Source organism: Mytilus trossulus, chromosome 3 (assembly GCF_036588685.1).
Source record: "Mytilus trossulus isolate FHL-02 chromosome 3, PNRI_Mtr1.1.1.hap1, whole genome shotgun sequence".
Taxonomy (NCBI): Eukaryota; Metazoa; Mollusca; class Bivalvia; order Mytilida; family Mytilidae; genus Mytilus; species Mytilus trossulus.
This window is the reverse complement of record NC_086375.1, coordinates 35,404,857-35,476,945: the sequence shown is the minus strand read 5'-3', so window position 1 is coordinate 35,476,945 and position 72,089 is coordinate 35,404,857. Positions and strand designations below refer to the sequence as shown.

Genomic DNA, 72,089 nt, shown 5'->3' with positions numbered 1-72,089 from the left:
AAACCTCTATAAATTGGCGGGAATTACTGAGGGGATTCCACCGACTTGGTCTAACCATCCCTGTCTAGGGATACAGACCAACATCAATACTGAATACACAATTCGTTATCAGTGATCACTAAACTGTCAACACTGAGGTAGGTTGTGAGTTCGATGCTTGTGCATAACTGGTGCGTTCGACTCACTTACCTGTCAACATTTAGGCAGATTTGGAGTTTGATGATCGTGCATGGGTGGTGCGTTCGTTTCCGATGGAGTAGGATTGGCCAGTTTTCTTGTCGAAGGACGATGGTCCTCTCCTTGTACTCCGATTTCTTCTATTTAAAAAAGAAAAGCCACCATGACGTAGCAAAGGGTGCTGAAAGTGTCGCTATAAACACTAACAATCAATCAACAAATGTAATAATTGCTTGTATGATAGTGTTATTTTACCGAAAACTTCTGTCCTATTGATATGGGCTGTAACACAGTATTTTTCTGTTAAAGGTAATTTGCAATTATTTTTTTAATGTGAGATACAAACACTTGCCTAAATCGATAATCTTGGTGAATTTTTACAATGAAAGTATTTATTAAAATTGTCTACAAGATACCCCGTCCCTTGTTATTTAGCCAGGTATATGAACCATATGCCTTTTATAAATTTTCCTCAAAAGAAAAATTCCATAGTTTTTCTATACAAACAATTGTCCGGATTTTTTTATGTGATCACTTTGACACCTATATCTCAAATGCACCAGGCTTCATCTTATTCAAATATCTATCCAAAAACCCCAATTAATACCTGTATTATATATGCTTTAAAAAAGGAAGACATTATACTCTTTCTTAAAAGCATGTGTATAATTATTTTATTGCACAATTTGAACCTGTACGACAGACGTAACACTAGAATTGTAACAATTCAATATACTAGTTCCTATTTACAGTCCTGTTCTATTACATAACAGCGAAACATAATCCTGTTACATGGCTCATTTGTCAAAATATCTCCATCATCACGGAAATATAAAAATCCATATTATTACTGAAGTCTGTGTAGAATGTATAATTTCATTAGATTCTTATCTTCCTTTGAGATTCATTTCCCATAAGTAAAAACTTAGTCATCCTGAAAAACAAAAAAGATTAGTAGATTTTTTAAATGTGAAATACAAACAAACACTTTCCTAGATCGATGATCTTTGTGATTTTTTACAATGAAAGTGTACCATACATCTTTATTAAAATTGTCTTTAACAGTTTCTGTGCTACAGCCCATATAAATCCATGAAACTCTAGCGCAATGATTAAAACTTGGTCACGTTAAACAACAACTGAGCCTTATAAATTGTTTATCGGTCATAAGGCAGTATTAATTAAAAGCATCGTTTCCGAGCTTTTCTATGATTATACATGACTTATTGGACCATGTTTGAAATTATGTTTGCTTAGAGCAACGTTAGTAACAAAAACAGAATTTTATTTTCAAATACCTTTCATTATGACTACATAAGGCACAAACTAATGCATGGCCATGTTCAATGTTTTTTTTATCATTTGTTTCGTAAAGTTAAATATTTCAAGCCCTCCATGTCAGTCAGGACGAAAAATATACACAAAGTAAAAAAAACTCCCATGAACCTATAACAAACTCAATCGAGTTCTTCAAAAGCATAATCTTTCTTAATCCAACAAAACAATCTGAAATATTTATGTGTTTGTTCTTGATCTGAAATAATTATGAACGTACTAGCACTGAGCAAGGAGGTTATATTATATTATACTGAGCGAACGAATAACAAAGTATAGAACTCCAATTTGGTTTGCCTTGACCGAAAATCCCTATAAAATTATCTAGGGTATTAACTTAAATTAGGGTAAATACGGAAACCATTGGCAAACATATTTTCCCAGACGTGTAAGTAGCTTGAAGATTTTGCAACCTTTAATCACTAAACTGATTCTACAATAACAGTCAACAAAGATCATTTAGCTCAGTAAACATGAAGAAATCGTTCATTTTTGTTGAGGTATATTTTTACAAATGGTCTTTAAAATCGACCTTGTAAATGAGTTTTCTCATCCTTTTATTAGTCTAATGTTAAGTTGTCTTTTTTAACCACGTGGCAGTACTAATAAATTAAATGCTACATTTTTTAGGAACACTAAGTACGTAAGTAACTGATAAATAAATAAATACCCATTCGTCGTCGTTGTTATCGTCAGCTGGAGTCGTTTCTCTTTCATTAGATTTCATAGACATAATTTTATCAGTCCAATTTGCACCAACTTCTTCTCCTGCAAAATTTGACACAGTTGACGATTCAATTTCCACTTTCGTTAAGTTTTCTGAAAATAAAATATCCTTTATAATTCTACTTATGTTATACAATCAATGTATACTTAAAAATAATTAAGCTGACAGTTTTCAGAAATCAATTATATTTTTTTTTAAATGCATATAGCTTTATTGAAATAGCTAAAATATCCATGTCATTTGAAATTTGAACTCTGGTGGTTAGTTTTTCTTTTCTTCCTCCTTTTTTTTTTTTTTTTTTTTTTTTGACATAAAACAGCATTTTGATTAACTGAGTACCAACGTTATTACAAAGCGCAGATCACATGCTGTACTTAGGAACTCCGGTATATAAATTCGACATTGTTCTTAACTATTCTCGAGCTAATATAGAATTTCGAGGTATTCAAAATCGTTTTGTCAAGCTTTATTATGAAGCACTATAAATTCATGTCATGCTTTAGATTAGCCTGATTCCTTGTCCTTTATTTGTTTGGCTCTGACCCACTTTGTTAACATGGGTGCATCAAGTAACCGTGGGTAACATGTTTTAGTGGGTTTGTGGTGCTCAGTCTTTGTGAGTTTATATTGTTGTGTAGACTTTTTTGTTGTTGTTTTTTTTAACGTATTTAGGGTTTTTATTTGTGGTTGTTATGGCATTTTTAGTTCGTAGTCGCTGTGGATGTGATATATGCGCATTTAACTCAAGAAATGTTTTTTTCTCCAAATAAACAAACCTATAAAAGGACTATTTTTTTTGGTTGTTATTCGTAATGAATCTCCATCTAGAATCTCTATATCCTCTAACTTCGATTCTGGTAACCAAAATGATAAGCATCCTTCTGAAGTAAGTGTAGACGATTTCCGATATATCTGGTCCATTTCATCATTGTGTAGAAGTTTTTGTACTTCTTGTTTATTTATATTATCAGTTTCACCTTTGGCTTCCACTTCTGGAATTAAAAATAAAACACATTAACCTACAAACGTATAAAATTGTATAAAATTTTTAAAAAATCGTTTAGGTTGCAAGGACTGGTGTCATTCCTAGAACATTGTTTGATAAAAAATATTAAGTTCATCATCAACACATTGTGATTTTACAGCAGTAATTGTCCCCATAAATGACAAGTTCTGCCATTTAAAAATTTACAAAGTTGATTTTTTTTAATTTTTAACTTTAATCAGGCTTAAACCTAAAAACAAATATTTTTTTTCAAATACATTCTGTTAAATATATCCCCCAATGATACAAATGCTTACTGTATTTATTAAGATATCCTGTTCCAACCTTCTGTGTCTCGCTAAAATTTGGGTTTATTTCTTTCCCAGAAGTGTCAAATTTTCTTTTGTGTGCTTTCTGTACATCAACATGAAGAACAAAATATCTTTTCTGAAATAAAGAACGAAATGGTAGTACCACAACACTCTGACAAGAAACGAAGAAGCGCGATTAATATCTGACTTTTGATTCGTTTTACTCTTCTTTTTTTTTTTTACTTTTCTGACGTAATTGTCACCATCGGAATATTGACTCTGTTTATAGTTTATCATCATGTTTGCATTTTTAAGGGAGGGAACCAACTATCCATCTTCTTGTCGACGTGTTTCTTTACTCGAAAGAGACACTTAAAACCATGACCCATTAATAGGAAAAATGAAAATTCAGTCTATATGAAACAGTAGTCAGTATAAGTATCGTACCTGCAGCTATAGTTAACTGTAATCGTTTTTAATTGAAAAATCATCTTGTCCAAATTTAGACGAACAAAACTTGAACCCCTAGCCACTCCAGAATATAAAATGATACTCTCCGTACTACTGACTTCACATTTTATAGTTAAGATCATACACTTTTACAGTACTTACAATATAAAACACAGTGTTTAATGTTATAAAACACAAAAACAACATCTTATAGCGTATTTATTGTACGAGAAGGTCAGAATATGTCAAAGGCACAACGAAAGAGAACTAAGAAAATAACGGTACAAGAATGCAATGTAACTATGCTGGAATATTCCTGCGACCATGTTTGTAATATGTTAACTTACATTCATCAATATTTGTTGCTTAAGTTTGCAAATTGGCCTCAGTAATACATGTTCGTTATTTTTTTCCAAATGTAAGCACAAAGAATTTTACATTATAAATGAAACTTTAATTCAAGAGAAGAACTCTTTTTGTGCATTTAGCAAATCGTGTGGTACCAACATTAACGTATATTGTTCCGCCAAATAGAAGTTCTGCTGAAAACTTTGTTATAAACGATGCTATGTGTGATTTTTGCATTATCAATTGGTGACTTTTGTTCTATTCGTTGAAACTAAATGTTTTTCAAGATTAGTCCTTAAATGAAGAAAGAAATATGGCCATTAGCTTTCTCTTGCTTGATTAAATTTCCCCTGCATTATCTATCGCATTGTGGGCACAGGAAGGCAATTAAGCAACTCATTGTTTCAAAAGCCAAGTCAGTTTTGTGTAAATGTTCTAACAGACCATCATGAATTCTTTATTGGTAATTAAAACCACTAAAGTGTCTATCCATTTACTAATTTGCCTAACGTCTATGTGTCTCTATTCTTTAATGACTGTAGATCACAAGATAGCAGCTGAATAGTATTAGCCCACTACCATTACAAATTATACCTTTTGCAATTGCGATATAAGAAGCCATTACAGGGGTGACCAATACTTATTACCTACTCTGTTGGCCAATGGAAAAAAAAAGTAATGACAAATTTGTGGTCCATCATTTCCTTAGACAAATCATTTGTATCGAATTATTTGTATGAGGTGAAGCGAAAATGACACGTTTTGGTATATCATTTGACAAATTTTATTTCCTCTCTGCTTTTATCAATCGATGAACAAAGGCAATGAGCGATTGGTTTTCTATAGTCTCTAAGACAGAACTTATTCAATCGGAAAAGAAGACTTTTGTTGTCACTTAAGTGGAAATAAAAACATACATGAGGATTGAAATTTATTGTGAAAGCCTTTATACAATGTACTGCAAATCTAGTAAATCTAGTGGAAAACTAATTCCAAAGTAATAATGAAGACAAATAATGCATACAATGATTTTGAATTTGTACAGATTCATGTAGACATAAAATAAAGAGCTAATATCAGACTCCAGACTATTGCAGTTGTCTTTATATATGACATTACAAAAGAGTGATTACTCGTTAAACACCATTTTCTTATTTAAGCATTCGATATTTATCCCCCAGAGAAATATACACAGTATAGCATTAACTCTTGTTAACTTTCAAACATACTAGATTTCGCTTATAATGTTTGTGCTCTCAACTCTACTAAATTGAAGTTTTACTCTTATTGTGAAACCAGAGCTCGAGTCTACTAGGAAAAAACAGCATTTATTACTGGTGATACAGGTAAATCGGAGTCACGATTTAACATTTCTTTTTTATGTCTGTGATAACAAAAACTAAAATTTTACATATTCGAGAACCTGCTTGGTAAACTATTACCTTATAATTAAATCCAATGAGGGATCCTTACTCTACGAATTGTTCATTATAAGAACTTAAATTTTGATCAAATCGTATTCCATGATACAACCAGATGCTCCGCAGGGCGCAGCTTTATACGACCGCATAGGTTGAACCCTGAACGGTTGGGGCAAGTATGGACACAACATTCAAGCTGGGTTCAGCTCTAAATTTGGATTGTGATTAAAAAGTTGACACAGCATAGGTTTCTGACACAGAATGAATGTGGTCTAATGAACTTAAAATTTTTGTTTTGCCTTTGAGCAATTCACTTTGCTGTTGAATATTAATCCTCTCAAAAAAATGTTTGAAGAAATTTTCTTTTTATTTATGAAATTTCAAATGAGAAAAACTGAACCCATCCCCCACCCACCCAATTTTTTTTCACACCCCCTATCCTTTATTCCAAAACTAATCTCAATCCAAATTTCTAATTGAGTTTGCAACAATAATTACTCATTTAAATACATCATAAAATATTAAAATGTTAAAAAGTGCTTGTTATCACCTATAAATGGTAAAGATTGTTTTAATTTATCAGTTGGTAGTAAAAAAGAATATACATTGTATTTAGAATAAAACAATGATTTAAGTTTATTCAACTACCTATTCTGGACAAAGAAAGATAACTCCAATTGAAAATCTTGCTATTTCACAATATTGTGAAATTAGATATTTCTTGATATTGTGCAATACTGTGCATTTGAAAATACTTGCTATTGCACAATACTGTGTACTTGAAAATTTCTTGCTATTGCGCAATACTATGCAATTGAAAATCTCTTGCTATTGCACAATATTGTGCAATTGAAGATTTCTTGTTATTGCTGAGTACTGTGCAATTGAAAATTTCTTGCTATTGTACACTACTTAATATAATAATTTTAGATTATACATATCAAAGAACCCCAAGAATTCAATTTTTGTTAAAATCAAACAAAGTTTAATTTTTGACCCTTTGGACTTTAATGTAGACCAATTTGAAAACAGGACCAAAAATTAAGAATCTACATACAGTTAGATTTGGCATATCAAAGAACCCCTTTTATTCAATTTTTGATGAAATCAAACAAAGTTTAATTTTGGACCCCGATTTGGACCAACTTGAAAACTGGGCCAATAATAAAAAATCTAAGTACATTTTTAGATTCAGCATATCAAAGAACCCCAAAGTTTCAATGTTTGTCAAAATCAAACTTAGTTTAATTTTGGACCCTTTGGACCTTAATGTAGACCAATTTGAAAACGGGACCAAAAATTAAGATTCTCAGTACACAGTTAGACTCGGCATATCAAAGAACCCCAATTATTCAATTTTTGATGAAATCAAACAAAGTTTAATTTTGGACCCTTTAGGTCCCTTAATCCAAAACTGTTGTTGGGACCAAACCTCCCAGAATCATTACCAACCTTCCTTTTGAGGTCATAAACCTTGTGTTTAAATTTCATAGATTTCTATTTACTTTTACTAAAGTTATGATGCGAAAAACAAGAAAAATGCTTATTTGAACCCTTTTTTGGTCCCTAATTCATAAACTGTTAGGACCAAACTCCCAAAATCAATCCCAACCTTCCTTTTGAGGTCATTAACCTTGTGTCAAAATTTCATAGATTTCTATTCACTTAAACTAAAGTTACAGTGCGAAAAACAAGAAAATGCTTATTTGGGCCCTTTTTGGCCCCTTATTTCTAAAATGTAGGGATCAAAACTCCCAAAATCAATCCCAGCCTTCCTTTTGTGGTCATAAACCTTGTGTTAAAATTTCATAGATTTCTATTCACTTTTACTTAAGTTAGAGTGCGAAAACTAAAAATATTCGGACGACGACGACGACGACGACGCAGACGACGACGCCAACGTATTAAGCAATATACGACGAATTTTTTTTCAAATTTTGCGGTCGTATAAAGTTAACTCTGCTAGAAGCATTAGTCCAGTCATAAAAATAAGTTTAAAATGTTGTATGGGTATGTTTTGATTCAAGAGAAATGAATAAACGATTTTTAAAAATAATTATCCACTTCCATGTACTGTATAATTAATACAAATTAAGCGAAAATATATATTTTTTTTAATTTTAATTCAATAGCTATCTCATGTAAATATAACTTAAATAAAGAACTCGACGACACAGAACTATTTTTAGGGCATATTGAGGTCAACATACTGTCTCACACGTGTCTACAACAAAGGTCTCTGTATAATATGGAAAGAGCTAATTGAAGTCCAAATCATCCCTTAAAATTTATTACGGACTCCATCACCATTTGATAGCTCGTTATGGAACATTTGTTTCACAGATGACGACGGATATGTCCCTTGGTGCCGTAACCACAATCCTGTCCTATTTTTCCTCGAATGTGACTTACTCACGGGTTTTGTTCTTTCATGATCATCGCGATTGGTGCAACATATGGAGCAGGATTCTTCTTACTATTTCGGAGTATCTAAGATCACCACTGGTTTTTGTTGGGGTTCGTACACGTGTTGCTCAATCTTTTGTTTTCTTTATTGTGTTTTTGAACTGTTTGTCTTAACGTTGTTGTCCGTATTTTGTCATGGCTTTGTCAGTTTTTTTTCGACTTATGACTTTAAATATCCTTTTGTATCTTTCGCCTCTCGATCTTTTCGCTCACAATGGAAAGAAGCTGCCTTTTTAAATAATTTTCAATTCCAATGTCGACCTACTAATTAAAATGATAGAAAACTCATGCACCTTTTGTTTTTGCAAAACATATACACACCTTGTTACCGTCTTTTGTATTGACAGACACCCTTGATCTTCGCCGTACACTTCCCTCAATTAAGACACCAGTACCCCTAAAACATTTATATATTTTATCTTTGACTACTATAACACATATGTGTTATATGTGTTATAGTTGTCTCAGATTTTATGTTCCAAAACGACTAACCTGTCAGAATGGAAAAGTCTACATTGAGAAAATGCAGAATATGTGGATAGTATATACTGAAATATAGAAATTCAGTAAAATACAAACAAATGTAGATAACGGTTGTTAATTCTAAGAGTGACTGCTTGTTATTGTCGATGTCCCCGGTATATCTAAATTAATCTTAAAAAACATTCTATATAAATACAATCGGATATATTATATGAAGGTCAAAATTCTTGTTCTTCCTCCATTAAGCATAAATAGTAACCATTCTTTACTTACATTCATGTATATATGGTTATTGGTTAATAGATTGGAATCATGAACAACTGTCCAAGTTTCATATAAGAAATTGTTCAAATCACCATCCCATAACCATATGTTTTACTAAGTGAAACGACAAGCCTTTAAAACACAACTAAATATTTCTTCACAATGCATCATACATTTCTTCAAAAATCTTACCAATTAATGACATGTATGATGTTAGCTGGGACATATATAACATTTATAGACAGTTTGTAACATAGTCCTCGAGCAGTTGTAAGGAACAGGACAGTAACCCCAGCACCCACCACTATAAAGTTGCTTGAGCATAACCCATCCCCAGCTCTAAACATTAGGTGCACTAACATGTCTTTCTAAGCAAAACAAAAGTTAAGTTTAAACGAGTCTTGTTGTATGGTATTCAACGATAAAAGATGACCCGGAAATATAACTGTCCTACAAAAAATGATAATTTTTATACTGCGATTAACATCTTGTGTATTTTAATTAGCTTACCCTGATTTCCCTTCAACGTTCCATTCTGGATGTTCAATTGTGATAAGTGGTAAGTTTGATAAAGGTTTATCATTATAAATTCTACTCATGTTTGTCAATCAATGTTTACAAACATCAAACTCGGAAACAGCTGTGACGTTTTAATATACAAAACATATGCCGGACAAATATAATTGTTTCCGTGTTTTAAAAAAAGTTCTTGTAACAAAAGTTTTTTTTTTCTAAATTAATTATCAAGTAAAGTAAAGTCAATCAATATAACTATTTAATCGATTTTATTTCTCACAAACAAATGGTTATATAATACATCTGAAACGTGATTATGAGACTTGATTAGTGTTACTATCTTACAAATAAGTTTCAATTAAAGTTCCCTTTTTTTTAATCAAACTAAATATTTAAGTATATTAGTTTACACGAACCATATATAATAGATAATCTGAAGAGTATTGAAGTTTAATATTTCAAAATCTTCTTTGGGAAAGTGTGTGCAAAATAAAAATGTTGAAAATTAAGTTAATCAACTGTTTCTGGCCTTTTGAATAATAGTTTATGGTACTAAAATGCTAGGATGAAAATACCCCAGGAACCCAGCGATTTGCATTTACATGATTTCAGAGTACGTTAAATTTATCTGCGGTCTAATCTATAAAAAAACTCTTTCGATTTTAATGTGTGCATGCGAAATGGTTAGAGATTTTTCATTAATTCGGCATTATGTGTATTTTAAGCGAATATATAATTCTTTGTTCAAATGATGTCTTGTTGCTCATTATTGATGTCTGCATGTTGAATTCTTTTTAAAGTGAGAAGATAAGAGATGATGACTGTTCGTTGCTTTCCGCTGATTTAATCGTACTCCGATAAGTATAGCTTATTCCATTATGCGGGAAGATTCGGTGCTCTAATGAGTTGTAGGCGAATGCACATATATAAAATAAGGAGATGTGGTATCATTGCCAATGTAGCAACTATCAAACAGAATGAGGTCAAATGGAGGAGTTTTAAATAACTTTTAAAAGAAAATGGAAGAGAGAGAGAGAAGAGTTTGTTATTTTTGGCTGCTACTCGAGGGTATAATTGTAATATCTTTTTTTTTTAAATTTATTTTATTGATACTCATATAAGTGAGTATGGTATTGGTGGTTTTTTTTTGTCTAACATCAAGACCAAAATGCTGAAACTTATCCTAGGCATCAAAAGCTTTACCGTTCAAATTAACGTTTTGCATTAATCAGTTTAATATGATTTATGACCATTACATGATTTTCAGAATTCTTATTCGATTTTTGCTCAAAATATTAAACGCTCTTTGAACAAAGGATGTGATTAACTGCACAACGACAACGAACAAGACAAACTCCGCATAGGGAGCTATTTAACACTCTATTATTACATAATGTTACACTAACAACTCTAATGAAAGTGTTTGCCAGTACTTGTGACATCAGAAGAACACTAAGGTCAAAAGCTAACAACAATAAGGCAAGAGACAAGCAGACAAGGAACTAAGAGTACCTGTGGTTACTAAAAAAAAGGTAAACACAAAAATGCTGAACTCCAAGGTTTATTAAAAAAAGTAGAAGTCCACAAAAGCTAGTTTATAAAATCAAACGTTATCAATCAACGAAACGAGTGAAAAACATGTTGGGTTAAACCTGGGTTTGTAGCCATCTAAACATACCTATGAAAGCTTTGTCGGAGTACAATTTCAACGCTCCAATTAACTATACTGCACTCAACCTGGAACCTGTGATAGTAAGCTATGGCTATATCAACTGAATAAAAGGCAGATAGATCTTTAATGAACGATATTAAACTTTTTGACGGAGTGTTGATTCGCATCACGGGTAATGTGCGCGAAACAGGAATCGCTTACTAGTACATTGTTAGCGCTCACGTTCAGTTCCCTTTGGAGCTTTGGATGCCCTTTTTTTGTTTGTTTTTATCATTGTCGGTATATTGTTACGATTAATGTATTGGTGATCTTATTTATTGTAACTGTAGTGTACCGATGTTAAAATCTAGGCCAAGAGAAGAACCACTTTAGAGTAAAACAACTTATATAATCAAAAAGATAAACAAAGCAACAAACACGAAACTAATTTGAAAAGACTTATGAAATGTCGTTGACGATTTTCCAAAAAAAAACTCTGCAGAAAAAAACACTTATAAATGAACTTTAAGGAATTTAGTCGCAGTAAGATACATTTTAATAAGTGCAGTGGGAATATAGAATTACTTTACTAAACACCAAACAGTAAACTTTACAGTCATCTTTTTGCCATTAGTTGACAGTTTTCCTAGGCGTAATATGCCGAAAAGGTAATGCAATATTCCTAAAACAATAAAGAAATGCTAATTATTTCATCTTCGCTAAAATGTAATTATAAACTAATTATTCTAACCCAGATCATTTACCGGGCACTTAATGTACATGGGAAACTACTTTATCAGTGAATCTATATAGACAAGGAAAAAAATTAATAAGAATGCCGATAGGGTCGTAGCCATTTTGTAAAGTTAAGATTCTAGTTAACCTTTTGGACGCTAGTCACGTTTATCATTCGAGAACAGCTGACACCATTCCTTATTGTGTGTGAATTTGTATTCGTTTTGTTGATTTACTTTCCATTTCTTTCTATTAGTTCTATCGTTCAATATACTTATATTATTTTCTTACTTTAAAAATGAGAAGAAAAAAGTTCGCACTCAGTAAAAAATGAGCCATATTGTGCTTTATAAAATACTTTTTCTTATATCAGATGCAGCTCTAAAGTCAATGTTGCACAAATTCAGAGTACCATCCGCTCGTTCATTTACGTACCTCCTATCATGGTTTACCAGACCATATAGATGGGTATTACATCTATGACCAGGCATAGGCTGTATTCGTGGCGTACTAATTGTACATGTTTTACATTATAGGTATTGCCTTAATGTTTGTATTACCAACTCAATATAGATGTAACAAATATAAAATTTAGAACTCTACATATCATTTTAACTTTCTAAAGTTTTGTTCAACCTCTTTTTTTGTAATTTATCTACAAAAAATCTTCAGTATCAAAATACAAAATTCATATTGCCCATTACATGTACGTATTGCTTATTATTTGTTTTTATTCATAGTTTGCCAATGACCTTGAAAAGGTTTGCGATATGTATCACAATCCTAATAGCTTCATTTGATTGGTAATCTCCTAAGCTTTTCAAGTCTGCTGATTGTATTGTTTCATTGTCACGTTATTGTGGGTTTTTGATATTAAATGAGTTTTCAGTTTTATCATAATCTTCCGAACTCCGCAATATATGTGTATGGGTGGTTTAAAATAAGACAATATTCAAAACCATACTGTTTAAAACTAACTGAAATGATATGGACTTTCTCTATTTTGCTATGTTTCAAAATCTAAGGTTAAAGAGTGTGCGATGTTCACGGGATTTTTGTGATTGACTCTCACATACTGCCTTTTGGTTTTACTGCTTATTTCATCCCTTTTTACCAAACGTCTAACTTTATAAGAGGGGCGAAGATACCAGAGTGACAGTCAAACTCATAGATCGAAAATAAACTGACAAAGCGATGGCTAAAAAGAAAAAGACAAACAGACAAATAATAGTACACAAGACACAACATGGAAAACTTAAGACTTAGCAACACGAACCCCACCAAAATCTGGGGGTGATCTCAGGTGCTGCGGAAGGGTAAGCAGATATTGCTCCACATTTTGCACCAGTCGTGTTGCTCATGTTATTTCAAACCCAGTAAATATAATCTTATTTGGTGGGTCACATTTCGTGAAAAGGAAAGGGGATTCTATTTACTTTATTCTATGTTAACCTCTACGCTCATATTTTACCAAGTATATTTACTTTGCTAAACTACATATATTTTGTCGTATCAAATGGCATAAACTCTCACCTTTCTACTCATTTGAAATATCAAATTTATGATTCATAGTGTTAATATGATTTGCTGTTTTGAATAATGAAACAATACAAATAAATACTCGTTAAAATTAACATTAATTTATCATAAAGTCTTTAACTTTTCCCTTATTTTTTGTTTGTAACAATACATATACTTTTGTTATATCAAATGGCATAAACTCACACCCTTCTATTAATCTGTAACATAATGTATACGATTTCTAATGTTGCTATATGATTTGCTGTATCATTATGGAATAATCATACTCGTTAAAATTGATCTGATATAGATAGGGCTACAAATCCTGTTATAACAACATAATCAGACATCTCCTTTTATCGTTCATTGAACCAAAGCTTGTTGCACACATAACTGTACTATTACTTTGTCTTAGACTGTGCACGATCACTGAACTTTAAATGGCATCGGCGAAAGTGATCGATTCGTCCGTTTACTCCTTGACTGATAGGACACATTAAATTTAAAGACAAATCGTTGTTGTTAGCCGATCGTCCCAGTAGATAACAGACATTTACTTATTTGATGGAACCTAATATAAAGCATTCCATTTTCAATATAACTGATGTCTGTTATAAATGGTATATATAATATACAAACGTCGGCAAAAATATCGAAGTTTTATAAATCACGTTTTTTTTGTAAAAATATATATCCCGTGTGATATAAACATCCTAATCAGACTTGCTACAGGTTAATTATTTTATAGGAAAGTTAGCATATTACTCCGGGAAACAGTCTTTATTACACTGAAATAATTCATGAATACTGACAACCTTTACATTGATTTTTCTATAGCCTAAAGAATCCACCGGGACTATTGGCTTTTGAACATTTACAACGTTATCCATTTTGAAATAGAATAGGTTAGAATAGTTACAATGTCCGTGTACAGGCTTACGTAATATAGTTAGGAAAATAAGGCGGAATTAGCTTGGGAAATGTCAATGGAATTTTACGTGTCATTATGAGATATCAGAACACACCCGTTGAAGAACAGGTAAATATTTAACTGTTCTAATTATTTTATTTATACTCCTAAATGTCTCGTTATTTATTTATAAGATTTAGGGATAGGAAACTATAAACATCATTAAGAATTGATGAATTGTGATGTCATTTTAACTTTTATTTGTTTTTCTGTTGCTAGCCTTAACTTCATCTTGTGTTTGTACTTTTAAGTTCAGCAACAACAAGTGGTTTGTATTAGTTTTACTTTGTATATCTTCAGTTTTGGGTGCTTACTCTGAATATCAAAACTGACTGATCAACTTGGTTTGTTAAATCATCTTTTAAACTTACTCTTGCATACCGTCGGGAAAACAACCTTTCTCATATACATATTGCGGTTTCAGGAATACTAGTAAAATAAATTATTAGGATTTGTTTTTTTCAGTAAATTTTGAGAATTGTGCATATTTCGCGATAAATGAGATAAACATTCATCTTAACTTAATTCTCTATCGTTGTAGTCAATTACTTGCTTGCTAAATTTATGATGGATGTGTTTTGTAACTTTTAAATTATATCTATTCTGTTTTTTTTTTTAGTCAATGCTTATATTTCTAGTACCATATCATGTTGAAATCATATGTTCTATGACTGAAAATTTCTACATTGAACCTTTTGAGGACATATCAATTGTTTATAAAAAAAAAAAAAATATTAAAAGAACCACTCCTTACCAATCCCAAATCCCTGATGAGAGGACGTAAGTTATAACCGGATTTTCAACATAAAAAATGGATTCATTTTGATCCCAACAATGCAAAATCACATGAACATATAAAAATTACAATGAAGTATACATATTATCTTTCTGAGGAAATGAAGAACTAAACGTTTTCATTTGTTGGATGGGTGTGATTTTTAGGAAGTAACTTTTTTAAAGTGGTTATTAGTCTCTAGGATATTGTTAAAAATATCAAATTTCAATCATTTTCAAGATTATAATAAATTCAGGGGGAATTTACCACATCTGTATTGACCATTATGAAACGTTAACAATTTATATAAGATCTATGTAAAAAAGAGACGAAAACACCAAAGGGATAAATAAACTCAAGTCGAAAACAAATTGACAATAACATGGTAAAGAGAAAACGAATTTTTCTGATAAAAGGTTTGGTCAAAGTATTTGAAATTTTGAAATTTTTTGTTAAAGGGACAAAGTCAATACTTGGTTAAAATTTTATGAAAATTAAACGAGCCAAATTAATTTTATTGAAAGTGTCTGGTACCACCTTAACTAAAACTAACAAAAAGTGCATCCCTACCAAAATAGTTGACTCTACCCGGTTTCTCCGTCCTGCCCTGGCTGATTTCGATTTTTGCCTCGCGGTTAATCGTTTACAATGACGGCAATATCACTATTCTAAGTTTATACAATTCTAACATTAATTTCTACAGGAATACAATATGTATCGGACAATTGTCGTTATCATATAATAGTAAATAGGAATCGACAAATTGAATGAAATCAAGAAATAATTTACCATTGATGATAAGAAATTCCATCAACAAAACAAATTACTAAACCTACTTATTGTATTTAAGACTCCTATAATTTCATTGAGGTTATTACCACTTAGTACGTAATACAAATGTTGATGTCTTTTCATTTTATCATTAAGAAAGAGAATAGATGGTCTTTAAAGGGGTTATAAAGAGCAATTATGATATCGATATTGACAACTTCTATCAAAAACAAAAACAAAATGACAAGATGCAAAAAAGTAGTCGTTATAGCATCTAAATTATATCTCAATTGCTAAAAAATGTTTAATGTCCCAAGTCAGGAATATGACAGTTGTTGTCCATTCGTTTGATGTGTTTGAGCTTTTGATTTTGCCATTTATTTAGAGACTTTCTGTTTTGAATTTTCCTCGTAGTTCAGTATTTTTGTGATTTCAGTTTATATTACAAAAACATAAAAGTGCCAAAAAAAAAGAGAAGGAATTAAACATTTTGATTGTACGATATGATGTAAAAAAATTAATTAAATATGAATATATGTATAGGGCATCCCATCACGACTTAATTCAAAATAAAACAGGTAATGATTAAATGTACTTTTTTAAAGGTTTAATTTACTAGAAAATAGTTATCAAAGTACCAGGATTATAATTTAGTACGCCAGACTTACGTTTCGTCTACATAAGACTCATCCGTGACGCTCAAATCGAAATATTTATAAAGTCAAACAAGTACAAAGTTGAAGAGCATTGAGGAACCAAAATTCCAAAAAGTTGTGCCAAAACGGCTAAGGTAATCTATGCCTGGAATAAGAAAATTCTTAGTTTTTCGAAAATTCAAAATTTTGTAAATAGGAAATTTATAAAAACATTGAGGTATATTTTAGAAATAAGTAATTTTTCAAGCAAAAATCGCTAGTCGTATATTAAAATATTTCAAACCTCGAGCATCACTGAAGAGACATATTGGACTTGCCAACGTAGCTATTCGTTATATTCTTTTGCTATGGCCAACAATAATTTCTGATTACTTAAACTTTAACATTTCCGCACATCATACCTCGAAGGAAGATTTTTTTTCTAAATATTTTAGGGAATAAAATATATCAATATAGAATATATATTGGTTATACGATACCTTTTTCGTCGATTACAAATTTTACTTAAATAAATGAATTTTCTTCAAGACTCAACTCAACATGATTTATCATGTTTCACTATATATTGGATATTTATAAAATGTCAAATAGAATGTTAAAGTCTTAATTAAAAATGCATTTGTATCTATCAAACCAAAGTATATTGAAAAGCATTGAATATTGCATTACACCTAGATAAATTGAGATGTAAAAATATAGTCTTAGGCATTTACTTATACCTATAAATATATGCACGCACTGCATATGCAATACATTCTTTTAAGACAAACTACTAGTAATATGTATTTTCAAAACTTAAGTAGAAGAATAACAAAATGCGCCATTATCGATTGATTTTCACGGGTTTTATTTTCCCCAACTATTACGACTTTATATTTTTTTTGCATTGGACGGTATAAGGAAACACACAAACTGGGCTCTACTCGACAAATATTACACGTACATAGTAAAGATGAAAATGAATTATCAGTCCGGCAAATCCTCAAGCTCTCCCTTCCACCTCTCGCCCTCGCCAGAACATTGAATGGTCGGACCCTTACCTTTAATTTTTCACTAAATGTGTACTAAAACTCATTCAGAAACATACTTTTATGAAAACATGTAAATAGAAGTCCAATGTTTTGTTCTTGACATTTACCAGTATCTATTGAAGATATCAAACGCAAACAAATGTAACTAAATAGTAATCCACGGCATCCATCATGCTGGTCAAGTCCAATCAAAATCCACTTTACAAAAACTGTGGGTACGAATAGACCTTCATATGACTTCTTGTAATTCAAATATTGTGGTAGTCTTGCAATTGAACCAATCAAACCCCTATTGTGATAAACAAAACTTAGTTCAATAATGTACACTAGTGCTTACCCTTCCGGAGCACCTGATATCACCCCCATTTTTTTGGTGGGGTTGGTGTTGCTTAGTCTTTAAATTTCTATGTTGTGTCTTGTCAACTATAATAAGTCTGTCTGTCTGTCTGTTTACCTTGAGTTTTTTTCTTTTAAACCCTGGGGTGGTCAGTTTATTTTTGATCTTTGAGTTTGAATGTCCATCGGATATCTTTTGCCCGTCTTTCAAAATATTTTGTATAACGATATGCTGTGCATGCGTTATAAAAAGAAACACAATTAATCTATATATTTTTTTATAATTTTTCTTTGTTTGTCTTTTACTTAAGAACACCTCAGTATCCACCAATTTACTCCGTCTCGTTGTCTTTTCTATCAATGATACAAAAGGGAATTCAAACTCATAAGTAGAAAATCAACTGACAACGCTATGACTCAGAGTGATAAAGACAAACTAACAGCAGTTTACTTCGTACTTTATTTGGCCTTTTAAACATTTTTGATTCGAGCGTCACTGATGAGTCTTTTGTAGACGAAACGCGCGTCTGGCTTAAATATAAAATTTTGGTCCTGGTATCTATGATTATATTCTCCCTCACTACGTTTGTCCGAATATAAAGTAATTATATTCTATGGCCTAACAAAGAACAAAACGATATAATGTAGGTGTGCTACTCGCTATAACCTTTAATTCTATATAATACATCAATGTAGGTATCAAATACAAACATAATAACAATAATATCATAATTCCAATTACAAATTCAAATTTAATCATCCGTGAATACACGTGTCTTCTTTAGGCTATAGCGGGAATCGATGGTCAGAAAGGTGACCGCACGGGTTTTAAGTGCGGACAAATGGTCACATGTCATGAATATTCATGAACGACTTGCGTACGAAGAACTAAATTTTAATGAGTTTATTCACAAAACACTACATAGTAAACAAAAGACTGAGCGACTCGAACTCATCCTTAAACGGCGGGGATGATCTCAGGTGCTTCGAAATGATAAGCAGATAACTAGATTCACTCACTATACATGGACAGCAGGGGAAATTGAGCCTATATCAACAGTCTTTGATTCTAGACTGCTAACACGAAAAATTCGGAAATATATAAAAGTAAGAAAGCAAATAAAAGCCTAACAATTCTACTTCATCAGTCCCTTTGTTGCACTGTCATAACAATATTTTGTTTTTTTTATAAAATCGATAAACCAATTTCAAAATCAAGTACTAGTACTATAAACAACGTGTATAGTAAAACTAATTTCTTTTATTTTTAATGAACGAACTAGAACTTCAAATGGAAGATGATACCTATTGCTTATTTTTCATTTTAAATTAATTCTAGAAACATAAATCTAAATGAATGAAAATATCCTTATAAATGTCGTATAACTCTTTTTCAATTGTAATTTGAATGAGACAACACTCGTTTTGATGAAATTGAATGCTCATCTATAATTCATTTCAAATGAAGTCTGTCCCAAAGCATTATTACAGAAATCAGGTTTTTTGTTTATCATGTTAGTCATCAGTGTATCAATATAAATCTTAGATAGAATGTCAGCAGGGTTAAATTGCAAATGAAACGACACAAGAGGCTAGAGGCTAAGATTAACGGTATTGTTCACCTGAAGAAAAAAAATCAAATATCTCACATTTGTTATAGATTGTACTTACTATGTAAGTCTACGTATGATGGCAATATAATTAAATTATAAGTTTGATTTTGTTTGTCATTTTGGACTCCTCCTTTTTTAATTTCCCTTGTAGTTCGTTATTTTTGCTATACCTTTTTTATTCAACTTGCAAGATATAAGAAAAAAGTAATGACTAGCCATTTCCAATTTGTAAAATTTCTAACATTGATTTTTGAAAAATTGAAATCGGTTGTTAAATGTTGGAATTATAAGAGCTAACTTTACAAAGTTTATGGTTTTTTTTCAATCAAGTTGACAACTTTCACATTTAAAGTATACAATTTGCTAAGACATGCTATGTTTAGACATTAAACATGAGTGTCTGAAGTTTATGTTCCTTCGGATTTCCCAGCCAAGGACCGTTTGTTGATGTGATACTTTCTCATTGTTTGACTACCTTATCATATCTAGTAGATATATTTGACTTAGCAATTCCATCTCAGTCTATTCGTTTCACTTGATTTCAAAAAGTTTTTCTATGATATAGAAATGAGGTCAGACGAATGAAATCAATCCAATTCGTCATTATAATAGTGCTTTAAATGAGGCACTGTTTGACATTCCATGATGTAATGTATAGATTCCGTTCGGAATGGAGACTGCGAATCCGATGCCTGTTGGATGACTACCACTCTCAATACAGTTTTAAAACGGTTCTATCAGCACTTAGAAAAGTTTATTTGGTGACCTGTTATCATGATAACATTAACGGTACTATTTTTTACTGCACAAGATGCTCATTTCGACCACAACGGTCTCTACAGTGATGTTTGAAGTCAAACTATTCGAAAAGCAAAATCTTATAACTAAAAAAGAGAGACAGGACATAAAAATATATAGAAAATTAAGAGCTCACCATCAGGGGTATTGACCCAATGATAGAATACTAATAACATAAACTGTACCAATTTTCTGCACCAGATGTAAATTTCGGGAATTGATGTTTACCACCTTGTCGTCCCACATTTTATCTCGGTCCACCAACTTATCTTACATATTACGTTCATGATATAGATTACAGTTTTGCCACTAAACGAATATTTATCAATTCGTTTTGATTGTCGATTAAAGCCCTTCTTTTCTGTGTCAACTTTTCTTTTTAGATGTCTTGATAACGCCTTTGTGGTAATATGTCTTGTTTGCATGTTTTTAATTACAATTCGTATTCTTATTTATTTGAATATAAATAATAGATTTCAAGCAAGATCAAGGAAGTGTTTAGTGTTTTCTTAATGCACTTTATAAATACTTCCACATATATTCCATCAAAATTTTACTACTGCGAGATCACCAAAGAGTAACATTTTAGGTCGAGACCAGAGGACTCATTAGTTTTGTTTTAAAGTTTAAGATCTAAGGCTAATGGTTGATGTAGGTCAAGATGTAGAATTGCATTAAAAGTACAATTCCTTTTATATTTCGATTTTTTTGTAAGCTATGTTTTTTGTCTATTATACATCCATCATCAAAGTTTCTGTTTTAATATTCCCTTTTCAAATATAATCCACTGTTTACTGTTTTTGGCATTAGCACTATGTCGTAAATTTATAAAAAAAAATGCTCTTCGCATTTGATCTGTCCTGCTTTTTATTAATCCGGAGCAACTTGTGAGTCGTATCTTTGGTGAGTTTTTACAACTTTTGGATCAATGTCACTGCTGGTCCAGTCTAATAGTTCGTACTTTTCTTGCAACATGAAACTGCCTATAAAATGTTATGCATGTAAAGTTTACCTTCGCAATATTTGACATCCTTTCGCAATTTTTTGGAATGTATTGTTCTTCGTATTTGATTTGGCCCCACAACTATTTGGATTAGAGCGCCACTGTTGAGTTTTATGTAAACAAAACGAATTATAGCTATATTATGGTGTCTTCGATGAGTATTAATAAATAACTATTATTTGTACTGTTATCTTTTTCTATAAGTATTTGCCAATATCCAGACTTAAGTTCGATCGCAGTAAACATAATTAGAATGTATTTCTTTTTATATCCTGGCAAAGTTTGGTTAAATCTGATTGTAGTTGTTGGCTTGAACTGAATACAGTTTTACCACTATACACAATTATATCTCGGAGAAGACCTTTCGAAGTTGCAAAACTTGTGTCTGATCCTATTGTCAATGTTTTGGATAATAAAATATGTTTAAATTAAATTAATGATATCTTAGAGTTCATCGAATGCACTTTTTAGTTAGACGGTTATGAATTTTTCTAAGAAAAGATGTTTTATAGTTTTTAAAATGAAAGTGAATCTTTTTCGGCGTATTTGTTTTCTTTTTTGTAATTTAATTTTGGATATTTGTATTCTGATAACTAAAGGATCCGTGTTGAAGACCGTACTTTGAACTATAATATTTGAGTGAGAGTTGTCCAATTGGCACTCATACTACACCTTCTGAAATCTATATAAAGTCTTGTAAAAACGTTAACTGTCTTATAATTATATGAATAGTCGATATAATTCTAGAAAAAAAACACATATCTTTCATTCCTGGTACATCTAATTTACATTATAGCCCTACATTATTTCAATTGTCATATTTTCATGTTATCAATGAATCAAGTTAGATTTGGAAAGAGACAGACGATAAATAATATTTTGCCATGTCTCATTAATAATGGGCTGTGATCATGTCATATAGTATCATTCGCAGTCCTCAATACTTTGGCAGTGGCAATGACATTTGACACAGATTTGACAAAGTCAAACAAAAAAGACAAAACCATGGATTAAAAAAATGCGAGATGACAAACAACAATACACGAAACATTATATAGAAAACTTAAGGTTAAGTAGGGAAAAAATCGAGCAAAACACCTGTGACTCAGGGACTTCGATACGGTACACCATCTGATAAATAAACAAATTTCACAAAAGACAAGACAATTAAATCAACCAAAATCGATATTAAATGGTTTTTATTTTGTAATTTTACTTGTTCACTTTTTTGGCATATATCTTTACATTCATCTGTTTCCCAAACCGTTTCGATTTTTATATCTCTGAAAGAGGATACATCACGAAATGCAATTGCAATCAAGGAATTCAGTGTGTTTAATTTCAATCGTAGTTTTGAATTCATATTTATTCTAAAAGTGTACATGCGTTTTGAACTTGTTTATATATATTTCAACACTCGACTTCATTGAACCTTCTTTGTTCTCCGTATTGTGTTAGTTTAGACTGATCGTTTAAACATGTCGTGACATTAAGTTGTATATCTACTCCCCTGTGTAACTTTCCAGACGAAATAGAAAGAAAATGCGTTTCTCTTTCATTATTATTAACATTATATATTTTTTTTTTACTTAACAATGAGTAAAACATTTTCCAATAAAACCACTGTTTTAAGTATCGTAATGCGATCGTCTGGCTATGTGTGAAAGATTTCAAAGATTATCAATAAAACCGATACTTTATGTGGTTGATAAAACAATTGACAGCAGCAAAGTATGTTCCCAATGTAAAGATGTCTGCCTCACTCTGTGTTTTTGCCGATAAAGGCTCCATGAAATATCTGGACAATGTTGCAATAACATGTTGGTATTTTTATTTTTTTAAGGCAGTAAAAAACTCATGAAAATACAAACCAGGTTCGAAAATTAAAAGAAGACAAACAAATTCATAAGTCAGATTAAGATATAAAACTTCGTGTATAAGGGGAAAAGGAAAACACAAACACAACACCAGCAAGTGATTAAATAAATCCGGTGCATTAGAAATGTTAGCTTCATATGTTCTATTTAAATCCTTAAACGTTGGTATGATTTGATTTAATATTCGTACAAATAAATTAATACAAGGCCTAAAATGGACTACATGAAAAATATTTAAAACGAAGACGCTGAAAAAGGCAGGTATTCTGTAGAATTGTTTTGCTTTTAAAAATGATTCACTTAAGGAAACGGCTTTTTGCCTTTTAGAAATAAGATCTCAAAAATAAATATAATGTTTTCAGTTCGTAAACTCGTGGTCAGTGATCGAACAGTTAATTCTCTGAGTAATATCTATGAATTGATGGTAAATGTATATTGAGCCAATGATGATTGGTTGAAATGACAAATTGAGTAGCTGAGAATGTGTTTAGTCACCTGATCTATGATTAAATGCTACGTGTTGCAAACCTTAAATTGCCTTCTATTCTGAAAACCAATTGTTTCCAACAAGATATTTTTTTGTAACATGACACCATTCAATTAATCATTGCTTTCATAGGGACGACCTATTTGTGTATCTCTAGTCGTTAAATAGGTGCTCAAATTTCCGTCTTGTCGTGATCAAATAATTGTCTTTTAGCGCTAAATTGAATAATATTAAAAACAGCTGATTTTCTGTATTTAATAATTTTTTATGTGACAACCTGGAAGTTCCATCTGAAAACAAGTTCCTTTAGTACAATAAAAAGGTAAAACAGATCAATACGAAGCATAATGCGTACATCATTTGATTTTCAGCTTTCCGAGATAGAAATAATTGTTCGACTTTATACTCAAACGCAATCAGAAGAACGTTGTAATTAAAAAAAAAATGTAAATATCAATTCCTTTGTGTTTTTTTATACGTATTACTTCATTTCCATTTGGACTATACTTGTTTCAATATTAACCGTTATCAGGTTCGCTAAAGGTGAAAAAGTTGTACCTAGACTTTCTTAAATGCAATGAGACTTTTGTCAATTTGAATGATTTTATATAATGCCAAAAAAAAAAAGCAAAAAAAAGGGTAAATAAATCAAAAACAAATTTGTGTGGTCGATTGATGCTATTAAATCTGATCTCTAGAATTGGATCTTCATGTTTCTCACTTCAATGAAATTGAATAGTATAAAATAACGCGTAGACAATTTCCCGGTTCTTTGCGTTTTCTGGGTTTGCATTCATTGGAAATATTCCAACCCCAAAATTTGAAAGCCGGAGATGGATAAATACGTCCCAAAATATTAAGCTTTATATGATCAAAACTTTGCGATAGGGATTTGAAATCTTAGCTTATTAGTAGTTTTATTATGTTTAGTCCATTTCTGTGTGTGTTACATTTGAATGTTGCGTCGCTGTTCTCCTCTTATATTTAATGCGTTTCCCTCAGTTTTAGTTTGTTACCCCGATTTTGTTTTTTGTCCATGGATTTATGAGTTTTGAACAGCAGTATACTACTGTTGCCTTTATTTATACAAGTAATTAATCAACGGATGATATTATAAAAAATGTGCTTTTAAACATGTTCAAACTAGTATAATGTTGATGCACTTAAGAATATATAATATGTAACATTTTGTTGCATCAATGGTTACATTGATGAAGAAATTAATTGTCTTTTTTCGACAAATTTTCTCATCACTTTAATTAATGTATATCGATGTGTCAATCTTCAATTATACTAGTAATACCAACGTGAACATGGTTCCTTCTGAAATTTTAAAAGAAAAAGATTTATTCAGCGTCTGCCCATTTTTATGAACGAAGGCGACAGTATTTTACGATGCTCAAAGATCTCTGAGCTCGATTGGGATCATACTATCAATATGAGACACAGAAAACGTAAGAATCACATAGACTCTAAAATGTGTCAGACCCATTAGTTGACAGGCTTACTATCTCCTGCTATACAAGCATTACCCGTCATGCGAATTCACACACACAATGGATATAAATGTAAATAAAACAACTTTTATGGTTCTAGTATCTAAAATTGTAAGACATAGAAAACATGTCTCTAGTGAGTTGAAACACCGACACATTGTATCGGTCAAACAATGTGATTGTAAATCGTACATAATATCAAATTCAGTTGTTCTTCTTCACCACTCCGGTGAAGCAGTACCGGTAGAAAAATACCAAACAAAATTCATAACAGAAAGTCCTTTACAAATTGCAAAGTCAAGAGCTCATTCGCATTACACGAATAAAGAACCATTGTCATATTCTTGACTTATCACAGACATTTCTTTATGAAAATGGTGGGTTGAACATGATGGTATAGCCAGCTTAACCTCTAACCTGTATGACAGTTGTTTAGAATTCCATTTTATTAACAAAAATGTGTGAGCAAAACATAATAGGTAAAATTGTAAATAACTGAGCTACAGTAGTCAACATTGCTACTTTTGTAGACGAAACACGCATTCTTTAATCCTTGTATCTTTGATATTAATAATTTCAACCACTGGGATCGATGCCACTGCTGGGGGAGTTTTATTCTCCGAGCGTATCACCAGCCCAGTAGTCAGCATTTCTGTGTAGACATGAATTATCACTGATTTTGTCATAATTATAAATTAACTGTTTTATATTCTTTTCCTTTTTAAAATGCTAAAGCTTCTCTAACTCCTGAATAGGTCAACTTAGCTGTATTTGGCAAAAACTTTTAGGAATTTTTGTCCTGATTGTTCTTCAACCTTCGTACTTAAAGTGGCATTTTTAACATTTTTGTAGTCTTGCGTATATTCACAATTTTAATCATGATATCTATGAAAAGTTTGATCATAATCTTAATCACTAGAAACAAAACAAATAACTCTTGTAACAAAGAAAAACAAAATGGCATATAGACATTTTATGGATAAAGTACATAAAATAAAATAAAAGACAAGAATACAAAAAAAATTACCATAGCTCAATAACATAGTGGCGGGATATAAAATTACCGAGCCACGCCAAAAATCAAATAATTTACGATGAAAAAAGGGTTAAAAGTAATTCAAAGATGATTATTTTAATGGTTATATGCATTGTTTTATGACTTTTATCTGAATAGAACAATGAGCTGAAACTTATTGAAAAAAAAATAGTTCTATTTGCCAGTTTAGACGATATCTACCTTTGTCATTTGAAGTTTATTTTTGTCAGAAAACGGTCTACAGGATACGCAGCGTCAAGTGATCGATCAGAATAACCTTACTGAATGTGTCCAGACATATATTCACATCGTGACTTACAAATACGTTTTCTTTCAAGCTTTGAAATAGAATTAGATACATGATACCTGCAAGCAAACTAAAAAGATCGTGCTTCATTACAAAAATGGAAAAGATTTACTTTTTCGCTAAAGTAAATTGTCATAAATAACGCAGAAAAGTTGTTGCTTACTTATTCATCGAAAATGTGATTGCACTAACAAATTATGAACCAGAACACATGATAAGTAATATCAAATTTTAGCAATACATTTATATGATAATTTCATCGTTGGGTCTATAACAGAAAAATAGGCAATTATTAATTGACTCAATCGAAACATTGCTACTTTCACGTTGTTTTTTTTATTTCGAATATCTTGTGCACGGTATCGAACGAAATATTTTTGCCTGAAAATATATAGACAATACTTATTATTATACCTTACATATATTTTAAACAATTCTATTGGGTGAAACGTTATCATGTGACATGGAATTATTCAGTAAATTTTCATTCATTTGCATGGAAGGAAGAACAAGCCAAAAAATTTACACCAGCGGTGAATAATCTTTTGAGTTTGTTGATTTGTACTTGAGTTACCTCCTATGAAAATGACGTCACAGACGTAAATTAACAAAATGGCAGAGTTCACGTTACACTGGAAGTCTATCAGGAGACGAGGAAATAAGGCATTGGACATGCATAGAGTTAAGAGTGCCAGCAGCCGAAGATATCTATTATAAACGGTCCTTTTCAGGGCCATATATATTTTACAAAAAGATTCTACTTTTGTTGTAAATTCGAGAAATGCAAACACAAATGTAGTTTCGTATAGGATACGTCAGTCTGTGTGTTATGTCAAAAATATAGACTAGTAACTGTAAGTTTTCGAAATGCCCTTCCACTGTTAGTTCGGTATAATAAAACAGTTGTGGCCCCTTAGAATCGATGTATATCCAAGATGGTATACCCTAAAAATTTATTTCACTTCGGGCTGCGTTCTCAATGAAATAACCTGCTTGTGTCGACAATTTTGTATATTCACCTTTTCAACGGGCCATAATACAACAAATGAAAGTTTTTAACGACCTAATGGGCCATAATTGTATAATGGTTGGATATTCTTGGTTCTCAAATATTTCTTTTACAGCGTTTATCCTTCACAAATTTACAATTTAATGTTTTTAATGTTCTTGTTTCAAGTGTCGCCTGAACTGTTTTGATTTTTTCTGATATTTTTTTAATATTCTATTGACTTTTCATTTCTTTACTGTACCCGACATCGATAAAGATCTAACGGTGGTGCATACCACTACAGGGATATAACTCTGTACAAATCAGCTGAGCGTTTAATTACGAAATATTTAGTTTCTCAATGATCAAAATTAGTGTTTGTCAAACTGTTATATATACATTGAAAATATTATGATAAAGTGTGTAGTTCAAATGTTTTTGAAATATACACATTTTTGTCAAGAGGTCAATTCAAATATTTTGTTAAAATGTCATAAAAATTAAACGAGATTTTTGTCGAAGTGTTTGGTACCGACTTCAGAAATGATTTTGAAAGTTAAGTTATGCTGACCTATTTAAGCGGGCGCTTCGACAAAATATATCTAAAACTTGCATGTTTCTAAAGTGACCTATTTTTTTTAAAATTATTATAAATATGAATGCAGATAATTTAGTCAACCATTTGTTTTCTGTTTGTTTTTATTGACTGAACAAACAACACATATTGAAAACCAAAATGTAATCAAACTAGATTTGTATTACTGATATATTATTTATTTTATCAATTGCTACTCTTTCAATCTGTAATTTAATGGTCCATATAGCAATCCAGAAAACTTAACATTGTACGTCGTGCACATTTTATAAAAACAAAACGTTACTTGACAGTCACGGTACCGTTACCCGGATACATGACATTTTATCCTTCAGCAACAGTCTATAACTTAAGATATTATTCAATATAAAGTTCATGATCTAACATGCAATCGATTTTGATAACATTTTAAAGTAATATATAACAATGGTTGATATATTTTTTCCATTTCCATACTGCAATGTCAAATAACTTCTTGATATGTGTAATGTTTTATTTTAATTCAATTTCAAATTACGTTAAATACAGTCATTCATCACAGAATGACATGGACATATTGACACAAATGCTTCCATTTCCATGATTTATTTTTATTACTCATTCCCTTGTACAGTCCCATATGATTCAATCTCTGACATTAACTTAATGTTCTTGTATTTTCTGCAAAGAGAAAAAAAGTAAAGGGAAAACATCGCAATCATTTCAAACATGAAAGAAAGGTCGACGTGGGAAATTCTCTGTCAAAGTGTACTTCAATCGGGTTTTTCCCTTGAACAGAAATTGCTGAAGTACAGTTTTGTCTAAACAGATGTGGGTGTCTATTGCCTTCTTTGACCTATCCCAGTGAAGTTAACATTAAGTTGCACATGTTTGTTTATTTGGCAACACTACTTTTTGTTAGATATGTTGTTTCATTTTACATTATTTTCTTGTAAGATAGTTTATCGCTATTTTGTGCATTTTTCTTTTGATCTTTTTTTGTGATAATTTTCATAGCATAATTTTCGCTTGAGATGGAAAATTATCGCAAGAAACTAAGGGACCACGTGGCGTTGCTATTGAAATTGACATTGAAATTGACAACGTCGTCATAGGTTAAATAGCGATTAACAGATTATCATTGGTCATTTCATCTCGATTGCTTTTCTCACTTTCGCTGTACCAGCTCAAGCGAGAAAATCAATCTCGTTGAGATAATCAACGATAATCTATTAGTACTGATAAAATATTCGACCAATATTGTTAATTCGTATTAAAGACGACTCGAGATTTTCACATGGAAGACCATATAAGTAATTCAACAGCTGCTCGAAATTGTCCTCCACATCTTGAAAGAACTTGTTTTGGACAGACATTCTTCATATCTCATGATAATTAAAAATAACTTTTTTGCTTATTTGATACTGGTACGGTTGTGTTCAAACATCATAAAGCATATTATGGAAAAGTAATATTAAAATTCGTGAGATGATGATATGAAAAAAAAACGAATATTTTCTGTTAGTATTTGAAAAGCTTTCGATTAGAAGAACTGGAAATTGAATCCAAAAGCAAACAGCAATGACAAAGTAATTAACAAGAACATTGTGGATAGTCTTAAATATGTTCTTTACTAGTTCACATCATTTGCGCTTGAAAGAAAAGCAAAAATAAGATATACGTAAGAATGATAGGAAATAATGTAAAAACTTAACCATGCTTGGTATTTTAATGATGATATCTTGAACTACAAACATGATGTCAATTTAAAGGTGTTTTTTTCCGTTGCCAACAACGTAATAGTAGCCATTGCCCTGACTGCCTTAATCTATGGAGCAGATAATTTGGATTGAAGAGATCAATAGACAAATTAGCGTAGAACATTATTCTAAATTATAGTGTTTTGTAGTCAGAGGTAGTAAAGGAAGCTTTTGATACGTGTAGGGTGTAGTTAGTTGTCTGAATAAGGGAAAGTATTATCTCTAATGATCCACAATCGATCTTGTGATCTTATGATATTGTTATAAACAGTGTGATTGACGTTAAATCATTGATTGTAAATGATACTTTTTGATAACTATATATCAAGCAGAAGATGTGCGGTGATTGAAGACGATATATTAATGTTACATTGATTTTATAAAAGCATTTTTCAGAAATTCGATCGACATTATTAAAAGAAAACTCTATATTTGGCGGTAGAAATCATATATTGTAAAAGAACGTTTTTTCTATTCTAAACCCAGCTTATTCTAAGTTGTTTTTATCAATTATGGTTAATAACTTATTCTAAAATAACTCTAAAAAATAACTCAGGAAATATCCTCTGTTAATCTCTTTTATTTTATATCCCTAAAATGCTTGCACAGTGTGATTACATTTTTTAATTGGCTTATTCGACTTATAACTTAAATCAATACTTAAATCGGGAGTAATTCAGGACTTACCACAGAGAAGTTTTTCTTGACTAATTGAAACTCTGTAGGATTTTGAGATTCATACCATATGCATGCAAACAGATGTTAAGAAAGCTGCACGATTATATTTTTGATTAAAATTAATGAGTGTTTCTATGTCAGATAAATGTCATCTTGACTAAATTGTTTATTGTACAAAATTTTCAAAACCAATAGTTATTCAATAAATGATAATTTCATTTTGTTTAAACAACAGTAAAGAAATTGCCGATCATCATTGCATTTTTTGTAAATATAGAATAGACTTTCTAACAACTATTTTCTTCAAAAACAATATATCAATCAGATAATCTTTTTTTATTTCTACTCCCATTTGTTTTTGCGCTGGTTGAACTTGCCACGGTATTGAAATTTTGAGCTGACAGGACGTTAAGAAGTTAAAGGGAATAATAAACGATTAAAAATCTCTCTCATTCAAAAAAAAATAATTCTGCAATGGATATCAACAAAATCTCTGCTTCTTCTGTTGACAACACATTTGCTACGTCTAAGGAACTTATTTTTTAACGAACAATTGGATTTCTCCATGAAAACAAGATGTGCTCATCTTTTAACCGACTTACTCCTTTATTTATATGCGACTGACTTCTTTCACGAGCTTCTATTTTAAATGAGCTAAAAGGGAATAGGTTTGATGATGGCTTTCCTTTGCACACTGGTATTACAAAAATTGTAAAATTAATTCAATTCTTTCGAAACTATGTTATTTTTTTATTATGCACGAGTTTAGTTGAATATAATGAAGACCCGTTGGTGTAGAAAGATCACTATAGTTACTAATAGTTTATGAACAAATTAGATATGAGCTAAAACAGCACCAAACATGAATAATATTTCACACATGTCAGTACCATAATTGTAAAAAAAATCATTATTTAGAAACAATAACACGATCTCGAAATGTGCCTTTTTTGCAGTTTTGAATTAAATCATTAAGATTTTAAACACCTTTGCAAAGTATAAAATCTCACATCTCACATCTTAAAGTTTTTTTGGTAGATTTAAAAAAAAATCAATTTTCGAGTTCAACAGACCAAACAGTGGCATCATGTAATTATTACTTTATTTTAAAAATAAGTATTTAGAGAATACTAATAGATGTTTTGCAAGTTTTTAAAAGGTGAGGGTTATACTAACTTGAACTAAATTGAATTATGTGTCGGTTCCTTTTATAGCCGAATAAACGGTATGGTGTTTTCTAATTGTTGAAGTTCGTACGGTCGAATATGATTGCATACACTCACTTTGTTTGAAATCTGGTGGATAGTTGTCTCATGGGCGACCATAACACATTTTTTTTATATTTGATTACAATAAGACAACTTTTCTGATAAAAAGACAAGTATCTTTCGTACAGGAAATCCAATTTTTAAGTTAAATGAGATGTTCAATTCTCATGAATTCATGAAGAAGAGGCAAGCCATGGCAACAAATAAATACTGAGGGAATTGCACAAACTCCGAAAGGATCAACGAGACTGTGTATGTCGACTGTGAAAGTATGTCTGTCTACGCTTTCGTCACCCTCCATGACAATCACTTTATCGAAATATTTCAATCGGAAGTAGGTCACAATAAGTAAAACGATAGATTACGTGTATATGAGATATAAGACGCAAAAAACAATTCGCTAGAGAATTTAGACATATATCAATCGTATCGGTCAACCAATTCGTGACGATGACTGTAAAACTTAAGAAGTATAGATTTCAGCTGTTCTTCCATATAAATCTGTTGGAACAATATTAAAACCCAACTGTAGTAAGATCAAAAAAAGGTATTACCAATCATAAGAAACTAAAAATTTGATCAGTTATCAATTATCATTACATTATATCCAAGTTATGATAAGACAGTCCGAACAAAACTTTAAAAAATAATATCAAATGAGATGAACCTGTATAATACAGGGGACAAACTTAGACTTCTTTAAATCCTGTCACATTTTTTCAAATCAGTAGCCTGTAAATCAATGGTTGGTGGTTCTTTTTTTATGTCTGCCATATTTGTTATTCACAAATTGTTTTGTTAGTTTTCTCAATTGAATTGTTTCACATTTTTCATGTCTGGTCGTTTTTATTCGAATGAACGGTATGATCCCCAATGCTTGAAACTGTACGATTACGCGCGTCTGGCGTATATACAAAATTTAGATCAATTACACGATAGTTGTCTAAATCATACCTCTTCTCATTTTTATAGGAAGTTCAGACTGGGCAAGCCGATGATGTCCATCAAATTACAACCGTCAAATTTACAAATATTTTTAAAAACAAGTGTGAAAGACAAAACAAGAAGTATAATAGAATGAAAAAATTGAAGGACTTTTTATCAATTAATTTGGTTAAAGAACATTAATGCTAGTTTAATTCCTGATTTTATTTCGATTCCAAAGTACTAGTCTTACTTGATGATAACAATCGTCTCGAAGATTTCTATCAAAGTTTGTGATATAAGTGTTTTTTCTACGTGTTATTAATCTGGAAACATTCAATAACTTTTAGGTTTTTTTTTCACCATTGCAATTAAAACAACATAATACATGGTATGCAATTATTTTTAAAGAAAAATATTACTCCTTCATGATGGTTGTCAATACTGAAATTTTAATCAATAATGAATTCAAATGTATTTCGATTTTCTTCAATTGTTCGATTCCACCCGAAGCTGTCCGATGTGATACAATCTTCCGTTTCTTTTTTAAAAATTGAAGAAAATGCTACTTAAACAAGAAAAAGCCATTTAAACATCACTGTAATATAAACCGTTGTAAATTTAGATCAATTCTATCAAAATCTGATAGTCGAACTAATAAACATTAAAACATTTATTTCCACAGTTGGAATTACAATCTCTCAAACTGTCATTCAGATCAAAGCTGCAGAATATGGAGTGCATTAGATAAGGTTTAATCCGGTTCATTACTTTTGTTTGATACTGAAAATCGTTGCTTGTTTGAACAAAGATAAAATTGATGATTCCATTTTGAAATTTGTAGCCCATAACATCTTAATTCTTTTCTAATGTCAACAGCTATCTCCCTTTCAAGGGAGTTGGTTTGTCGTTCTAAACTTTATTGCTATATCTGCTGATTATTATTTTGATTTTGTTTTCAGTGTTAAGAGATGGATTCTTATATGGTGGCATGGAATCATTTATTATGGTGTTTTTTTTTAAATTCTGGCGGACAATGATGAAATAGTGTACCATATAAGAAATCAATTTACCAACGTGAACCTCAAAAAGAGGTCAAGCAACAAAAATCGTCTCTGCTTTACATCACATATGAAAATTACTGCATAAATTCCACAGTTCAGATATAAACTGTTTTGTTTTTTTCTTTTCAAAGAAAAAATTAAGATCTGTCATCTTTCAATTTGAAACTATTCATCTTCTTTAATGACTTAAAATGCAATTGTTCTATTTTTCTTGGATTTTGCCCTGTAAGGGTTATTGTCATAGGAATGAATTATATTGAATATAAGTTATCGTATATATCCAGTTTTTCATTGGTTTTTGTGGGAGTTCAAACTCTTAACTAACGCAATGCCAGAGTTTTGATTACAACCATTCAACGATCTTTTTTGTTTTGTTTGACAGGACAAATAGGACAGACTCTTTTAAGTCTTTAGTTATATAAACTTTGAAATTTGTAGCAATTATAAAATTTGAAAGACTTTACTAATAAAACAGAAACGAAAGATATCAAATGAACATTCAAAGTTATGAGTCGAAAATAAACTGACAAAGCTATAGATAAAACAACAAAAATACAATATAGATTACTAAATATTCACCAAATCGAACCCCACTGAAAATTGGAGGTTATAGCATAGCTCAATAAGTTACCAATTCACTATTAAAATTGGTACCACTTACGTTATCATTATGCTTTCTTCACATTCTCTAAAATAATAGCAGTTTCATGTGGATATTATTTATTCTACACATAATTAGCCAAACCGAACGGCTACGAAGAAATTTTTAGTGTATGCAATTACTACACAAAATTAAACATTTCTTCTTCCAATATTTTTATTTTATTTTAAAGAAAGTTGTAGAAAAAATGTTGTATTAATTTTCTATTTTTCAGTGATTAAAAATTATATAGACATTCCGAAGTTTGATTTTTTTTTCTATAAATGATAAATATTAACAGATTTTTACACCTGGCTAATTGCTATTTTAAAAGTCCAAAATTAAAAAAATAAAGATTTTCTTTTTTCAGTGATTAAAAAATGCTGTTGAATCACTTTTTTTTTCAACATATCATCATTTATACAACAAACTAACACCTGGATAATTTCTGTTTTCAATTTCAAGATTAAAAACTATTATCATTGATTGAATTCTACAATCTTTCCGGAAAATAGAAATCCGACTTTACACAAATAGCGTGATATCATGAGGTAAATTGAATCACCGAGATTTAATGTTTGTTTTTCTAATTCTTAGCTACAGCAAACACAATTATTCATTGAGTAAGCCAGAATTAACTGCTGTTTAACAGAACGGTATATCTAATGTTATGATCGTTTCTACTCGAAATTTTGACGTCTGGTCTAGTTTATGACTCAATAAAAATATAAAGTGCATTTATATTTTCTGTCGCATGAAATGTTCAATAATATTTTCAATATTTGATTGCCATAGAGATTTTGTTTTATTACCATTTTTTTTCTCAGTGACTTTAAACAGCAGCTAGAATTCAATTTAGCTCTGGAAAATTTAGAATTGTTGATTTGTTTGTATTTATGCGTCCAAAACATATAAATTATGTTTTTAGTTGATTATCTGGTACACGTATACTTATCTTAAATGACGTTATAAGTATTTGCCAGAACGCGGAGGTGAGGTCAAGGTTTCTAAACTTTTCAAGCTGAGAATCAACAACATCATGTTTTATATGTTTTATATACAATGATGATTCTCTTAAAAGTATTGGTTGAATATCCGAGAACTTTTAAATCTGCCTTTCCGTGAATTCCATCAATATAAGTATGACAAGGGGATATAAAATTTCAGTATTTTATAGTTTATCTGTTGGAAAATATTTTGTCAAGGCATTCATGCATTGAGTGTAAATATTTCGTTAAAAATCGACAATCAATTATCTATCAATCGAACCGCCTTTTTAACATCAGATACAAATTATTTAGTTCAGCGACAGGTTATGTCAACACAATTGGATTATGATATTTTGAAATTCAAAGCTATTTTCATATGGTAAATTCAATAAAGCAAACAAGCTATTGCGACTTACATTTTGCTGGTTTTGTGTTTTTTCTTTTAATTCAACTTATTTTTCATCCATTTACCACAAAGAGAACTGAAAGTGGTTTTCATGGTATTGACATGGTTCTAAAACCCCCAACTGTTAGGCTTTGTATAAAACCTGTTAACAATTAGATTATTGAATTGAGGTACATCGAATTCTGTAAAGTGTCTTTCTATTCCTAGTCTAAGGGTTTGACAATGATTGATAAGTAGACAATGATTAATATTGTCAGCTTGTCATCCATGACAGCTGACAGTGTTGTTAGTAATGAATTTGCCAGTTACAGATTTCTCCGAATATGAACATTTGTTCATACATTGTCAATAGAATCGAATACCCTTGATAATTGTCACTTTCTATAAGCAAACTGTAATACTGGTAGTGAAGGTGACTTAGTGTCTACCGAGACTCCATGTTGATAATTAAAAAAGCATTTCATTATCGCCTTTCGTGTAATAATGTTTGGATATTGATTCGTTTTGACGGTAATATTCACCGGGGATGTTAATCAATTATCAATCAACTTTAATTTATTGTAATTTAAAGTTGATGGAAAGCTGTGAAGTGTTTAAAGCTTTCGGTCTACTTCGATTATACAACGTCTGCTTTTCTCTTTCTATATCGTGTAAAGTTATAAATCTTAACACGAACATTGTTTTAGAAGAAAGTATTTTACAATCAAAGATTGTTTCGGATTTTTATAATGCGAAAACTATTTATATTTCACGGTTTATCGTGCATGCAGAGCAGATTGTGTGTTCACATTTTATAATTTGAAAGAACAATTTTTAAGTAACAAATTATTTCTCAAGTAAATTTAAATTTCCTCTTTAATATAATCTTTATCAAATGCAATGAAACTGCTCATTGGATAATTCTTTTGGAAAAAGTAAAATAACAAAAATACCGAACTCCAAGGACAATTCAAAACGGCGAGACTCTTCTCAAATGGCAAAATCAAAAGTTCGTACACATCAAACACATCAAACGATCAGAAATCAGATGCATTAATTAACAATTCCTTCATGTTTCATAGATAACATTTCATCGCATTAATATAACATATAGCAAACTTTTGTATAAGTAAGGAAAAGTATATTAAATTTTGTTCTATAAGCAAATTTCTTACATTTATGGTAGCATTCTTAAATGAAGACAATAATAAAAACAGCATGTCATTAATTTCATTCATCAGACTCGCTCCTCTAAATTTACCTTCACCATGAACTGTCGTGCTCGTTTGTCAACTGCATTATCATTTTACATTATATTCTGCTTTGAATGGTGAACGTGGTGTATTATTTCTTAGAAGAAAATGTAAGAAGTCCGTGATGCAACGTGTCATCAATATACCAAACAATCACTAAAATGGTCCATTGATTGTGTTTTGGTGTCTCAACTTATAAGAGACATATTTTCAATTGTTTAGATCATATGATACCATTTAAGTCGTCTGGCCTGTGAGTTCACCGATTGTGTCCTATTTCTATGTAGGTTTAGTTAAGGTAAACGAATACATTCAGTTTTTTCGATTGTGTTTTTAAATTGAAATGATTTTATTTTTTTAAATATATATATCGTTGTTATAATTTATCTTTGCCAATCATGATTGACGAATTTACCGAAAAATTCATGTTTTTGTTGTGTGTCAGTCAGTTGCTTTCTAATTTCAGAAATTTGATTGTTCTTTTGTATTGCCTTCCTCTTTTTACAATCCGATTTTTTATCTTTAATTGTAATACACTTTAATTCATTCATATTTTTCAGTAACTAATATAGAACTAGGCATAATTAGACGGTCGTTTGTTTGGCTTGTAATCCTTCTTTGCCTTTCTGTAATTTCCATGCGATTGTAAATATTTTATCTGATGGTACATACATTTGCCTTTCATATTTGCTCCAAACAAATATATTTTATTGACTGTCAATTACTTTTTCTGATTGGCACTGCCGTATCATATAACAGTGGACTGGTTTTAACATCCTCGGGCAAAGTTGATCTTAGATGATTTGGCTATTTTCTAAGTACTTTTTTTCTTGAAGCTCTTCTACTATTCGGTTCTTATCACATTCTTGCCTTTCGAGTATTTCTTTTTTGCGCGTTCCGGTTCAAAGTCTAAATTAAGACATGCGCTTCAAACTGATAAAAGCGCGTTGTTTTCTTTTCCCCCCATTTCTACTCAGTATATCTGCGCAGTAGAATGTCTTTAATTTTGCCTTGTTTAGAAACGATACAGTTTGTCAGTATATATTTAGACTTCAAAAAAAAAATATGTTATTAATTTACCATTCCCTTTACATATTTTTTTTTGCATTGTTGAATTTATTCACAATTTGTCTAGCTAGATCGATTAAGAGCTTAAAATACTTAGTAGTATACAGTGGAGAAAAACATGTTTTCTTCTTGATGAGGATATTGCAGTTTTTCTAACTTAAATTAAACCTAATCCCCTGCCTATTTGTAATCACAGTAGAGTTTGAACAAAACAAATTCACAATGTACAACATTCTCAATAACCTACTATTTAATAGACCTAGCAAAAGTCTTGATTTTTTATTTACATTGAATGAATATCTGTAAAATGTGATTCGTAGAACATCAATTTCAAATATACAAAATTGATGTTTAGGGAATATAGATACAGAATATTCACGTAGTTTTAATGATGTTCATTGAGGTGTCAGGTTCTCTTACGTTTCTATCAATCTCACATTAATCGAGTTTATAGAATAAAACTACGCTTTTACTTTGGGGAAAATATTCAACCATCTAAACGTGAATTCATCTTGATATATATTCTAAAATGTTAACAAGAAAATGGAAATTCGTGATCAAATCGCATTAATTTGCATATTTTTTATGATAAAAATACATCAGAACAAGTTTGGTGTATTCCCTTGAAAATTTATCGCTGCAAAACTAAGCTCTGGTTACAATACCACTAGTATTGAGAAGATTAAAAACAAAAGGAATCGAAACGGAATCGCAAGTTCAAGGTCAACCATTTTGATAGAGATGCAACTTAATTTATAATTTATAAGCTTATATTTCACAATGATATAGTTATTTTACTGCAAAACAATTGCTTAGGCTATTGGCGATTTTTATTTTCATGGACAGAACTACAAGCAACAGTGTTATTCACCAGTTCGCTGTTTTCACTTATGCTGTCAATTCAATACATTTAAGACCTATACCAGGAAGACCTTCATTCGGAACGGTCAAAAGTTTAACATTAACGTTTTCAATTAACAAATAAGCGACTGTAACATTAGTCTATTCTATTTTGCAAAAATCAGGAGATGTCATTCAGGTTGATGTAAGCTAGGGAATTCCTATTGATTGTCATTCCACTGGTTTTAGTTTTAGAAACAATCATCTATATATTCCATTTAATCCCTGTGTATCGTGTTTACATGCATAATGCTTTCGGAACTATTCTTTTGATGAATAGGAAATTATTCTTTAGCTGATTGAGATATTACGATTAAATATAAACAAATGTCTTCATATATACTCTTAGGAAACACCACAATTACGTGGAGATTGTAAACCGGTGTTTTATATTTGGTACATAACTTAAACATTTCAATTAATATAAAGATAAGGAAATGAGGTATGATTACCAATGAGACTACTATCCACTAGAGACCAAAGGACGAAGATGTAAACAACCATAAATTATTATATCAACCGTGTTTCTGCCAACTGAAAAACATAGAAACAAGATTGAACGAAAATTGATGTAAATTCAGTGCACAACATATTAGGAGGTCAAGATATTAAATAGTACTATCATTTATCTTCCATGTTCCTTCCTGGAAATCGAAAACGACGAAGTTTGGTTTAATTATTGATTGTCATTATGTTGGATGCAAATCAAATGGTTATATCAGGAATCGTTTCCCTTTACTTTATGAAATTGTTCTAATCATTGTCCCACCAATTTTCCTCTATTATCGCCAAATGAAACTTATCATGAACGAAATGTCATGTGAAGCAGGATCATACGAAGCAGCTGCGTCTACTCGTAGATTTTAGTAGTGTTCGCGTTGCTTAGTCTTTGGTTATCTTTACGCAGATTCTTTGCTGACTTGTACGTCTTTTCGTCGTCTGTTCTCTATATTTTCCGCCATTTAGATGACAAAATGGTATGTTATTTCTTTGATATTGCTTTGTTTTCACTTACTTTTTATAGAAAATAATCATTAAAATTGAATCTGTATTTTTTTCAGCTAGAACCAATCAGACAGTCCTTTTGCGGTTCCCTTAGACGAGATGCACACTGGAAATGTTTGATTCTGACTGTGTTGATGTTCGGATGTCTCATAGCGATAGTGTATTGTAGACTGGCTACCGTAACTACCTTTGTTGTCAACTTTTATACTTCTTACATACCGGATACCAGAACTAAACAGACTAGCCCATGTGACGCCGGTTATATTTACATCCCGGTGGCTTTTGTTATAATGCTTTACTTTGTATATTTGGTTGAGTGCTATCATTGTCACACTAGAATAGAATTACAATATAAAGTGGATGTTAACACTGTTTATGACAAGATAAATAGCATGCGAGATGCCGTTCCAATTTTATGGTGGAAAGCTCTCTGTTATCATTATGTTAGAAAGACACGACACATTACTCGATACAGAAATGGAGATTCCTATACAAGTACCCAGGTCTATTACGAGAGAGTAAACACTCACACAGCTGGTTCTGCTTTTAATTTCTCACGGTGTGGTGTGAAAGATATTTCACCAGTATTGTCAAAATTAGAAACATATCCTGCAACGAAAATAAGGTTATCAAAAGGATACTCGTACACATGTTCAGAATCAGAAAATGAATTCGACGAACAAAGGAGTCGATTTTTCAACGACAACGAAAGACGTGATGATTTTATGGAAACGCGTGAAGGAATGGATTTATTGAATGTAAATTTTAGGGAATATATGATCGCTTTTTCAGATCCAGATAATCTTCCTTGGTACGTGTCACAAGTTTTATTTTGGATCGCATCGATTTTGCTATTATCCTGGCCACTTCGTGTTGTAATTGAATACAAAACGGCTTATATGCATTATCATGTTCATAAATTGTTTGGTACACATTACATTGATCCAGTTACAACCACGGGTCGAATGACACGCGTTAATACCATGGGAAGTGTAGAATTAGAACATACTATACAGAAAAATTATGCAATGATACCTAGTTATTCCGAAGCCTTATTGATAGCACCAGACATGTCTTATGGTATTAACAATTCACAATATAAAAGAACTCCTCGAAGTTTAACATTTACTTCTTTGTCTGCCTTGACGAAGGCAGATAAAGTTGATGAAAATCTGTCTGATACGTCTCCTTTTATAAAACGATGCAAGAGTTATTCTATTGTAAACAAAGGCCTTGTTTTACAAAATTGTATGCATATGGATTCAAACTATGCAACTTTTAGTTCGAATACTTCAAGATATAAACCTCGAAGAATGTTTACATTATTTCGGAGGGACGATGGTACACAGAGTAATATTTCCTCGCCACAATCACCGCAAGATTTTTTTGTCCGAATAAACCCAGCAACTTCTACAGCTCGGTTAACACGAACAGGTAATAACAACAGTTTCTACAGGTCAACATCAAGCATATCTGAATTACCTGCTAATATTTCACTTCCGGAACCGCCGCCGTACAATGAAGCATTAGTGATGACTCGTCCTTTGCCAAAAGTGAAATCTCCTTTACACGAAACGGAAAGACTGCCTACACCCCAGTCTGAAAGCGTACCGTACATAACTATCATGGAAACATCACTTTGATTTTGATAAAAATCTTTTATATTTTTTTAATTCCGTGCCAAATTAGATTTTATTTAAAGTTTGTTATGCAAACATGGTTACATTGTTTATAATATTTAATATATGTTAATATATTTAACACTGTCACGCTCTGTTTCTCTTCCTCATAGATTGCACAGTTATATAAGTATAAAAACCAACTCAAAATAACACTCTGTACGCGATAAATTTTAAAAAAAAAACCAAGAAACACCGAACTCCATGGGAAATTAAAAGCTGTCAGTACGGTATAAATTGACAAAATCAAGAGCCCCAACACATTAAACGAATGGAAATCTTCTGTCATATTCCTAACTTGGTACTTGTATTATTCATTATGTAGAAAGTGGTGGATTAAAACTGGTTTTATAGCTAGATTAACCTGTCACTAGTGTGACAATCGCACATAATTCAAACAACTCGGTTATTAAAAACACAACGTAGAAAAACATAAATGACTGAGAAACAAAAAACCCACTAGAACCCAAGAGGTTAAACAGCTCCTTGAAAAAGTGCATTTGATTTTTCATATTCATCATACCTTAAAGCCATTTGTTAGGCTGTTGAAAAGTTTCTTCAAGTGTTTTTTTCTGTGAACATCCAATATAGAAATAAACTTTGCCCTTTTTGGCAGCCTGATTCATGTCTATAATTTGGATCGTTTATTGGTGCTTCATTGGTTAATATAGCATTATCATACCGTGACTGTATCAATACCCTATCATTATTATCCATCAGGCGCTCGCCCACATCCAAACCTTTGATTAGTGCTTGTTCGTCTGGCTTATACATATAGCAAATGACACAATGATGTAACATGTTGGCATACTTTCAGACACAATTCAATTCAATGCAAAAATCTGTAGTTTCGTCTGCTTTGAGGGAAAAGATTAAAATGGTTACAATTGCCTTCAAAGAAAATACGTAGATTTCCGAAAGGATAGCATAAGACGGCAATTCATCAAAAATGACAGCTACAATTACAATAATATATCAATATTAATTGCAGATTTCTTTATTGAAGATATATCAAATATCATTGATTAAGTGGTTCATCAGTAATAATGAATACTTTGGAGACTATTAGTCTAGTATCGGAAAACAGCGAAATTTTTGTGTTTATCCTGTTATGGTATTGAATTTTTATGTTCTCCTTTAGATATTTTTTTAAGTATAACAATGCTTCTTATACATTCCTTTGCATATTGGCCGGGCAGAAAGTTTCAATAGCCTATTATTTCCAAAGTATTCAGATAGCATCCTTTGGATTTTCGGAACAATGATGTCATGTCAAATCCGAGAAATATTTCTCACTGGACATTTAATGATGTGTTTTGATACAACTACTTTTGTTTTTGTTTTCGTTTATTTTAGTGACATTGTCAGTTCGTTTTTAACTCTTGTGTTCGATTATCCCCATGATATATATTAACCCAGTTTTGTTCTGGATTCTTCTTTTCATTTTGTAAAATCTTCATATTTGGATTTTTTTCTCCAAGTTTCCGACCGTGGCAGAATCGCTCGAATAAATCAAAACAAACCCTGGAAAAATGTAAATACAGATTAAACATCTGACCGAGGTAACAAAATTTGAAAATTGAAATACTTATCAATTGGTATCGAGTAAAACGCAATGATCAAGTTCCATTTCAAATCTTTGTTTTTTAAAATCTTTCCCAGCAAAGAGAGCCGTATGAATTGAAAACAACTGAACATGCTGAAATCATTTTTTTTATACAATTTGGCTAACCAGCCGTACAGCTCAGCATCAGTTGGTTGAAAACTTGTGAGTTAGGTTAATTTCATAAGACTGAACCGCAAACAGAATCATAAAAACTGTGTGTGTAACTTAACAACTTTATTGTATGATACAATTTTTTGAAAATGTTACCAATTCGAACATTGTCCAATGGACAGGACGAACTTCCGTCAATAATTCAAGAAAAACTTACGGTCTTCAACAATAATAAAATAACAAACATAATGCATATTAAGCTAAAAAAAGACTTGACCGAGTGTGCAACAAATCTATTAAAATATGGCGATAGTTAGCATGTCTGTCTGTGATGAATCTTTCATACTAGTAACAGCAACATCAACAAAAGGCAATTGCAAATATCAGTGCTAAAGGCCTTGACTCATTAAAACAACATAAAGACTAACATACATTTTTCCAAAATACCCCCCAAACAAATATAACGAAGTAAGAGAACTTGCAGTAGCTGAAATAAGTAAATACACCCTCACGTGTTTCCTAGAAGTAAATATCCATCAGAACACATTTGAAGAATTTAGTATAAGAGATATTAAAGTATCTAAGAAAGGCATAATATTGTACATCGCCATACTATACTATCGATGTAACACTTTTAAAGGCAACAGTAGTATACAGATGTTCGAAAGTCATAAATCGATTGAGAGAAAACGAATCAGGGCTACAAACTAAAACTGAGGGAATCCCATCAACTATAAATAGAACCAAAAACGAAACAACAGAATCACTGACGTGTAACAAGAAAACATACTACAATTTAACACACACACACAAAAACGAACCATAAGATAACAACTGTTATTTTCCTGACCTGGTACAGAACATTATAGACATATGGTGGGTTGAACCTGATTTTGTTGCTAGCCAAACCGTGCGATTTTATATATTTTGGTTAAGTTGCAATTTATTAAATGTTTTACGATGTTAGTACCGATAAGGATAATATCTGAATCGTGTCCAAAGGAATGAGCTTTAAAAAGAACATCATAATAATTATTGGGATTTCGTAATAATGTTTCTGCATGCATAGCCTCTTTTCCAAATTGAATAATTGTATCTATGACAGAATAAAGTTAAGGTAAACCACTAATTTTTGGTAAAGAAATCCCTCATTTAATAACTAACATATTGTTAAATTGTTAAATAGGTTACGTTTATTGAAACTTTAAATGCCACTACAGACACAGGCGTATAGAACTTTGAACAACACAAGAAGAGGCAAAGGAATATTAAGACACAATTCCAATAGGGAACGAATCATCTATGAACATTGTACATAGACGAATCATAATTGTGTTTTGCCATTACCTGTGATTTTAAACAACAACAAAATAATAAATGTAACGAAAAACAAATGTATCTTATCAATGTATGGCTATTTATAAAATCATACCCTTGAAAATGTCTATGTTTACCCCGTTGACCCCCCAGGTCTCACACTACAAGTTTTTGTTTCAACTTATTAGATTTTTACATCAGTAAAAAACTACTGTTACAAACTTGTCACTCTATTGTATGTCTTCAAAATATCATGAAAAGAACCAGAAAGTAATGTTACTATCAACAGTGAAATGCATAATCAAATGAAAACCAAATTTTGGCGCATAGATATAAATGAGTTAAGAAGAGGTGAATAGCAGTTAAGCTTGGTTTAGAAATTTTCACTCGAAAATTCCAGGGGATAAATGGTTGACTAACATGTATATGTAAGTCTCTTTCCAATTCTTTGATTCCTTGATAATGCCAGCAACCCACATGCTTATCCATTGTGGTTTTAGAATCTTGAACATGAATATACTGCTCGTGAAGACAGGAATATATATAACAAAAGACAGCTGTTGGAAAGTGCCGATCAATTACTTAGACAAAGGCATCTTAATAACAATTTATTTTAATCAGCTTAATGTATCTTTCTTGTATCGTGTCTTCCCATTACTTTATATTAACGTACAAAATGTCCCTAATGGAATTCTAAGCTTCTTATACATAATATGTATAGATTATGGCCAAAACAAGAATAGGATAATAAACTTAACTCTGATAGTAATTAACTACTAATTTATGAGGACAATGGTTGGTCTTAACGTTTGATACGGAATCTGGTGCACACGAAACGTTTGTCTGGAATAACCGCGGGAATAGTTATCGTCTGGTATGCCTGGAATTAGAGGTTTAGGAATCTAAGCTAACACTTCAAATTTAGTTCTGAAGTTGCGCATTTTGACTCAAATGTGTTTCCTAAAATATGAATACTACAATGCAATAAAATACCTTTCTACATAGAAGACGAATAATAAAACCTTCAAAATGGGTTTATACGAGAACATCAATGTTATTTCATGTATTCTTTAATGGATTGAAATTCTACTTTTGGTCATATTTTGAGAACAAATGTAACATTTTCATGCCTGTTTTAGTAATATTTTATGTCAAATAAATGCAGAATGGTGCCATAGATATATAGAAAATAGATAACATATTACACAACGTTAACTGCTGGAAGTCAAATCAAGATCATGTACTTATTACGAACATATGCACACGAAAGACACTAACAATTAAGCTCTATTTGTTGGAAAATCAAAATGGTTAACACAAAAAGGCCTATAGATAAAGCATTTAAGCAAAAATGAAAGAATTGAATAAAAAATTATGATATAACACTAACACAAAGACAAAGTTTGGATTTATAAGTACAGACCCACATCAAATGGATTCAACCCAAAATAGACTAAACAGTAAAAGTAACACTTGTAAAGACACAGAAAAGAAATACTATTACAAGTTATTAAGATGTTAAACAGCGTCAGTTCCCAAAATCTATACTTCAAAGCATCGTGTATTATTTGTTAAGTTGATACGGAATATCAATTAACAAGATCTTGGTACCTTTCAAAGAACTTTTTTTTTTTAAAAGAGGAGGTCTTCTATGACAAACCCCTTGTTTATACAGTTTCTGCTCAGAAACTGGCGATGTTTTACAAAGTCTGAGTAGTTGCTGCATGTTATTGAATACTGAATAAGTTAAGAACGTACATCCCATATGTAGATGAAGTTGGTATATTTCTGCTAAGATGGGGGAAATTGATATTTCAAAATTAAAATTGTCTCGTGTGTTATAGATTCTGGTACTGAGATGACCATGCATGTCAAATTCGAGGTATACGTTTAAAAATAAGGTAGGGGATGCCGTGTCTGTTGTTTCGTTAATTTCTAGTTCTGGAGGATATATTCATGGAACTCAATCAGGAAAATTGATTGTCAATGAAAGGATCAACATTAATATTTATCTGAATGTAAAATTAGATTACCTTGCTTCTTTGGTCTTCTTGTTTTTGACAAGAACCTGAATTCTGGTAAAATCGTATGAACAAGTTAAACCTACAGTTCGATAAACGTACTGATAAATATAAATATCCCTCTTTTCAAAGAGATCTTTTATCACAAATGATTTTATGTTTTCTGCTGCTTAAGTTTGTACGATTGAATCAGCGATAGTGGTATGTTGTGCTTATGTTGGTCCAAGTAACAATGTTTTAATTTCTTTGTTTGGCCTTTTTAACTTTTTCTGGATTCGAGCGCCACTGGTGAGCCTTTTGTAGACGAAAAGCGCGTCTGGCGTATATACTGAATTTGGTCCTGATATCTGTGATGAGTTTATTTAAATCACTTACGTTTGAATTTGTCAGATTTTATGTGAAATTTTTCCTTTTTTAATTTTGCTTGGATACATTTTACTGTTTTATACATTTTTCTTGCAATAGATTCGGTAAAACAAAACCCACTAGTATGCATTTGGAAAAGCTACCAAACCAATCGTCTTTGACAAAATACTTCAGTTACGGTAAATCAAATATGTAGATACTGAAAACGTACTGTAAAGTTGTTTGATACACGAACGACCCAGCATCTTTTTAAAATGTACTCTATTAATATGATAATTAAGCAAAGTTCCGAAGTTAGTAAAGCGATTTTTGTAAGTCATGCGACACCGATGTGTCTTAAAAGGAGACGAAACGCGGGTCTAGCTTACAAAATTTAAATCATAGCATTATATAAGTAGACACTTCTTTAAGTGTGAATGTAATAAGGCTGTAGATGATATATTCATACATACCAGACATGTGTCAAATACTGCATTAAGGCATGTAACGTTGACAATACAGAATATATCAGATATCCACAAATTGTATTAAAACCAAACTGCCTGAATAAGAGATGTATTTGTCAATTTTTTCTAGGTCAGTTGTTATTTACCGGCTTGTTGTATTATTGTTTTATTTGTTCATTTTGAGATTGAAAAATGACCAAGGGTTGCATAAATGATGTGATTGTCATATATCAGATAAGCATTACTGCGATATACAAATATTTTACAAAACTTTGAATTTATCGAAAAACTAAGGATGTTCTTATCCCAGACATTGATTACCTTAGCCGTATTTAACTATTTAATGTTGATTTCTTTTTCATATTCTTAATCTGTTTATTTTAGTATATTTATGAAGATTCCAGTACTTTTTATTATGGTTTTTTAATTCATGTATATATATGTTGGTTTAGACAACTTGAGAAAGATGACAACGGAACAATTATTTATAGTTTATATTGCAAAACTAAGACAAAAAGTATCTTAAAACTGACGGCAATTTAATTCGTTTTGCAATATAATTTGTCTGTGTCTTCGTTAAGATGGCATTATACAGGATCAGTGTAAAATGAACACTACAAAACAAAATGTCCGACAGGGGATTAAGAGCATTCCATAAAATTGCTTATATGTGCAAATTTTAGGAGTCTACGTGGATTACTTGTATTAAAAGTAGAAGCTATTGGTATCATCATTCAGTTATCCATCAATTGTGGTTACAACCTAACTGTCTAAATAAAGAGATTTATTTGTCAATTCTTTCTAGGCCAGTTGTTATTTGGTGGTTTGTTGTTTTATTGTTTGTCTTCGATTGAGTTGAAACAAATGATTGGGGGTATCTTTTTTTCTAAACAAACATCGACGAGTCTTATAAGATTAGATGTAAGTAATATAGCTTTAGATTCGTCCAAAAAACTAAAGCAATGAATTTGCTATGATGAGCTGCCTCGACGTGGCATTACGGGCGATTATACAATCGATCCAAAGCATTGGTCAAGCCAAACACGTTTACTGCTTATTAAAAGATATATTGGCTTTATTGCATTTTAAAAAGGTATTAAAAAGGTAAAAGCTAATTTCCATTGGTACCGTCAATTTATTACTACCACTGGGTCGATGCCTCTGCTGGTGGACTTTTAGTCCCCGGGGTATCACCAGCCCAGTAGCCAGTACTTCGGTATTGGCATGAAAATACGGATTTTTTGTGTTATTAAAATTTGCTGTAACAAAATATTAGAAATTATTATAAATTAAGGAATGTATCTCCCTCATGCAAAGCTCTGATTCCTTTCAAGGATTTGGCTATACTTTTTGGACCTTTTTGATTATAGCTCTTCATCTTTTATATAAGCTTTGGATTTCAAATATTTTGGCCACGAGCATCACTGAAGAGACATGTATTGTCGAAATGCGCATCTGGTGCAAAATATTGGTACCGTTAATTTTAATCCACAATAATTTAAAAATCACTGCATGGTTAATTAAAGGGTATGAATACTGAAGCGTAGCAAATGTTTAGCTGTTGTTACATGCGATTTTTGAATTAAGCAAACTATAAAACATCAGAGTGTTACCAAGGTGCAACTTAAATGGAATAAATACACGGGAAATTATGTAATCAGAAAGGGGTTCAATCATAATAGTCAAAGGCAAAATTAACTGGAGAAAGTTGCAACTATAGGTGTGTAAATTTAAAAAAAAAGTATTCTGCTATTTGGTGGAAAGGTATACACAAATAACGTGACAAGTGACAACACGTTCACTTATGAAGAGACGATATCTTTGTGAGTTAACATAACCCTAGCTTGATAAAGACACGTTTTAACAAAAAGTATTAGGCATAAAATTTGAGAGTGTGATCATTTTACTTGCATGACAGAGTTGTTTTAAGTTCCGATGTATTGATATTTTGTATGTCACATAATGAAAATTGATGCTACTTTAATTTAGGCCTGTGCTTTCTCCTTTGTTGATATATAAATAGACTATGATGTATGATACACATTAATGTAATGTATACAATATTGTTGAAATGAAATTACTAGGTCCTATATACCACATCGTCTTCGATATTTTTCAATGCTGATTTTTTTCTGTTTAAACTATGATGTAACTTGTTGCATGTTTCTGTCTCACTCTAGGACGCCGTACCATTGAAACAGAAATCAATGTTCCACTCTATTATTCCAAAGGTTATATGAAATGGAATATAGAAAGAACCAGTGATTTACATCTCCTCTGCAATGATTAATAGTATTTCAAGTTGAATTGACATCCTTCATTTCAGAAAAATGATTGGGTATTCAATTGATATCCTACATTGCAGATAGCTTTATATCAAAAGAAATGTCACAAAAAAATACCTATCATTGTTTGTTTACCTATTTATATAAAAGATAGCATCACATTTGAAAATAAAAAATCACTTATAATCTAATACGCCAGACGCGCGTTTTGTCTACATAAGACTCATCAGTGACGCTCATATCAAAATATTTATAAAACCAAACAAATTCAAAGTTGAAAATTATTGAGGGTTCAAAATGTTCAAAAAGTGGTGTCACATACGGCTAAGGTAATATCAGCCTGGGATAAGAAAATCCTTAGTGTTTCGAAAAATTCAAAGTTTTGTAAACTGAAAATTTGTAAAATGAACACATTATTGATCTTCATGTCAACACCAAAATGTAAGGGATTTATAATTACGAAGAATGGTTATAAGCATTATGACCAAAAGGAACCTAAAAAGGAATTTTAAGTCCAGTGATTCAAAATAACTTTGTTTTCATGTGTTCATTTGAAAAAAGCTCAATGTTGTGTTTCGTCTTCTTTGATAGTATCATATATGCATGTAATGCCTTTTACGGTTTTACTTATAATTCGGTGTAGATATTGTAACATATTGTTTAACATTTTTAACTGTTTTGCTCATGATTCTGTATGCCTCTTAACATTTTATAAATATTTGTGTCATTTTGTTGCAGTTTCTTGACTGTTTTTCTCATGAATCGATTTATTAATTGTCGTTTTGAAGATAGTTGTGTCGATTTGTTGAAGTCTTTAAACTGCTTTACTATTGATTCAGTACACCTCTCAGTCTGATATTTAGAAAATAACTGTGTCTTATTGACGGAGTCCCTTATCTGCTGAACTCATGAATCAGTACACCTCTTAGTCTTGATATTTTTAATATATTTTTGTCATTTTTGTTGGAATCTCTTAAATGTTTTAACTCATGATTCGGTACACCTCTCAGTCTTTACATTTGGAAAAAAATTGTGTCATTTTGTAGGAGTCTCGAAACTGCTTTACTCATTATTCTGTATATGTATTGACAATTTGAAGATATTTGTGTCATTTTGTAGAAGTTTCTTAATTGTTTTACTCATAATTGTGTATACTTCTTGCCATTTCAAAGATATTTTACCTGCTTTACTCATCAGTCATTATGTCTTGACATTTTGAAGATTTTTGTTTCATTTTGTTTGAGTTTCTCATCTATGTAACTCATGATTCTGTTTACCTCTTGGCATTTTGTATAAAGTCTTGCATTCTGTAGAAATCTCTAAACTGATATACGCATGCTTCGGTTAACCACTTAGTCTTGACATTTGAAAATAATTTTGTCATTTTGTTTAAGTCCCTTAACTCTTAACTTTACTGATGATTCGGAATACCTCTTGATAGTTGTATCATTTTGTTTCTAATCTTTTTTACTCATGATTCGGTACACCTCTTTGTCTTGGCATTTTCGAAAATATGTTTGTGTCATTTTGTTAGAGTCTCGCAACTGCCTTATGCATAACTCTGTAAACCTTTTGACATTGTCAAGATGTTTGTGTCATTTTTTTACAGGTTATTAACTGATTTACTTATGATTTGGTTTAATACCTCCAAACAAGTTATAGATAGTTGTGCCATTTTGTTGGAGTCTCTTATCTGTTTTACTCATGATTTTGTATACCATTTGATATATTAAAGACGTTTATGTCATTTAGTTGGCGTCAACGACCACCCTTCAGATTATTAATAGTTATCACCTTAAATCAGTTTCAAAGTTGTAGTAATGAAAATTTGTATTCAGTAGCTGTCATTTTTCAAATGTTTTTGAAACGCAAACATGCAACAAGTTACATCATGAAATAATATACGCAGAAAAACCCATTTACAACTCTAACGTCCTTCGGTGGGAAAATTTATTTCTGTTTCTGATGATTCATTCATTCATAGTAAGATTTTTCAATGGTATTCTGTTTAGCATTGGCCCAAGTTCGAAACAATAAACTTATCCTACAATAAATCTTGTTTTAACAAAAGATAATTGACAAAAGATATATGAATGTTGTTAAGAATGCTGACATGAAGATTTAAGGGACGACATATAGTTTTGCATTGAATCGATTGGAGAATTATTTCTCTATGAATGGATGAGGTGCAATTAGTTTTCTCTTGGAGATAGAAAATTCTGTCTTTTGTCGACATAAAGATTAAACCGGGGCCGAAACATTGAAACAAATCAAGGCGTATTTGGAAAGAGTTCTTTATCTCTTGCAATCACAAATATGTGTACTTCCAATGGAGATTACTCACGATGCTATGTCTGTGAACCTACTAATTAACGTTTGTATTTTTCTTCAGAAGTTGTTTTTTAATAAACCACTTTATGGGATTTAAACGACATGAAATTCAACATTGACTCAAAACTTTTGAAGAGTTGAACAAATATCAATCTTTGCCATTTTCAGAAATACATCTCCTTAATCAAAAGCTAAAAAATCAATATATTTTTCTTTTTTTCCAAGATTAGTAGTATGTAATACGATATTGTCTGTTCCTTATTACATTGCTTCAACTTAAAAACAAATATTCAGTACTTTAAGTAACTCAAATAGATCAGATTCCCATTAGATAATTTGAATACAAACAAACCTTAAGTGTTTTAATAATGGAAAACCCGGAACTGCATTTCATGTTAATATTTAAATAAAAAATTTTGATATGTGTCATAAAACAAATACAAATTGTGGTTGTCTATGAAACTCAGTGGTCTTTGTCTCTGCTGTAATATATTCTATTTAGCCTTTCCCGTATAGTATCATGTCTGTATATATCTTTATACCAACTTTGTCTTCTTATAAATAGGATTTAGTTTACCTGGCAAACATCTAAATAAGGGCAACAGTAGTATACCGCTTTTCAAAACTCGTAAATCTATAGACAAAAAACAAAATTGGGGTAACAAACTAAAACTGAGGGAAACACATTAAATATAAGAAGAGAACAACGACACAACAATAAAATGTAACACCCACAGAAACAGACCGAGCAATAGACAAAATCCGATGAGAATAACAAATATAACATCAAAACCATATACATGAATTTGGGAGAGAAAAGTACCTTGACACGTCTTATAGTAATGTGAATTCACACTCAAATATAAGAGAAAACAAACTACACAACGGAAACACAACGTTAAACTGTTATACACGAACTATGATATAACAATGGCCATTTTCCTGACTTGGTACATGACATTTTTAAAGATAAAAATGGTGGGTTGAACCTGGTTTGTGGCATGCCAAATCTCGCACTTAAATGGCAATGTTAAATGTAACATTGAAATGACAACATAATATTACAGAACTACAATACAAATAAATAGAAAAACGTATTAGACAAAGAAACACATGATTAATGGATAGATAACAAAAGGCATCAGGTTTAAAATTCAATACGCCAAAAACGCGCCTCGTCCACACAAGACTCACCAGTAACGCCCAGATATATATTAGATCGAAAGTTGAACAGCACTGAAAAACAAAAGTTGAAAAAGGTTGTGTCAAATACGGCTATGTTTTTAAAAGTTAGCTTGATTTCTGTTATAGTCAAATTCATCTGAAGTTAAATTTACCAGAGTGAGTTAAAACTAGTGTCTTAAAACAACTTTTGTATTAATGTGTTCAGTGGTACAAAAGAGGGAAGAAAGATATCAGAGGGATAGTCAAACTCATAAATCGAAAATAAACTGACAACGCCATGGCTAAAACTGAAAAGGACAAACAGACAAACAATAGTCAACATGACACAACATAGAAAACTAAAGAATAAACACGAACCCCACTAAAAACAAGAAGTGATTTCAGTTGCTCCGGAAGGGTAAGCAGATCCTGCCCCACATGTGGCACCCGTCGTGTTGCTTAAGAGATAATAAATCATCTTCTTTACTCATTTTTTGGTATGTTTAAAGATATTTTTGCCAAATTGTAGGAGTCTCTTAACTGTTTAACTCATCATTCGGTATACCTATTGACATCTTAAAGATAATTTGAATAATTTTTTTGGAGTTTCTTAACTGTTTTACTCATGATTCGTTATACCTTTTGACATTTTAAAGATATTTGTGACATTTTGTTGGAGTTCCATAACTTATAAACTCGTTATTCGGTTTATCTTTTGACATCTAAAAGATATTTGGGTCAGTTTGTTGTAGTCTCTTAACTGATATACTCTTGATTCGGTATACTTTTTGACATTTTAAAGATATTTGTATCTTTTTGTTAGAGTTTCTTAACGGTTTTACTCATGATTGGGTATACCTATCCACATTTTAAAGACATTTCGTCATTTTGTTGTAGTCTCCAAATGATTTACTCATGATTCAGTATACCTATTGAAATTTTAAAGATATTTGTGTCATTTTGTTGCAGTCTATCTTTACTGATTTACTCATGATTCGGTAAACCTATTGAAATTTTAAAGATATTTGTGTTATTTTGTTGCAGTCTATCTTTATTGATTTACTTATGATTCGGTATACCTTTTGACATTTAAAAAATATTTGTGTCATTTTGTTGTAGTCTCTAAATTGCCTTACTCGTGATTGGGTATATCAAGTTTATACCTTTTGAAGATAATTGTATTATTTAGTTGGAGACTTCTATCTGCACTACTTATGATTCGATACATCCATTAGTGTTGACACTAGTCATTTTGTTGAAGTCTCTCAACTGCTTTACTCGTGATTCTGTACACCTATTGATATATTAAAAAAATGTGTCGTCATTTTGTTTGAATATCTTAACCTCTTATACTCATTATTCGGTACACCTCTTAAATCTTGACATTTCAAAGATATCTGTGTCATTTTGTTTGAATATCTTAACCTCTTATACTCATTATTCGGTACACCTCTTAAATCTTGACATTTCAAAGATATCTGTGTCATTTTGTTGGAGTCTCTGCTTTACAATTATGTATACCTCTTGATATTTTCAAGATGGTTGTGTCAACATATTTGTGTCATTTTGTTGGAATCTCTTAACTGCTTTGCTCGTAATTTGGTATACCTCTAAGTATTAAAATTTTGAAGATATGTGTGTCGTTTTGTTGAAGTGTCTTAATTGCTTTACTCATAATTTGGTATACCTCTTAACAATTTATAGATAGTTCTGTAATTTTGTTAGAGTCTCTTATCTGCTTTACTCATGATTCGGTACCACTTTAAATCCTGAAATTTAAAAGATATTTGTGTCATTTTGTTGGAGTCTTTTAACTGAATAACTCATGATTTTGTATACCTCTTGATATTTTAAAGATGGTTATTAGCATGTAATACGATATTGTCCGTTCCTTATTACATTGCTTCAACTTAAAAACAAATATTCAGTACTTTAAGTAACTCAAATAGTATCAGATTCCCATTAGATAATTTTGAATACAAACAAACCTTAAGTGTTTTATTAATGGAAAACCCGGAACTGCATTTCATGTTAATATTTAAATACAAAATTTTGATATGTGTCACAAAACAAATACAAATTGTGGTTGTCTATGAAACTCAGTAGTCTTTGTCTCTGCTGTAATATATTCTATTTAGCCTTTTCCGTATAGTATCATGTCTGTATATATCTTTATACCAACTTTGTCTTCTTATAAATAGGATGTATTTTACCTGGCAAACATCTAAATAAGGGCAACAGTAGTATACCGCTGTTCAAAACTCGTAAATCTATGGACAAAAAACAAAATTGGGGTAACAAACTAAAACTGAGGGAAACACATTAAATATAAGAGGAGAACAACGACACAACAATACAATGTAACACCCACAGAAACAGACCGAGCAATAGACAAAATCCGATGAGAATAACAAATATAACATCAAAACCATATACATGAATTTGGGAGAGAAAAGTACCTTGACACGTCTTATAGTAATGTGAATTCACACTCAAATATAAGAGAAAACAAACTACACAACGGAAACACAACGTTAAAATGTTACACACGAACTATGATATAACAATGACCATTTTCCTGACTTGGTACATGACATTTTTAAAGATAAAAATGGTGGGTTGAACTTGGTTTTGTGGCATGCCACACCTCGCACTTTAATGGCAATGTTATATGTAACATTGAAATGACAACAAAGTATTACAGAACTACAATACAAATAGATAGAAGAACGTATTAGAAAAAGAAACACATGATTAATAGATAGATAACAAAAGGCATCAGGTTTAAAATTCAATACGCCAAAAACTCGCCTCATCCACACAAGACTCACCAGTAACGCCCAGATATAAAAGATCGAAAGTTGTACAGCACCTAAAAACAAAAGTTGAAAAAGGTTGTGTCAAATACGGTTATGTTTTTAAAAGTTACCTTGATTTCTGATATAGTCAAATTCATCTGAATTCATCAATTATATATATAATTCCTTTACTCATAATTTGGTATACCTCTTAACAATTTATAGATAATTCTGTAATTTTGTTAGAGTCTCTTATCTGCTTTACTCATGATTCGGTACCACTTTATATCCTGAAATTGTAAAGATATTTGTGTCATTTTGTTGGAGTCTTTTAACTGCTTAAATAGACTCGAGGGAATGGAAAATTCAAAAAAAAATTCAACATTTGTTTTTCATTACAAACTGTTTTTGTTACCTTTTGAAGTTGTTACTTTATCATATGGTACAAAAATCATTCAAAACAATCAATTCGTGTTGGCCCCAGATGACTTTTAAAATGTACACATCACTGAAAAAACTCCAAAGTATCTCCCTTTGGTGGAAAAATGCCATTTTTTGGCTTTAAATTTAAAATATCTTTTTCAACTCATCGGTGACCTATATTTTTTAATATAATTTCTATATAAGCTGTGCTTAAACTAAATTATTGTAAAATTTGAGCGATTTCTGTAATAAATTTCTTTTTTTATTTCGATGTTAAATTTATTTCTCTTATTACTTCAACAGAAAAAAAAACACTTTTACAAAAATTTATGCTTCTTTCGAAGGCAGATTGTGAGCGCAAATGAACGGTGACCCCACTTTTTTATTTTATATTTCTATTAACTTTAAGATAAAATTCATTTAAAGAAAAATATAGCGAAATCCTATATAAATGATTTAGACCCGCGAACCCCCTTAACTCATGATTTTGTATACCTCTTGATATTTTAAAGATGGTTATGTCATTTTGTTTGGCGTCTCATTTGTACAAAAAAAAATTCATAAAATCAATCGACTAAAATTGTATGAATGGTGTCAAAGAGGAGGGACGAAAGATACCAGAGGGACAGTCAAACTCATAAATCGAAAATAAAATGACAGTGCCATGGCTAAAAATGATAAGGACAAACAGACACATGACACAACATAGAAAACTAAAGAATAAACAACACGACCCCAAACAAAAACTAAGGGTGATCTCTTAGAGATGGAAAATTCTGTCTTTTGTCGACATAGAGATTTACAACAAAGATGGTCGGGTCCGAAACATTGAAATATACCACCATAGGCGGTAGCTAGAAAGTTTAATGTATCTTCCCATCAAAAAAAAAATGTACAATGGAAATCAATCACGGTGCTTAGTCCATGACACCTATTAATTTCAGCAAAATGACCTAAGTGGGTAGGTAAAAATAATATCTTTGGTTTGCTTGCTTGCTACCTGAACCGTGAAATCATTATTAGGTGAGGTATACTACCCTCCTTTCGGAGAAGTGAAGTCCTACAGACAAATAGATTGCTTATTTGTCGGACTAGTTTATTATTAAAAGGGGATAGTATAACTAACTTGATAATGACTTCACGGTTCAGCTAACAAGCAAGCTAACCAGATATATTACCTTTACCTACACATTCAATGCAGTTTGCTGTTACGTTTGGATTTTTTTTTAATAAACCGCTTTATAGATCCATTTATGAATTAAGACAACGTGAACGTCAACATTGAATCCAACCTTTGGAAGAGTTGAGCAAATATCAATCTTTGCCATTTTAAGAAATGGATCTCCTTAATCTAAAGTTTAAAAATCAATGTATGCGTCGATGTTTTTAAGATAATTGGGATGACGTTTGATATTGTCTGTTCCTTATTGTGTTGCTACAACTGAAACCAAATATTTAGTACTGTCAGAATCTTAAATAGTATCAGATTCTCATTAGATCATTTTGAATCAGAACAATCCCAAAGTGTTTTATGAATGTTACCTGGAACTGCATTTCATAGTAATATTTAACTGAACAAGTGTCATAAAATGGTTGTCTATGAGTACTTTTTGTCTTTATTACTTAAACGAACAGTAAAAAAAGAAAGATTTTTTTTGCGTTTACATATATCATAAGACAGTCTAATATTAGGGCCAAATCTAGGTCTGTCCATTCTCATTTTTAATGTTTAAATGATTGATGACACACATTAATGTTTTGTATACAAGTTTATTGTACGAAAATTACTATGATGTATAGATTCCATCTTCTTTGATATTTTCCAATGCTGATTTTTCTGTTTTACCCATGATGTAACTTGTTGCATGTTTCTGTCTCATTAACTCTAGGACGCCGTGCCATTGAAATCTATGAAACAGAAATCAACGTACCACTCTATTATTCCAAAGGTTATATGAAATGGAGTATAGCAGGAATCACTGCTTTACATCTCCTCTGTAATAATCAAAATGGGTTTCAAGTTGAATTGATATCATTCATTTCAGACCTTTTATTTTTCTTCTGATTCTGATTCCCCGCGTCCCCTTTATTTTGTTATGGCTATATCTCTAAAATCGTAAAAGATTTTAACAAACTGTTTTCACCAAATTGTTCGTCTACTCTTAAGAATGATTTGTTTGATTTGACTGAAGTGATCGGAAGACATCTTATGGGAGTTGTTTCCCTTTGAAAATTTTAAATAGACAATATGCTGGATAAATTCATACGGTATACGTCGTAGAGGCCTACAGTCTTTTAATATGAAGTCTTTGGTCCATTTAAAGGAAATTGAGGTCAAGGTGAAAGGTCAAGGTCATGTTTAAAGTTTTGAATTTTGCTTGTTATCGTTATTCAGAAGAAACTGTTACAGTTAATGATATGATATGTTTGCAAAATAACTGTTTACAATAAGGCGAAACTTCATCATATTCAGTCGAAGGGTTTTGGTTGACCCTTTTATGAGTGTTCTCCCCTTATGTAATTGAAATCATTATTTCTCCACAACCATACAAGTGATTGACCTCGTCCCTTCCTATTTGAGTTCACTGATCTATGACCTTGAATTTGAGGTCAAGGTGAAAGGTCAAGGTCATGTTCTAAATTTTGGAATTTGCTTGTAATCTATATTAAAAAAAATGTAACAGTTAATGATATGATGTGTTTGCCAAATTACTGTTTACGATAAGGGGCAGCTTCAACCCATGAAGGTCGATGTGTTTTGGTCAACCCTTATAGGATTTTTCTCCCCTTTTGTATTTGAAATCTCCACAACCATACAAGAAATTGACCTGTGGTCTTTTGATTTTAGGTCACTGACCTATGGCCTTGCAAATGAGGTCAAGGTCAAAGATCAACTTTACGTTCTAGATTTTGACATTTGCTTTAAATTCTTTTCATTATGAAACAATTGAGTCTTCTGGATATACCTATTAATCTTTTTTTTATATCAGTTTGAGATACTAAATAACATCAACAAGAAGTTTTCTAACATCTTCTTTTAAATTTTATTCTTATTATCGAGGTGGAAAGACCTTCAATTGTTCTCTAAAGAATTGTTTTTTTAATTTTGTTGGAGATTCTTAACGGTTTTACTCGTGATTGGGTATAACTTTCGACACTTTAAAGATATTTGTGTCATTTTGTTGTAGTTTTTAACTGATTTACTCATGATTCAATATAACTGTTGACATTTTAAATATATTTGTGTCATTTTGTTAGAGTTTCTTAACTGTTTGACTTGTGGTTTAGTATACCTTTTGACATTTCATAGATATCTGTTTCACTTTGTTGGAGTTTAATTTAACTGATTCACTCATGAATCGGTAAACCTATTGAAATTTTAAAGATATTGTGTCATTTTGTTGCTCTCTGTCTTAATTGATTACTGTGGATTATTATTATACGTTGGATACCAATTTTCGTGGATTTCGTGGTCAAAGAAAAACCACGAAATTAAATATTCAACGAATGATAATTTTTCTATAAGTTTGTATGCAGACTCCAGCAAAACCACGAAATTAAATATACACGAATATGCAAGTTTTTATTAATCCACGAAAATTGGTACCCACGAAAATAAATGAATCCACAGTACTCATGATTCGGTATACCTTTTGACATTTAAAAAATATTTGTGTCATTTTGTTGTAATCTCTAGACTGCTTTACTCGTGATTGGGTATATCAAGTTTATATCTTTTGAAGACCATTATTGTATTATTTAGTTGGAGACTCCTATCTGCACTACTTATGATTCGGTACATCCATTAGTGTTGACACTTTTGAAGATATTTGTGTCATTTTGTTGAAGTCTCACAACTGTTTAACTCGTGATTTTGTACACCTCTTGATATATTAAAGATATTTGTGTCTTCATTTTTGTTGGAATATCTTAACCTCTTGAGTCCTGACTTTTCAAAGATATATGTGTGATTTTGTTGGAGTCTATGTATACCTCTTGATATTTTCAAGTTTTTTGTCAACATATTTGTGTCATTTCGTTGGAATCTCCTAAGCACTTTGTCGTGATTTGGTATACCTTTTAGTCTTAAAATTTTGAAGATATTTGTGTCGTTTTGTTGAAGTGTCTTAATTGCTTTACTCATGATTTGGTATACCTCTTAACAATTTATAGATAGTTCTGTCATTTTCTTGCAGTCTCTTATAGGCCTGATCTGCTTTACTCATGATTCGGAACCGATTTAAATCCTGAGATTTTAAAGATATTTGTGTGATTTTGTTGGAGTCTTTTAACTGCTTCCCTCATAATTTTGTATACCTCTTGATATTTTAAAGATGTTTATGTAATTTTGTTGGCGTCTCATTTTTACAAACACCACCCTTCAGATTATTCATAGTTATCACCTTAAATCAGTGGCAAAGTTGTAGTAATGACGATTCGTATTCAGTAGCTGTCATTTTCCGAAAGTTTATGAAACACAAACATGCAACAAGTTACATCATAAAATAATTTGCGCAGAAAAACCCATTTGCCATGCGGTGGGAAATTTTAGTTCTGTTTCTGACGATTCTTTCATTCATAATAAGAGTTTTCATTGGTATTCTGTTTAGCATTAACCCCAGTTCGAAACAATAAGCTTATCTTACAATAAAACTTGTTAAACAAAAAAAATTGACAAAAGATATATAATGTTGTTAAGAATCCTGACATAAAGATTCAAGGGACGGGGGACATACAGTTTTGAATTAAATCGATTGGAGAATTATTTCTTTGGTATAAATAGATGAGGTGTGATTAGTGTTCTCTTGGAGATGGAAAATTCTGTCTTTTGTCGACATAAAGATTTATATGAGATAGTTGGGGCTGAAACATTGAAATAAATCACCGAAGGCGTATTTGGAGAGAGTTCAATATCTCTTGCAATCACAAATATTTGTACTTCCAATGGAGATCAATCACGCTGCTATGTGTATGAACCTATTAATTAACGTTTGTATATTTCTTCCGAAGTTTTTTTTTTTGATAAACCGCTTCATAGATTCGCTCATGGATTTAGACGACAAGAAAGTCAACATGACATCCAAACTTTTGAAGAGTTAAACAAGAATCAATCTTTGCCATTTTTAGAAATACATCTTCTTAATCTGAAGCTAAAAAATCAATATATTTGTCGGTGTGTCCAATACATTTGAAAAATCTCAAAAATTCATTTTCCTCTGCATTTTAATACATTTCATACTTTTCTACACCTGATTCATTTCTCAGTTCTGAAAAGTGTGTTCAGTAGGTGCTGTATTTTTTTTTACAATCACACTGTTTAGATAAACCGTTGACATGTTTAGGATTTCAAACGTATGATATTACCAATAATGTTTAAACGAACAGTAAAAAAGAAAAACGTGCATATTTGATATCATAACTAGTCATGTTTACATATAAAATTAGACAGTCTAATATTAGGGCCAAATTTAGGTCTGTCCAGTCTCATGTTTTAATATGTAAATGGACTGTGATTGATGACACACATTAATGTATTGTTAAAAGTTTAGTGAACGGAAATTACTGTAATATAAATATCCCATCGTCGTTGATATTTTCCAATGCTGATTTTTCTGTTGAACCCATGATATAACTTGTTGCATGTTTCTGTATCATTAACTCTAGGACGCCTTGCCATTGAAATCTATGAAACAGAAATCAACGAACCACTACATTATTCCAAAGGTTATATGAAATGGAATAGAAACAATCACTGCTTCACATCTTCTCTGCAATGATTAATATGTATTTCAAGTTAAATTGACATCTTTCATTTCAGATAAAACCATTGGGTTTTCAATTAAAATCTTACAATGCAGAAAGCTTTACCTCTAAAGAAAGTTTTCCCATTATCGTTTCTTTTTATTTATACTTACAAACTTTGTTTAAAACAGATAACATCACATTTATTAAAAAAACATACACTTTAAACTGTTCGTGTGTACACAATGCTTTTCTGTATTTACCTTCACCAGGAGCGCTCAAATCTAAACATTTGAAAGTAATTGAAATTAATAGATTGATAATTACGTAGAAACGTTAAAAGCAATCAATGAGACCAAAAGAAAACATAACGCATATCTAAATTCTTCTGATGTCAACTTAGGGAGTTAGAACCAGTGTCTTCAACGAACTTCTGTATAAATCTGCTCAGTTTCGAAAATCTCAATGTTCTGTTTTGTCTTCTTTGAGAGTGTCATGCAATTCCTTTACTGCTTTACTTATCATTCGGTGTATTTATAGATATTGTAACATATTGTTAAACATTCCTCACGGTTTTACTCATGATTATGTATGCTTCTTGACATTTTAAAGAAAGTTTTGTCATTTTGTTGAAATTTCTTGACTGCTTTTCTCATGAACCGATTTAATACTTGACATTTTGAAGATTTGAAGATGGTTGTGTTGTTTAATTGGAGTCTTTAAACTGCTTTGAATATGTTTGTTTTGTTCACGCATCGTTGACAATGTAATGGAATTTGATGCGACTGTCATACAAGTGAGAGGTTTAGCTAGCTGTAAAACCAGGTTCAATCCACCATTTTGTACATAAGAAAATGTCTGTACCAAGTCAGGAATATGACAGTTGTTATCCATACGTTTGATGTGTTTGGACTTTTGATTTTGCCATTTGATTTTGGACTTTCCTTTTTGAATTTTCCTCGGAGTTCAGTATTTTTGTGTTTTTACTTTTTACTTTCTTGACTGTTTTACTCATGATTCTATATACTTCTTGACATTTTATAGATATTTGTGTCAATTTATATGAGTTTCCTTACTGTTTTACTCATGACTCGGTTTACATCTTGACATTTCATAGATAGTTTCATTGCTCTACTCATGATTCGTTATATGATTTGACATTTTTTTTTTTAAATATTTGTGTCATTTTGTTCGAGTTTCTTTACTGTTTTAATTGTAATTCGGTCTATAGTTCGTCTATCTCAAATATATTTTTAATGCCTTACTCATGATTCTGTGTATGTCTTGACATTTTAAAGATATTTGAATTATTTAATCAGGGTTATAACTGTTTTACTCGTGATTCTATATACCTCTTGACATTTTGTATAAGTTTGTGTCATTCAGTAGGAATCGCGAAACTGTTATACTCATACTTCGATTCACTCCTTAGTTCTCACATTTTTAAATAGTGTGTCATTTTGTTGTTCTGGTGGAGTTTTAATTCCCCGAGGGTATCACAAGCCCAGTAGTCAGTACTTCTGTGTTGACTTGAGTTAACATTGACATGCTCATAATTATGAATTAACTGTTTCCAAAACATTGAATTTTTGAAATACTCAGGGTTACCTTAGATGTATTTGGCAAAACTTTTAAGAATACTCTTCAACTTCGTACTTTATTTGGCCTTTATGAAACACATTTGATTCTAGCGTCACTGGTGAGTCTTTCGTAGACGAAACGCGCGTATAGCGTTAATATGAAATTTCAATCCTGGTATCTATGGTAAGGGTAATTGCTACAGGTTATTTATTGCTTTACTCGTTATTCGGTTTACCTCTAAGTCTTGGCATTTTAAAGATAGAAGTGCCATTTTGATGGAGTCTCTTACCTGCTTTACTCATGATTATGTATACCTCTTGATATTTTGAAGATGTTTATGTCATTTTTTTTGCGTCTCATTTCTACAAAAACTACCATTCAGATTATTCATAGTAATTACCTTAAATCAGTTTCAAAGTTGTAGTAATGATAATTCGTATTTAGTAGTTGTCATTTTCCGAAAGTTTATGAAACACAAACATGCAACAAATTACATCATGAAATAATTTACGCAGAAAAACCCATTTACGATTCTAACGGCCTGCTGTGCAAAAGTTTATTTCTGTTTCTGACGATTCATTCATTCATAATAAGATTTTCAATGATGTTCTGTTTAGCATTGACCCAAGTTTGAAACAATAAGCTTATCTTACAATATAGCTTGTTTTATCAAAGATAATTGACAAAAGATTTATGAATGTTGTTTAGAATCCCGACATGAAGATTTAAGGGACGACATATAGTATTTCATTGAATCAATTTGTGAATTATTTCTCTGCGAATGGATGAGGTGTGATTAGTTTTCTCTTGGAGATGGAAAACTCTAGCTTTTGTAGATACAAAGATTTACAACAGAGATAGTCGGGGCCGAAACATTGAAATAAAACACTGAAGGCGTATTTGGAGAGAGTTTAGTATATCTTGCAATCAAAAATATTTGTAGTTCCAATGGAAATCAATCACAGCGGTATACTACTTTATCTATATCTATGACACCTTTTAATTTCAGCAAACTTACTTAAAAGTGGGTAGGTAAAGATAGTACCTTTGATTACCTTGCTTGCTAGCTGGACTTTGGTCGTTTTCAAGTAAGGTTTACTACCCTCCTTTCGGAGAAGTAAATTCCTTCAGGCAAATAGATTTGTTATTTGTCGAACTTCTATTATCATAGGGAGGTAGTATACCTACCTTAATAATGACTTCATGATTCAGCTAGCAAGCACGTTAATCAAAGATATAACCTTTGCTACACACTCAATGCAGTTTGCTGTAAAAATTGGATTTTTCTTCTGAAATAGTGTTTTTTTAATAAACCGCTTTATAGATCCGTTCATGGATTTAAACGACAAGAAAGATAACATTTAAAAATTTTGAAGAGTTGAACAAATATCAATCTTTGCCATTTTCAAAAATACATCTCCTTAATCTAAAGTTGAAAAAAATCAATATATTTGTTGGTGTTTCTAAGATTAGTAGCATGTTATTCGATAGTGTATGTTCCTTATTGTGTTGCTTTAACTTAAAAACAAATCCACAGTACATTTTGATCAACTTGAATCGTATCAGATTTTCATAAGATAATTTTGAATCAGAACAATACTAAAGCGTTATATGAATGGAAAACCCGGAACTAAATTCATGATAATATTTAATTGCTAAATTTGAATATATGTAAAATAACAAATTAAAAATAGTGGATTCAATTTGTATTTTTTGGTCTCTGCTGTAAAATATTCTATTTAGCCATTCCCTAAAAATATCGTGTGTGTACATATCATTATGCCAATTTTAGTTTTGTATAAATAGGAGTTATTTACTTAGCCAACATCTAAGGATAGCTTGACTTCAGATATAACAGCAACGAAACAAACGTTTCAAAAATATGTAGCTGCCAAATAACTTTTCAGAAATTACCTCCACCATATAGGAATGTGCATGCCACAGATCAATTGAAAGCCATGAAGAGTTAATGATCACATTAGGCTTTACATATTTGTTTTTCTTTCATTTTTTATATAAATAAGGCCGTTAGTTTTCTCGTTTGAATTGTTTTACATTGTCTTATCGGGGCCTTTTATAGCTGACTATGCGGTATGGGCGATACGTACGATGAGTGACCTATAGTTGTTTATGTCTGTGTCATTTTGGTCTCTTGTAGACAGTTGTCTCATTATCAATCATACCATATATTTAATATTGCACAGTAGTATACCTGATACATTTTGGATAATGATAGCCTTTTCAGAATTTCCACCACTTTTAGCCAATGCACAAAATTTTAGATATACAGCTTACTGGAGTACTTTCATTATGATATTCAATGCGTTTCGGTCTTTCATCATGCAGTAATAAAATTTCTAAAATTAATTTTTATCTGTATGTTAATAAATTTCATATTTTTCTGCACGGAATTCATTCCTCAGTTCGAAAAGTGTGTTTAGTATGTTACGGCCAAAAATCGCCTTTAAATTGTAGCCAAAAAAAGACACAAATCAATAGTAAAATTTAACAATATTTAATAAACAAAAGTTTACAAAAGGTATTACATAAATATAACTGTTAACTTAACTGTCAAAATATGAGTCCAATCTGTTATATTTATCTGTATCCGGAAATCTTTCTGAATCCAATTTGAATATTACGTTCACTACCAATGTCACAATCCAGTATGATGTTGTTTGTAGAATAAAAGTGTCAATCCAAATGCTGTGAATACTAATGTCTATCAATGTCTATGTCCAAGTTTAATTATGAGAGTTTAACTTTAGTGTCTGTATATATAGTGTTGTCATGGAAAATTCTAGAACACTCTATAATGGAACATTGTGGAAAAGCCTGGAAAGTTACAACGGAAGTTTCTGGAATAACGTAGAAGTTTAAATTACGCATCTTTAATAAGGATCATTCTAGAAAGTTCCAATCATTCTGTTATTGTTCCAGTGATTCCTAAACTGCACAGTTATAAGATTATTTGGTAAACAACTATCAGGCCATACAACACAAATTAGGCCAACATAAATAAACATAATAATTACAATATCATAACAAGTACATACAGTTATTTTGTCCATTCACACTGTTCAGATAAACCGTTGACATTTTTCTTTTTTCGTACGTTTGTTATTTCCAACGCTGTCTTTTACGAACAGTAAAAATAGAAAAACACTTTTTCTTTTGTGTTTACATATGTCTTAAGACAGTGAATTTTAGGGCAAAATTTAGGCCTGTAAATTCTCATGTAAATTAACTGTGATTGATAACCACAGTAATGTTTTGTTTACAAGTTTATTGAACGGAAATTACTATGATATATATATATCCCATCTTTTTTTTCGATTTTTTTCATTTTTCTGTGTTACCCATGATGTAACGTGAGGCATAGATTACCTTAGCTGTATTTGGCAAAACTTTTAGGAATTTTGGTCCTCAATGCTCTTCAACTGCGTACTTTATTTGGCCTTTTTAACTTTTTTTGGATTTGAGCGTCACTGATGAGTCTTATATAGACGAAACGCGCGTCTGGCGTATTTACAAAATTTGGTCCTGGTATCTATGACGAGTTTATTTGCATGTTTCTGTCTCGTTAACTCTTGGACGCTGTGCCATTGAAATATGTGAAACAGAAATCAACGTACCACCCTATTATTCCAAAGGTTATATGAAATGGAATATAGAAGGAATCACTGCATTACATCTCCTCTCCAATGATTAACATGTTTTTCAAGTTAAACTGATATCATTCGTTTTAGATAAAACCATTGGGAGTTCATTTAAAATCTTACAACGCAGATAGCTTTACCTCAAAAGAAATTATCCATGTCATCGTTTTTCTTCCATACTTAGCTTATACTTACAAAGTTTTGATTTGATTAAAAACAGCTATTATCACATTTGAAAAAAGGCAAATACAATCTAAAAATATTCTTTTGTCCAGAGGGCATTTTTGGATTGCTCCAATATTAAGATTTGAAAGTAAGGGATTTATAAATACGTAAATACGTTAAGGCTATATGAGCTGAATGACCAAAATGATTATTTTAACGAATAGTCAAATTCATCTGAAGTTAACTTTACCCGAGGGAGTTAAAACCAGTGTCTGAAAACCACTTTTGTACTAATTTGTTCAGTTGTACAAATCATCTTCTTTGCTAATTTTTCGGTGTGTTTAAAGATATGTTTGCCATATCGTTTGAGTCTCTTAAGTTCTTAACTGTTTTACTCATGATTCGGTAAACCTATTGACATTTTAGAGATATTTCTGTCATTTTGATGGACTAATATCTAAACTGTTTTACTCATGATTCGGTATTCTTAACATTTAAAAGACATTTGCGTCCTCTTGAAGTTAATTTACTGTTTTACTCATAATTGGGTATACCTATTGACATTTTAAAGATATGTCTTTCATAGTGTTATAGTCTCTTAACTGATTTACTCATCATTCCGTACACCTCTTATTCTTGACATTTTCACATATGTGTGTGAAATTTGGTGGATTCTTTAAACTGCTTTACTCATGATTGGGTATACCTTAAAGTTTTGGCATTTGAAGCTAAATTTATTATTTAGTTAAAGACTCTTATCTTCATTACTCATGATTCGGTACACCCTTTAAATCCTGAGATTTAAATGATAGTTGTGTCATTTTGTTAGAGTCTTTAAACTGCTTACCTCATGATTTTGTATGCCTTTTGATGTTTAAAAGTGTATGTCATTTTGTTGGCGTCTCAATTTCGAAAACCACCCTTCAGATTATTTATAGTAATTACCTTAAATCAATGTCAAAGTTGTAGTAATGACAATTTGTATTCAGAAGCTGTCATGTTCCGAAAATTATGAAACACAAACATGCAACAAGTTACATCAGGATATAATTCGAAGAAAAAGCCACTTACGATTCTAACGTCCTGCGGTGGGACGGTTTATTTCTTTTTCTGACGATTCTTTAATTCATAATGAGATTTCTCAATAGTATTCTGTTTAGCATTGGCCCCAGTCCGAAACAATAAGCTTATCTAACACAACAGCTTGTTTAACTTAAAATAATTGACAAAAGATTTATGAATGTTGTTAAGAATCCTGACATGAAGATTTAAGGGACGACACTGACATAAAGATTTAAGGGACGGGGGACATATGGTGGGTATAGATGAGGTGTGATTACTTTTCTCTTGGAGATGGAAAATTCTGTCTTTTGTCGACATAAAGATTTACAAGATATAGTTTGGGCCAAAACATTGAAATAAATCACTGAAGGCGTGTTTGGAGAAAGTTGAATACCTCTTGCAATCACAAATTTTTGTACTTTCAATGGATATCAAACACGATGCTATGTCTATGAACCTATTGATTAACGTTTGTATTTTATTCAGAAGTCGTTTTTTACTAAACCGCTTTATAGATCCGTTCAGACACGGATTAAGACGACATGAAAATCAACATTGAATTTAAACTTTTGGAGAGTTGAACCAATATCAATCTTTGCCATTTTCAGAAATACATCTCCTTAATCTAAAGCTAAAATCAATATATTGTCTGTTCCTTATTACATTGCCTCAACTTAAAAACAAATATCTAGTACTTTAAGCAACTCAAATAGTTTCAGATTCCCATTAAATTATTTTGAATACAAACAAACCTAAAGTGTTTTATGAATGGAAAACCCGGAACTGCATTTCATGATCATAGTTAATGGCACAAATTAATTATTTGTCATATAACAAATAAAAACAGAGATTTTCAATGCAACTGTAAACAGTCTTTGTTGTAACATAAAATCTTATTTAGGTATGCCGTTACAGTATCCTGTTTGTATATATCTTTATATGATTTCGTCTTTTTATAAATCAGAATTATTTACTTCTTTTGCAAACAACTAAAGGTCGAGCTTAACCCCTGGTATTACAATAACCAAACTAACATTTCAAAGGCCTTCAAAAATGTCTTGCTTCCGATGAAATTTTCTGAATTCACCTTCATCATACAGGAATTGTCATGCCAAAATTTAATTGAAAAAATGAACAGTTAATGATCAAGTTAGACTTAAAGACGGCACTGTAGTTATTCCTGATCCATAAGGATAATGATCGCTTTGTAGAATTTTCACTACTTTCCACTACTTCCCAAAATTCTAGACACACATCTAACTGAAGTACTTTCATTATGATATTCAGATGTTCATTTGAATATGTATCATGGCCATTTTTCTACATTTTTGCAACCTTCAATCCTAAGATCAGTAGTGCGTTAAGGTCTTTTATCATACTGAAAATATATTTAAAAAATCTCAAAAATTCATTTTCATCTGCATGTTAAAAAAAATCTTATTTTTCTGCACGGGATTCATTCCAACGCTGTCTTAAACGAACAGTAAAAAAAATAAAAAAAATATTTTTGTGTGTTTATGTTCCGGACCATACGCGTATGGTCATGACCATATGGATATATACTCATATGGTCCGACCATACGCGTATGGTCGGGGTACTTAACACTCTGTAACACTCTATTTCAATTTACTTTTTAAACTTATAAAATATTCATGGTATTACAGTTTGTTAAAAAGACGCTATCATATAGATAATTTTATTATTATATTATAATAAAAAAAAAAACCCAGCTAAATAAGAATTAGATGTTACACAGAGTTAATTTTATTTTTATATACTATGCGAAAACTAAGATAAAAACATTTTATACCGATGGTCATTACCGATTTTTTTTTATTACGCGTGACTTAAAAAAATTATTCTTGAACTGTTACACAAGATTTGATGGCACTGGAAAGTTTTGTGAATATTGTGCATTGCAGTCATGTTACCGTATATTTAAGATTTTTAGCTTTTTAAAAACACCGTAGACATATCGGAATGACCACCACAATCCTACATACAAGAATGTAATTAGAGATGAAAGCTAACTATGGCATCAATGTTTAATTTTTACGTAGTATTTGAATTATAACAATAATATACTGTACATGTCATGTAACCATCATTGTTTTTTTAGATAAAGTATCTGTATTATTTTAAATTTTAAATTTTAAAATTAATTAAAAAAAATACCTATATGGTCAAAATACTCATATGGTCCGGCCCGTTAATAACCAAACGAGTATTATACTCATATGGTCCGACCATACGCGTAAGGTCGGACCATACGCGTATGGTCGGACCACCATATGAGTATACGCATATGGTCATGACCATACGCGTATGGTCCAAATACTCATATGGTCCGGAACATTTACATATCACATAAGACAGTAAATTTTAGGGCAAGATTTAGGCCTGTCAGTTCTATTTTTTTAATTGATTGATAACCACATAATTGTTTTGTTTACAAGTTTATTGAACGGAAATTACTATGATATATATATCCCATCTTTTTTGATATTTTCCAATGCTGATTTTTCTGTTATACTTATGATGTAACTTGTTGCATGTTTCTGTCTCATTAACTCTAGGACGCCGTGCCATTGAAATCTATGAAACAGAAATCAACGTACCACACGATTATTCAAAAGGTTTTATGGCATATAGAAAGAATCACTGCTTTACATCTTCTTTGTAATGATTCACATGTATTTCAGGTTGAATTGATATCATTCATTTCAGATAAAACCATTGGGTATTCAATTTAAATCTTACATTGCAGATAGCTTTCCATCAAAGAAATTTTCCATATCATCGTTTTTTTCCTTTCTTTCTTATACTTACAAAGTTTTGATTGAAAACAGCTATCATCACATTTGAAAAAAGGAAAACTTAACACTCAAATGTTCGTTTGGCCGTTGAGGTTTTTAGGTTGCTAAAATCTAAACATTTGAAAGTAATTGAAAGTAGTTTTTTTTAGATACGTACATGCGTTGGGGCTATATGATCTATATGACCAAAATGAACCTTAAACGGATAGCCAAATTCATAACTTTACATAAGGGAGTTAAAACCAGTGATTTTTAAAACGTTTGTATTAACGTGTTCAGTTTTAAAAGTCACCTTCTTTACTTATTATACGGTATATTTAAATATAGTTTTGCCATATTGTTGGAGTCTCTTATCTTTTACTTATGATTCGGTATTCCTCTTGATATTTTTAAAGGTATTTCTGTCATTTTATTGCAGTTTCTTAACTATTTTAATCATGACTCACTATACCTATTGACTTTTAAAAGATATGT

At 31.2% G+C, this 72,089-nt stretch overlaps 2 protein-coding genes across 2 annotated transcripts; one reads left to right on the top strand and one right to left on the bottom strand.

The window, feature by feature from the left end:
- Positions 1 to 839: 839 nt before the first annotated feature.
- LOC134709390 (arpin-like) lies at positions 840 to 9,615 on the bottom strand. The gene is made up of 6 exons (XM_063569558.1): positions 9,478 to 9,615; positions 8,542 to 8,617; positions 3,542 to 3,671; positions 3,016 to 3,231; positions 2,183 to 2,331; positions 840 to 1,111 (listed from the first exon to the last, which is right to left on the bottom strand). The coding sequence occupies exons 1-6, from the start codon at positions 9,564 to 9,566 to the stop codon at positions 1,103 to 1,105; spliced, it is 669 nt and encodes a 222-aa protein (XP_063425628.1). The 5' UTR covers positions 9,567 to 9,615; the 3' UTR covers positions 840 to 1,102.
- Positions 9,616 to 14,116: 4,501 nt separating this feature from the next.
- On the top strand, positions 14,117 to 41,745 carry LOC134709389 (transmembrane protein 151B-like). The gene is made up of 2 exons (XM_063569557.1): positions 14,117 to 14,429; positions 40,099 to 41,745. Exons 1-2 carry the CDS (start codon positions 14,397 to 14,399, stop codon positions 41,683 to 41,685), a joined length of 1,620 nt encoding a protein of 539 aa, XP_063425627.1. The 5' UTR covers positions 14,117 to 14,396; the 3' UTR covers positions 41,686 to 41,745.
- The last annotated feature ends 30,344 nt before the right edge of the window (positions 41,746 to 72,089 follow it).

Excerpts from the sequence above, each read along its gene's own strand:
- LOC134709389 (XM_063569557.1), top strand. The coding sequence starts at position 14,397 with ATGAGATATCAGAACACACCCGTTGAAGAACAG. Across the intron at positions 14,430-40,098 it reads ACACACCCGTTGAAGAACAG|CTAGAACCAATCAGACAGTC; the intron begins GTAAATATTTAA and ends TATTTTTTTCAG.
- LOC134709390 (XM_063569558.1), bottom strand. The coding sequence starts at position 9,566 with ATGAGTAGAATTTATAATGATAAACCTTTATCAAACTTACCACTTATC. Across the intron at positions 3,672-8,541 it reads ATACAAAAGACGGTAACAAG|AAAAGATATTTTGTTCTTCA; the intron begins GTGTGTATATGT and ends TCTTTATTTCAG. Across the intron at positions 2,332-3,015 it reads AAAAAATAGTCCTTTTATAG|AAAACTTAACGAAAGTGGAA; the intron begins GTTTGTTTATTT and ends TTTTATTTTCAG.